Source organism: Thermobia domestica, chromosome 16, assembly GCF_964235325.1.
Source record: "Thermobia domestica chromosome 16, izTheDome1.hap1.1, whole genome shotgun sequence".
NCBI lineage: Eukaryota > Metazoa > Arthropoda > Insecta > Zygentoma > Lepismatidae > Thermobia > Thermobia domestica.
In genome coordinates, this window is record NC_137469.1 from 84,855,827 (window position 1) to 84,924,132 (window position 68,306).

General features: G+C 35.7%; 1 protein-coding gene across 1 annotated transcript; it reads left to right on the forward strand.

The window, feature by feature from the left end:
• Positions 1-8,943: 8,943 nt before the first annotated feature.
• On the forward strand, positions 8,944-60,131 carry Ifrd1 (Interferon-related developmental regulator 1). The gene is made up of 9 exons (XM_081742705.1): positions 8,944-9,189; positions 16,613-16,726; positions 30,782-30,947; positions 33,003-33,204; positions 40,471-40,700; positions 44,242-44,485; positions 50,855-50,950; positions 54,629-54,751; positions 58,625-60,131. Exons 1-9 carry the CDS (start codon positions 9,159-9,161, stop codon positions 58,709-58,711), a joined length of 1,293 nt encoding a protein of 430 aa, XP_081598831.1. The 5' UTR covers positions 8,944-9,158; the 3' UTR covers positions 58,712-60,131.
• Positions 60,132-68,306: the final 8,175 nt, after the last annotated feature.

Genomic DNA, 68,306 nt, shown 5'->3' on the forward strand with positions numbered 1-68,306 from the left:
TTTAGTGAATTCAACATAATTCTAGATTTTAGGATTATTTTGTATAACTGGAGTTGGGAGTGATTCTAAGTATTGTTGTGTTTTGGTGGTTCCAAGACACTGAAAACTGCACCTAATGGCAACGAACATGTTTCGGGAAGTTGCAAAAGCAAATATTTCTTTAAATGTCATATATGCTTGTAGTATTTACTGTCTTTCATTTTCTAAGAGTAATAACATACAGTGCCGGATTTACGTATAAGCTAAACAAGCTATAGCTTAGGGCCCCACTCACTTCGAGCCCCCAAAAATTTAAAGAAAAACTGGTTGTAATGTATTTCCAAATAATAAGAAAAAACAAATAAGATAAAACACACAACAATGGTGTTTTGTATTGTTATGTACTTGGCACTTATGAGGCAAGTAATGGGGCCTCTGTTACCCAAGCCCGCTTCTAATGGGACCCCCGTTTCCCAGCTCTGTTTGTAATGGGACCCCTGTTTCCTCGCCACGCTTTAGTGGGGCTCCTATTTCAGAGCTCCGCTTGTAAAGGGGCCCCTGTTTCCGAGCCATTACATTTAGCTACGTTAATAAAACTTCACAGTATAAGTGTTACGATATCTTGTGCTTATATGGAGATAGAACTCTATTGCTACCAAACGGGCTATGGTATATTCATCAGACACAGGTCGTGTATACTGTTTTGTGTGCAAACTACCTTCTGATTCTTTCACACTGTTATCATCAGATGGATTTTCTGATTGGCATCAATACCTACCGTAAAATGGGGGAACGTTAGCACCTAGGATTAACATTGGCATAAAGCGGGGTAAATTTCGCAACGCTGTTCTACAGCAAAATTTTCTTTCTCTGTTTAGCCCTTTTTTTTCTTTAATCTGGTTTTCAACAATTATTTCAACATTGACCAAGAATTAGACAAACATAATAGCTTACATTGAAGCTGTTGCGAACAGCTCCTCAAATGAAGACCAATGTCACGCTTGTTCATGTCTTTGGCGTAATTATTCAGGCCCGGATTGGGTTCACCGAATGAACAGTTTAAATTAGATGTGTGGCAATTGTAATGAGAACACTACAAACCATGGGCTCCCAGGGGGCAGGGTGAGGCCCGGGCCCTCCTTGCACACGAAAATATATAAAATACCAGAAATACCAGACGTAATATAGAACCATGGAGATGCTCCTCCCTAGAAAATTTTCTTCGAGCACCACTGCTACAGACCCTTATTATGAATGACCAAAGTGCATCACCGGTATTCTTAATGAGCAGTTCAAATTCTGTTATAATAATTCAACACTATTTTTGTAATTTTCTTCACTCAGTTTTTGTAATCTTGCGCTGTCTGTTTTCCTATACCTAAATTGTACAATTAGTGGTTTTAATAAACTAAAAACAAAGTATTTTTTAAAAAATGTTTTTAGATGCCAATGTAGCCTCTATTGAGTACAAAGTTTCTAAAAACAAGCCTTTAAATGACTTGCCAAAGTTATGTATACGGGGTAAAATTGGCATCAAAAATATTTTTAATGCAGGTACAAATTCGAATTTTGAAAAAGATGTTACAGATATTACAAGAGAAAGGTTTAAATGTTGACTTTTTTTTTAAATTGAAACTTCAATAGTTTCTGAAAAATCTTGAAAAATCCTCAAAAAACTTGCCAATGTTCCCCCATTTTACGGTATTTGATTCAAAGTCAAATACTCTAAATACTGTAGAACAGCTGTATTAGTATATCTTACAAGGAAATATGGTTTAACAATTGACTGGAAATAAGCGGAACAGATACATAATGAACGACAGTACTGGAAACAAGTTCTTGAATAACTTGTGGCCAGTGGCGTATTTAGGGGGGTGGCTTCCGGGCTTAATCCCCCCCCCGAAATCTTAGTATAGTAAAGTAAATGAAATATCTTGCAGAATTTTCACATTTCCAGGCAAAGCCCCCCCCCGAAAGTTAGCAAAGCCCCTCCCGAAACAAAATCGTAGATACGCCACTGCTTGTGGCAGTTATAATTACTCTGGTAGAGCATGGTTTCCCTTTCAGAGGAAATGAGAAAGTATCTGGTTCTTCCCACAATGGCAATTACCTTGGACTACTTGAATTTATTGCAAAAATTGATCGTTTTCTAGCAAACCATATAAACGAATTTGAAAATAAAGGATCGAGTGTCACATCTTATCTTTCTAAAACAATGTGTGATGAATTTATTTGAATACTGACGTTCACAGTAAGATAATTAATTTTTGATGATTTAAAAAGTGCAGGATATTTCAATTTATCTGTAGATTCCACTCCATGGCCTATACCAAGTTAATCAATTTACTGTTATTGTAAGGCATGTTTTAACAGATGATGGACTCCCTATTGAACGTTTCCTAATCTTCCTAGAGATGGATAGCCACTCAGGAGAAAGTATAGCTAAGATGTTGCACAATTATCTTACAAATGAATGTAAAATTGATTTTAGTAAGTGTCGAAGCCAATCATTTGATAATGGTGCCAACATGTCAGGCGAATACAAGGATGTGCAAGAAATAATAGTGAAGATTAATACGTATGCTATATATATTCCATGTGCAGGCCATTCCCTAAATCTTGTTGCTAGAGCAGCAGTTAACTGTTACTTAGATGCAGTAAACGTTTTTTAAAGAATTATTCAAGAAATATAGGGTCAATGACTTCATCATCTGTTGTCATTCTTTAAAGATGATTCAAAAGTTCCAAAGTCTTTGTCAAAGACTAGCTAGGAAACTCATTCAACTCCTACCAGTGCAATACTTGACAGTTATGATGAAATAATTTCTGCATTACATCTGCTTTATGTTGATACCACAGAAAAGGATGAAACAAGAAATCAAGCCAGAATCTTTTTCAATAAAATGGAGGAGCTTGAATGTATAGTAATGTTATATGTTTGTAGTTATTTGTTACATTAATTTTACAAAGTTAGTCAATCACTACAAGACCCCAAAATTAGCCTCGATATGTGTAGTAAATTGTATGTTTCACTGTAAGAAAGCAGACTACAAGAATAGCAGAAAATCTATGAGAAGGCATATAGGTGAAGATGAAGATGATGTTTTAGAAGGCCTTGAGTCAAGAGAGAAGTTCAGAATCTAAACATTTGTACCTGTGATTACAACGATATCGTGTATCATTGCATTGGTGCATTGGATTACTACCATTTTTATATTTTGATTTTGGGATAACGGTGCATAAAAATACATAATCTGTCGTATAGAAGAAGAAGAAGAAAAGAAATTATATGTTGTTGATTCTAAATAGAAAGAAATAAGATGTAATCTCAATCGTTAAAGATATATGTTGGTTTTATAGAGGTAATCTGTATATATATAGTTGTCATAACAACCGAAAAAAGAAAATAAATAATTAATGAAATCTTGATAATAAAAAAAGGTAATAGTGATACAAGTTGTCTTGATTGAGTTAATGTGATTTGGCCGTGTTGAAATATTTTAAGAATTACACGGATGTTATATTTTAAATGGTGCCGAAACCCGGGAACTTTTGAGGTTAGTTTGAAGTTAAATAAAGCTGTCTCGATATAACTTTCATACGGAATTTACTTTACTAAGAAGTGGAAAACGAATCTATAGAAACTTAAAAATGAGTATTTCTGGAATTGAAAACACAAATGCAGAAGGTGGTAATATAAAGTTACCAGGTATGAATTTAGCAGCGAACGTGGCTGATCTTATAAAACAATTAGGTCAACAATTGTCTCACCAAATGGAACAAATGAGTCAGCAAATAATGGAACAAATGGGTTAGCAAATAATGGAATCAAATGGGTCAGCAAAATGATAAAACGGATACTCAGTCAGAGCAAATGTTTCTCCAAATGGAACAAATGGGTCAACAAATGTCGCAGCAACAGAAGCAGGTGGATAACAAGCTGAAACAAATACAACAAAATATGGATGCCAAGTTTAAGCCAATAGATCAACAAATAAATCATAAGTTGAAACGAATTGATATTAAAATGGAGCAAATTCTGCACCGATTTACGGATGTGCAAAATTCTGTAGAAGTTGTTGAATCCATAGTGAACGAACACAGTAGTCAAATTAAGGAATTGCAAGAAGAGATAAACACCGTTAAAGAAAAGTTTAATATTTTAAACCGTGATCCGATTCCAGTTGTCAATACTGAACAAATAACATATCAACCTGAAGCAGCAGTGGACGTGGGAGAATCTTCCGAAGGAAATTCAATGAAGAATGACAGCGAATCTAGCATTTCGATAGATGTGAGAAGAAATCATTCGCATCACCGTAATAGAAATATTCATGTAAACTCCAATCGTTGTAAGCACACTTGTAACATTAAACATTTTAGATTTAGTGAGATTAGGTCATTGACGAAATTTAGTGGAAAAACAGGCGACATTACGGCCAGTACTTTCTTGGAAAAATTCGATGAATGTGATTTAGTGGGAATTTATCAATCTAAATTTCTAAAAATATTGCCTCATGTTTTATTATCCCCATCCTCTGTGTGGTTCAAGGCAATCAAAAATAATTTATGTAATTATCTGGATTTTAAGAATGCTTTGCATACTAACTTTGAGAATGACTTCATGTTAGCCAATAGGGACGCCCTAGTTCGGAATAGGCATTTTAATCCGAAAGTGGACCGAAGTCTCACTGATTTCGTCTGTGTACAACGAATTAAAATTAATTAATCCATACCAACCGGAATCAAGAGTAATAGCCTCAATACGAATCTTGTTACCTTTCATGTTACAACAAATGCTGATTTCTGCGCAATGTGCTAATTTTAATAATCTTATTATGATAGTCCAAAATTTTGAGAGTCAATTTACTAATAATAATCGAAATCAAACAAATCATAACCGTAATCAAATTAATTATGTACCAGTTCGGAACATTAATGTGAGAGGTGTTCGTAATGCGAGAAATAATACTAGATTCAATGGTAATGAAAATAGAGTTGAACTTAATTTTACCGGTAGTAGAACTGAACCTAATTTCAGACGCAACAGAAATAGTAATCGTAGAACATTTAGAAATCAGGCAAACAGTAGATCTAATTTCCATCGAAATGGATTTCGTAATAGTTACCTAGATGGTAGAAATTCTCGAAATAAAAATCAAAGTACTGTTGAAGTAAAGGACATACTGTACTACATTCATGATTGTGTAATTCAATGTAACCTAACCAAACTCTTTGCTGATGTCACTGAAGCTAATGGTGTGGCGTTCGAGAAAACAATATTCAATTGATTTTTGTGTTAGTTCATTGTAAATATTGTAATGATTTCATTTGTTATTCATACTTTGTTTGAATTCTATACAGACAGTCCTGCATATAAAACCCTATTTGTGTATCAAACAAATTAACCTCAAAGTTTTTGAATTGATGGATGTGAAAACTGGTAAACTTTTGGGTTTACATAATATTGAAAAATTGAAAATATGGTGTCAGTCAAAACATACTAAAAATAGATGGATACAGTAGCTAAGACATTAGTTCCTTCAGAAGTTTTATCCAAGATTAACCTAGATAATGTTGAACTTTCAAATTGATTCTTAATATGATAATTCCTTTATTGTATTAATTCTTGTTATGATATTGATTATTTTGTTTCGTTTAATGTATTGTTATAATTTCTTTGTAATTTGTACTTCTTCTGAATTCTATGTTATTTACATCTATGCATCGATACAAATATTGTTTATCAAAGCTATATTAATTATGTCCAAATGAAAGAAATAAGTTATATAGTATGTCAGCATATACTGAGTTGCTTTGTTAATGAGCTCCCATAATATTGACTTGAAGAATCTATTTTAGGACCTAAATTATTGATAAATTGATTATATTTTTTGATTTTGTCCTCTTCATCGATAATTTTTATATAACTAAAATGGAATTAATTGTTAAATGAATATAACAATGAGATAAAATGAAATTAATATGTATGTATTGTAAAGAATATATAAGAGGGCTATTCGGAAAGTAATGTAACCATATATGTACGAATATGTGACGGTCCAGTATTCTTTCTTGAATTGTAACCAATTAAAGAAGTCCGTCGGGAGCCATTGATACAACGATATTGTGTATCATTGCATTGGTGCATTAGGTTACTTTCATTTTTATATTTTGGTTTTGGGATAAGCTGCACAGTGGCGTATTTACGATTTTGTTTCGGGGGGCTTTGCTAACTTTCGGGGGATGCTTTGCCTGAAAATGTGAAAATTCTGCAAGATATTTCATATACTTTACTACAGTAAGATTTCGGGGGGGCTTAAGCCCGGAAGCCCCCTAAATACGCCACTGACGGTGCATAAAAATACACAATCTGTCGTGTAAAAGAAGAAGAAGAAAAGAAATTATATCTTGTTGATTCTAAATAGAAAGAAGTAAGATGTAATCTCAATCGTTAAAGATATATGTTGGTTTTATAGAAGTAATCTGCATATATAGTTGTCATAACAACTGAAAAAAAGAAAATAAATAATTAATGGAGTCTTGATAGTAAAAAAGGTAATAGAGATACAAGTTGTCTTAATTGAGTTAATGTGATTTGACCGCGTTGAAATATTTTTAAGAATTACACGGATGTTATATGATGCATTAGAATCTAATCTGACACCAAGGACATCAGTATACAATGATGCTGCCTACAGAAGTTCGTGAAGGAGTCAATGCTTTAAGCCAAACGTATCCTGAAGATATGGATATAAACTTTGTGGAAGTACTTAAACATTTTCATCAACATGTTAGATATAGTCAAAGTCATGAACATGAGAATCTTTAATCAGGATCTGTATCAAGTAATATACCTGTATCAAGTAAGTGACCATATCTACTCAGCATTCCCTGATAGTGTTCCTTTGTATGATGATTTCAAGTTGTCATGCAGGAAGATCTTTTTTCTCAGCTAAAGAGGGTAAAATGAATTTAGAGCAACAATGTCTCAGAATAAATTATATAACCTGTCTCATATACATAGAAAGTGACAAGCTAGGCAGTTTATAATTTAATGATATTATCAATGACTTGGCTTTAGCAGAAGCAGGAAGAAAAGTTTTTTGATGTAGATAATGTTTATTCATCGTTTGTGTATACCCAATATATAACGAATCGAGAATGGAATGAGTATTGGGCAGATGTATAGTCTCATTAAATATTTTTGTTATTGATGTTTTGTATGAGCATGATACATTACTAAAAATACCGTGTTTTACACCAACCAAGTCAGTGTAACAGGATACAAAGATCTACTGTTCCAATGAACAGTGTAGACTACTATGTTGATATTGGTATATAAGTGTATTCTATTAATTACAGTTGCATTTTGTGGAGGTTATAAAATAATTTCATATTAATAATGATATACATAATCAGGGTACAAAATTCCAGGTCGCCATTGGCGACTAGAAATTTACAGGTGGCCAAGTGTTCAGTAGGAATGAATACGTATATGAGTTGTCCAATTCAAAATTGATTATCCTGAAGCTAATTGTCTGGTTTTGAAATTTTGTGCCCTGATGTAATTATTTTCTTTCTCAAACCAAAGGCCACAATGTGTACTTGAGAGATACTGGCGACCATCATTTTTGGATTGGCGAGTGCGTCTGACTGAAATTTTGCGCCCTGATATAATTATTGGTAGTCTGCGTAATGTATTGACACTTCCTATTATTTCATGTTATAAGAAGCTTCCAGAGGCTAGATTATGAGTCTGTGTGTTGTGTTTCTAAAGAACTTTGCAATCTGTCGTAAATGTTGTAAGCTTATCAATATGTTAGTTAATGAAATACAACTATGTGTAAACGTATTTAGGTATCTATTAGGCCCATTAATTACCATATAGCATGTATCCAAACAAAAAACAACGACATTTTACGCTGAAAATGAAAAGTAGGCATACAATATAAAGGTCCCGACTATCTTCAATAGCTTAGGGCCATATCAAACCTAAATCCGGAGCTGATAACATGTGCGGAATTTAAAAAAGAAGTTCATTAATCCCCAGTTTCAATATAACTTTTGAAAACCAAGCATCATTATTCATTACTATGATTAATATTATCTTTTCTATTTATATGTTTTGCAAATTTGTTATTCAATAATCTGATCACACAATTTCCAGAGACAGAATTTTAAGATGTTCATAAGCAAGGAATCAAAGCTCTTCTTACGCTTTCGTTGTTTAAAAGTACAAAGGGTTAGTAACTACTTGCGTTGCTCTTGTCACACAACCTTTCGTCAAACAAAGTGTTAGAAACAACCAGGAGAACTAACATTTATAGACAAATATTCAGATTATATCTTGCGGCCCTACTTTTAGCGTCCAACTGCCGCCACTGATTCTATGTTATATATTGAATTTGCATAGTTTGGAAATCTACCATACTTTCTTACTGTGAAACGGGACTTTTATATGTCGGCTTGCGATCCGCAAATCCTACAATTGCTGATGCATAAGCTTCCTTCTCCTCCTTTGGGCTTCCATCTTCTCCACAGGCATTTTCGTATATATTACAAATCCCATGCACATAGTTTAATAGAAAGTCTCCAATAGAATAAGGATGTTAACATTCATTAAGAATTAATTTTATAGAAAATACTGCACATTTGTTTCCTACTATCATTAACTCAAGGCGCGAAGTGGTATAATTTTAAATGCGTCAGTAGAATACCTTTAAAGCCATTATGAGAGATGTAGAGAAGTTCTGTATAATTATGTGTGTGTTATTATGTATCTTTCATTGCTTGTAATTAGATTCACGAAGAAAGTTTGAAAATAATATTATTGTTTGACTAAATGCTGCATCATAAATAAATAATTGACATTCATATGAAGTATGGAGAATTCAACGATATGAGTGCTGTGTGCCATCTAGTTAGTTGTTTTGTCTTTGGGATTTCCCTCGTAATCCTGTGAAATTTCGTGAGTGTTTTGTTCCCAGCAATCTATGCATGTTGGGAGCCGTAAAGGCTGTTCCTATGCATTAATTTCACCATGTGTATGAATTTTTACGTAGTTTTATTACTTACATGTCAATTATTGGATCTGCGTAGGCAGCGTTGTATACTAAATTGTTTTCCGTCTTGATTGAGTGATTTATTAGGCGACCTCCACAAATTTAAAGTAACAGATGCCAAAAGGAAAACGTAAGGGAAAGTCTGGTAAGTAAGCGTGAATTCTGTTCATGATGGCATGAGTGGTTTGAGTTTTGCTTCTTCGTACTTTTAACATGCATTATATTTCTAAGTTCCTTGAAGGATAGAATTTATTTTTTAAATACTTATATTAACGTAAGGCAGTAATCCCTAATACAGTAACTTGCTTACTCCTACATTCCCTTCTAGTACCATCCATTCGAGATAAGGTATACTTTTGGTCTATAGTTCAGATATAGAATTATCCGTGTTTTGTCGTACAAGACCAAGGTGATTCTGTTAGTGTCTGAGACCGATATTGTAGAGATTGTGTTACGAGCAAGTAAATTCTTTAAGATAGAATTTTGATTTCTTTGGCATAAAGATGGATGCTGACTCATACTTTAAATTTTAATGGTATTTATGAATCATACGGCATTTTTCAGAGTAATATATATCTGAGTATTTTGCATGTCAACTGATTATTCGCTTTAACAGCTTTTGAATGATACGTATGTGATATTGGAAGCGTTTTGATAGTATTAGACAATGTTTTGATAATTTCCATTAGTATGCAGCGAACACGTTGGAAGGAAATAATAGTTCTAGAGGCTAGACTCGAAAAATTGTTCTATGTAATAGCTAGAAACGTTGGATACATGGGAAATTTGGGAAAGGATGTAACTGAAAATGAAATTATAAGTAATAATGGCTTAGAAAGAGAATGATATTTGTAGTGTGTTCGCGCCAAAATTTTCTGTTGGTGTTTCCTGGTATCGACCAGCCCCAATTTAAGAATTAATTACTCTTTTCTGTTTTCGTTGATAGCCCAAGTGGCATTGCAGACTACCATTCTTGCAGAACAGAGCCTATGAATTTTCTACTGTTTCAGCCATACATGATGGTACGAAATTTCAGGTCTGAATCCATTAGACACATCAGAGCTAGGTCGCCGTTTTTCGAAGGAAAAATACGGAGATTTTGCATCCTGGGTTAATATCTCATTATAATTAGTTGATTACCTACAGATGCTATTGTTATGGGAAGTTTCTGTTAGGAGTATAGGATTGTGGGTACAGATTAGAAATAGAGCATATTTTAATTAAACTTTATTGGTAAAACTGTTAATTGAGGAACGAGTGATACTTGATCTTACATATGTAGGCGAATATGTAACCCATACGTGAATATACAAGCAGAGTCCGAATTTGTCTTCCCTTTTCGCTTACTCACCGTTGCTAACACACCTTCTCCCTACGAACGAATCACCATGTGAACCTTTCATCTACCCCCTGCCCTGAATCTGAATAATTCCAGTACTAGCTTGTAGTCAACATCTAGCACAGGTAGGTCCTTGTTTTTATTAGGAGTAAACCTTTTTGATGGTTTGTAAATTCGCAAAGATATTACTTATGGCGTAGGCCTGTAAGTTTAACGCATATTATAAATATACTCACACTGTTGGTACGCAGGCGCCAAGAAAGTATATGCCCAGAAGGCATTAGGAACTAATTAGTGTGAGAATTGTAGTATTTGAAATTTACTTCTAGTGAAGTGACACACCTCACTCCAAGTGAAATCGGTGTGCATAATAATAATAATAATAAAAAAAAAAAGAGAGGTAGGCTCCGAGCCACGACCGAGGGTTGATTCAGGCCCAGTTTACAGATGCACAAACATCATGCAGAAGATCAACCTTCACAGTATAGGCTGTTTTCCAGAACAAGAGAGCTGGATTGCAGCACTGGCCGTAGCGAGAACAATAGGATAATCTCTGTTCTTAATGAATCATTAATATAGTTAATAGTTTTTGAACGTAGTAAATTGATATACAAAGCTTTATAAAATATAAAATTGGTTAATTTACTAAGGTTAGAAGCCCTGTTCACTAATGAGCACAATGGATTAGGTCGTGAGCGAGAGTGAGAAAGAGATCACCAGTTATATACACGGCAACTTATTTTGGATAGCGTTTACTTCGTTCGAAACAAACATTTCTCATAAAATACGATTTCAAATATTTAATACTTTGATTACAATCATAGACACACACCATCTTTTACATGAAAGCTTGTGACTAATAGTTATATATTAATGATTGTAATTCATCCTTTATTTTCAGCTTTTGTTTTCTTTAAATTTCCATAGCAAATAATCATAACTTTTTTGTTTTCAAAAGTATGATATTAACAATCGATACATTTCTATAGTAGTTGTTTCTATAATGAGTTTAGTGGCAAAAATATAGACGAAAATACTGCTAGCTGTTATTTATGGGAAATGCATCTATGGAAAGACTCATATAAAGTTTCGAAAAACGCCAATATACAGACTGTTAGATTTTGATATGATTACATGGAATTTTTCAGGTCTCACTGGTAAAAGTAGTATCTTTAGTAGTGGGTATGGTCTTTAGGAGGTAACTTCAAACAAAAGTATAAGCGCAGCGATCCCAGGTGATTCGTAAATCTATTAACAGGAAGAAGTATGGAATAATTTGGAATATAGCAGGAAGAGTTATACAATGAATGTAAAAAGTTGGATAGTGAAATGAAATTTGACGTTTCTATTTTTACGTACCACGATTATGCCTTTTACGTTGTACGGATGATTAATCAGTGAATAAATATGAAATAATTGGTGGAAAGCAAATCGGATAGGAAACTGGAAAATTCATGGACACGATGTTGTTCTCCACAAACTCTCATGGTCTAGGATGAATCCTTTGGGTTCTTCGCACCAAAGTTGAGCACTCCATCACTGAACCACCCTGCTTAAACATTTTTGATAAAAATTTTATCATCTCTGAAAAGTTCCAGCCACAAAATAAGCGCGTAGAAAGTAGCAAGAGTATTGTGATATAAAGTTCTGACCGTTCTGAAACTCCTATAAAGCTAACAATATTTTCAGGTTGAATACTATTTTTCAAATAATTTTCCCCGGTTATTCACAGTCTCTTTCTATTTGCATGGCAGTTTCTCAATCCCCTGTAGAATGTCTCGACTTCAGAGTTTAGAATTTTTTTTAATGAAATGAAATTGCTTAGTTTAACTTCCTGTGGTTATGTCCTTTATGCTAAAGGAGACAAATGATTAATGAAAGTGACTGATGGCGAAATTAAATTTTTTGTGCTCCCTTCCGGGAATCGAATTCCGGGATCACTTGCACCAAAGGCACGTGCGCTAGCCACTAGACCAGCGAGGAGTGTCGTGAAGTTTATTTAAGAAATTTTGAAGAGACGAAGAGAGGTAGTTGTCTGTGCGAATAATATCAGGTGAATAGCGTGGATGACTTAAAATTTTCCATCTAAGCTCCTCTGTTTTCTAATGAGTCGTTAAAGAAATACGGTATTAAATTGTACATTATCATATACACTCATACCCAAAATTATTGCGCATGTCTATAAATATGGAATAAAACTCGATAACGAATTCGCTGGGTATTTCTTATAATGTTAGTATGTGTATAATCGGCAAAGACATATATGTGGCAAATTTCATGTCAAAAGAGCAGTAAATAAGAACAATAAAACGAAAATAAAATTTTCTTGTCCATTTAGTAACATTTTATTTTACTCATTATAATTTTCGTATTTATAATTCTTTTCCCATGAAATTTACCACAAATATACATTTCTCGATTATACATATAGTATCAGTATTAAAAGTACCCTGCAAATTCATTATCAAATTATATTCTTACAAGAAGGCGGTTATAGAAATGCGACAATAATTTTGGACATGAGTGTACCTTTTCTGTTCATTACAGATGCACCCCTTTTTTGTTGCGCTTTGCATTAAAGACTTTCAACTAAAGGCAGTACTTGTCAGAATTAATTGTCTCGTTTATTTTTTGGTAACTCAGAATGAATTGGTCCTCTCATATCCTACCATCTTGTCGACACATTTATGTTTGGTTTTTTAATGTAGATGAAGTGTCCAAGTTAAAAGTAAGCTCTTTTCCTAACCACTTCCTCGTAAGTGATTCATTTCTAATTCTGTTACAAGATTAGAAATGGTTCATTTCTATGCCTAACAAGATGAGAACAACTGGTTACACGGTCTTGTCTATTCTTTTCAGACAGTCCATGTAAGATTCATTAGGAGTGCTTTTTCAGAAACTGTTCGACAGACACAAAAGATCTGTGCAATTTCTGATGTAGTCAAAATGCATCTTTTATCAAAAGATTAAGAAAAGCGTTGTCATCAATGATGGAAGATCGTACAAAACGTGATTCACCTTCAGGTGTTAGATCTCCTTTCTTGAGTTTCTCGAACCATTTTCTGCATATATTGCCAGATACTTCTCCCTCTCCAAACACAACACACAAAGATTTACTGCCATCTGCTGCATTCTTCCCGTTCTGAAACTCGTACAATGTGAGTGATGCAAATGAAATTTATCGAGATATACCTTTTAGGGCCAGAGATTCTGTAAGAATTACAGAAGAAAAGACTTATTACTACTCGTAAAATCATTCAGTATTCATACAATGAAACCACATGACTTATGATATTAACGCAACAATTATTAATGTGTAGAATAAAATAAAAAATAGTGTTGCAAAAACGAACAAAACTGTCCGGTAGACCTGATATGTAGTTATTCTCTGTCAACGTTTGAGACTGGGGGAGCGGGTGGCATCGAACTTTTATTAATATCCTTGTATTCCCGTCCATATATGGAGTTGAGTCAAAGCGAATTTTCTTTAGACAGTTGAAATATTTATTTCAAGCTATGGTGTTAAAATTCTGTATTCACAGTTGCGGCAATATTTTATATATTATTATTTGTACGTTAATATGCTTTAAAATGAGCTTTTTCCACACCTTGACCAAAATCATGGTCAGGGTAACAACTATGTTTTAAAAACGTTATGTTTTGTATGCTTTTGGGTTACAGTGTAAAATGGCCTCTGAGCTGTATCTGGTGATTGTTAAATAAATAAATAAATAAATAAATAAATAAATAAGTTGCATGTTGATGAATTCATAAGTATCACATTTTTAACCTCAGATTAGAAGATTGAATCTTTATTTATTGGAGTTTTTTGAAATAAGCTTTGCTGTTCAATATCTAACATATAATGATGGCTACTTGAGCTTAGCGGTTCTGTAATCATGTACACTCATGTCCAAAATGATTGTCGCATATCTATATCTGTCGTCTTGTAAGAATATAATTTGATAATGACTTTGCAGGGTACTTTTAATACTGATGCTATGTGTATAATTGGGAAATATATATCTGTGGTAAAATTTCATAGGAAAAGAAGTATAAATGCGACAGTTAGAATGAGTAAAACAAAATGTTGCTAAATGGACAAGAAAATTTTATTTTAGTTTTATTGTCCTTATTTACTGCTCTTTTGACATGAAATTTGCCACACACATGTCTGCTGATTATACACATACTAACATTATAAGAAATACCGGGCGAATTCATCAAATTTTATTCCTACAACAACAAATTTATAGACACACGACAATAATTTTGGACATGAGTGTACCATATGGATGTTAAAACATTACTCATCATAAAACATTAGACCAAAGTGGTCGTTGAGATAAGCTGCTTTTTTGAAATGTCGAATTCGTTTGCAGTCTTCTTTCTGGACCGCGATTGAGAGGCAAGAGTAAGAATTTGGACTTTCCGTTGTCCATTCACTATGGGCAACTACTTCTTCATTAAAGAAACCAAGTGATCTATATCTATAGCCTTTTTTCAGATTATACTAGGGATATACCGATATATCGGTACCTGTATCGTTGATATTGATCACTTCGATATCCAGACGAGTGATCATTTTTAATGTTCATTTCTCGGGTATAAATGATCAGAATCCGAAGTTATCAGACCTGCACCGAGATAGACATGTTATTAATCTACAAATAAATTTTCGTTAAGTTACAGTGAATAACATAAAACTTGAATGCTTTACCCAAAATCCCACTGTTTTTCTTTCATAACTCTTTAGAGCAGAGTGTTACGTTTAAATGAAGACAAAATTTACCACCAATGTACGTGCACCTTTCGTGATAATTTTGGTTTAGTGTTGCAGTATTTTCGCTATAAAGATATAATATTCGATAGGCAAGAATTGGCTATCTTGAATTTTTTTTTTTTTTTTTTTTTTTAAATTTACAAACTGATGCTTCTCTGAGAAAATTTTCACGCAGCAATATTCGTTAGATATGGAGCTATAACATGGTCTACTTAGAGTGCATTCTCAAAGTAGAATCTCGGAAGCTGTGTATATGTGCTATTTTTTAAACTTTGACCGCTTTTAACCCCAAACCTATTTGGTCTAAGGAGGAAGAACTTCACACAGGCTATGACTCTTGTACTACTAACAAGTGACAGAAGGTTCACGAAAATCGGAGATGGTGGGCTAAATGGCCTGGATGAACTGACATGGAATGACCCACACTTCTTTCGCCACGAAATCCAATCGTTGGGTGAACGATGGCAGTGTTTGGCTGCAAACGGCAGCTAGTTTAATTAACCAGATTTTGTAGTTCTTATTTTTAATTATTTATTTATTTATTTATTTATTTATTTATTTATTTATTTATTTATTTATTTGGCCTTTGAAAATGACACACCTTGGCAGACATTTCATTCGGAGCACCCTAATAGATAATACTGGCCACGCTCAGCTCTCAATGTTCTCGACAAATCATTCTTGCCACCCTTTCTTCTGGTCAAGTAGCTAGCGCATGTGCGTTTATGTACATGGTCCTAGATTAGATTCCCGAAGGGAGAGCATTGAACACATTGTGTTGATTGGATTCCATTTTAAACAAAGATCTATTTCTCATGTAGCCCTTGTGCTGAAAAGGGATGCTAAACTTCAATAAACAGCAAACAAACAGAACTACTCTTTTGTAGCTCAAGGTTATCATTCTTGCCTTGTGTGCGGGAAACCTGTGTTTGATCCCGACGGAAGCGTACATTGTTCGAATTTCACGTTAAGGTATAGATCCACCTCTTATACAGCTTTGGTGGTAACAGAGCAGTTGAAATCAAAGCAACGAAGAAACTGTTCCAGACATGGTCGCGAATTGTATATCTGTTTAGTCTGCGTGGAATTTCCTCTAATGTTTTAAGCCCAGAGCTGCCCAAAATATTATTGTAGCATTTATACTTAATGTTTCTGTATGACTTAACAGGTAAACCAAGTAGTATAACTTTCCCGTATCCCAGATTATTTTAGATACCGTTTGCCGGTGAATAGTCTCTGTTGAAGCATGATGGATAGTTCCACATCACACGTTTCAATTGTGGCACAATTCAGTGACAAAGCAGGATAGGTCAAGTAAACTTTTGAGTGAAATAGGTGTAGAGGGTTAATAATTAATTAATACATCATTTGTTTCTTAAATTTATTACTTAAGATTTGAAACTGATAGAGGATTTTGTTGATTTTGTGAAATTATCGTCTTTCTAGGTGGACCTCCACCGAAGCCTCATGTTGAATTGGGGACATCAGATGAAGATTCATTAAATGATAATGCCAGTGTTATTAGCTACGCTTCAGAAAATCGAAGCGTCGTGGAAGAGGGTAAGTAGTCTGTTGATAGTTTTATAACGTTTACTCCATAGGATGGTGGTCCAAATAGAGCAAACATTATATTAAATAGTCGTAAATAGGACGTTCGCTCGAGTGTTGGCGATGAAACAAGTTATCCGAAGAAAGCTTCTTTCAACGTCAACTACACATAAGCAAAAATTCTATGTACAACCTTTAAAGACACAACAGATTCAGCATCATATTTCCGAAAATTAACAAATTACACAAATAATAAGTAAAAAGTAAATTTTGCACCATGTACTCAAATAGACAATCACGAGGCATGGGAGATGACATGCACAATCGCAGAAAATACTCGTCAATCGATTCGAAAATTTTAATTATATTGATACTTACATAGCTTTAAACTAGGAAATACAGTTGTAATAATTATAATTATTGATGTATATTATGTTGTGAAAAATAACTCGATTCGACTAAATGTGAAAGATGATTACATAATGTCTTGTTGCAGCAGGGTAGTATATGCTGTTGTACGTTATCTCTTCCGGCGCCGAGTAGTTGTCTCTCACGAAATCTCTTCGGCTCTCGCTGTACGCGTGGGCTTCACGCGTTGAGTGACGTAAGAGTGGACAGAGCTGTGATTGGCTGAAGAAGTGCTGATCAAGGTCACGACGCCCACATGCATCGGCTGAGTGAGAGCACACACTCGCACATAGAAACGTCGTCTGCTAGCATATGCTAGCCCTTTTAAATTAAAAAGAGAATTAAACTGCTTGAACTGCATATTGCCAAAATGATGAATAAATGAGTTTATGACAAATGGCACCCGAACAGCTGATAGGTAAAGTTCTGGTGAGATACGTTTATCCTAAGAACCCTGGCAACACTTATGGTTTGTGTCTGCGTATGACGAGGACACACTGTAAGTTTTTGAAGCACTCTTCACTTGGGTCATAGTTCACATTAACGCTTGGTTAACACTGCACTCACTAAAATAAAATGTTTATTCAGTCCACAAATATGTAATATATCAATAAATGCATAAAAGTATTTATTATAATCTTATTAGTCCAAATGTAAGTTCACTCAATACTTAAAGAAATTGGATATTTAACACATACCATAAAATATTGCAAATAATATGAATAAAATGAGAAAACACTTCAAACAATGAATTAACTTCAACCTCTAAAACACTTTCACTTTTGCAATTAATTGAACAAAACAAAAAGAAAGAATGAGTATAGATATATATATATTTTTAGTTCGAATAACAACACTTCACAGTTTAGTTATAGCACACTGTTTATACTTTTACTATCTGCACACGTCACACTGTCCATGTTGTCCACTATTCACAATCTACACCATGCTCCAGAACAATGTCCAGTCCATAAGCCAGCCTCTTCGTTCATTCTCTTCCCATGAATGAACACTCGGTGATTAAATCTTCTGCTCCTATCCTCTTCCCATTGGATAGGGCTAGGTCCATCGGTGGAAGTTCTAGAAGGTCTCTGCATGCTATAGTCCCCTATACAGGACTATTTTTCAAAATTCGGCGCCAATATGAAGATGCGTGGAAAACTGTAACTTATTGCGTATAAACTTATTTAACGTATAGTTGCATCTTTCTTTTTTTTTTTTTTTTTTTTTTTTTTGACTTAAAATGTGCTGCACTTATTTCCGCTGCATTCGTATTAAGTGTAGGTGAATAGAATGTGTGTTCTTCTTATTGTTTGGACCTACGTGTGTTCTTCTTTGTGTTGTATTCTTCGTGTATGGATATCAGGTGTATGTTTCTACGTGTTACATGTAATTACTATAATAAGGTTAAAATAACATAACTATGGTTAAAAGGAAGTTGACTTGGGATGGGTTAACAAAAGAAATGTAAGTATTTCTTCTTTCATTCATTTATTTTTTTATTTTTATTTTTTTCAAATCACTTCACGAGCATAAACTACGACAAGCACGCCTCAATCCTCAACGCCTTCATGCAACTTCATCGAATAGGTACATGGTACACGATAAATTAATATTAAAATATACCTATATAGGACATGATGCTGAATAAAATATATATATATAGATAATATAATAAGCCTATAGATATAACCTTAATGATGACTGTTACATGAATATTATAATGAAGAGAGAAATAAACCAATATAAGCTCGAATGATGGAGAATTATATTGAGGCAAAGTCAGATGTCTACAGATGCCAACCTGTATCCATCTTAGGGATGGTCTGACGACTAAATGAAGAAGAGCCAACCCACAAAAACCATATAAACCTACCCACTACAAATACGACCACGAAGACACACAGAGATGTGGTTACAAACAAGTTATACTAAGGAAACCCTATAGAATTTTATAGAAGACAAAAAGAAAACGATGCACATGAAATTCATGGCGAAATGTGGTCGTAGGTCTTAAGGTAAAACTTTAATGTTGTTCCAATAACAACAAAAGGAATACTCCAATAAACGTGTATATTACTCTAATATCTCCTGACATATCTCTAAATTCAAATTGACTTCTTCGAAGTTCTAATGGTAATACTTCTCTAATAAACTCAACAACTTTCGCTCATCTAAATAACCATGTCGTACATACCACAAGACATTTTCGTCAACGAAACTAGAATGTACTCTCACTTCTTGATCTTCATTATTGATGCTACACAATTGATCTTCTTTACTTTCCTCTTCTTCTTCGTTCATGTAATCTCCGTTGGCTTCCTTTTCGGCTCTCTCTAAAATGTCACTGAACTGCTCTTCATCCACATGCTTCTTCAGAATTTCTAGCCACTTTTTCCTAGTAGCTGGTGTTGGTCTCCACAGCTTCATTCTAGAAACATTCTGAAATCCGATATACTTGCCACTTTGTGGATCCAATACTTCAAACACATTTTCACCAACTTGTTTCCACAGTAAGTAAGGTCCACGGTACACTTCACACAGTTTGGCTATACGTTTGTCTACCAAGCTACTAATATTATACTGACGTAAGAAAACTAAGTCACCTTCACACAAAGTTCTTCGAGCTCTCTGATGAACGTTCAACTTTTCGTTTCGTTGCTGAATGATTTTCTTTCGTCGTAAATCAGCCATTATTAATTTTCCATTCCAATCTATACCTTCTTGCTCATCAACTGTTTCGATGTTTTTCACAATTCCAAAATGTGACAATGTAAATTCTTCTGGCTTGATGTTAAGATGTAATTCTGCAGGCGCTATTCCCAAACTGGCACTAATAGTATAGTTCAACAACAAACAAGCTTGCACAATATATTCTGGCCATGAGGAATGAGAATCGCGGCACAACACACGTAAAATTCTCTCTAAATCAGCATGGAATCTTTCGATGACATTTCCTTGCGCGTGATAAGGCGTAGTATAATGTATTTTGATGTTATATGCTTCCATAGCTTGTACGAATTCCTTGCCAATAAACTGCGGTCCATTATCTACTAAGATGTTCATGAAAATACCAAGATGAAGCATGTATGACTCAGTAAGACATTTTGCGACACTTGCACTTGTTGCACGACGAAGTGGATATGCTACTAAATAACGTGAGTATACATCACACACTGTTAACAGGTAAGTTTCACCATGTTTACCTCGAGGTAGAGGACCAACTAAATCTGCTGAGACCAAATAACGTACGTTTTTCGCTGGCACTGATTGCATTAAACATTTCACTGGGTGATGGTCTACCTTCGTCCTCATGCAGACCTCACAATCAAGAATGTACGATTTAATGTCACTACGCATTGTTTTCCAATAAAACATACGGGAGATGATACTAAACACTTTCATAAATCCAAAGTGACCGTAATGATCATGGTAGCCAATCAAAATATTTTTCACCAAACATGGAGGCACACACAATTTTAATCTGTCTGGGAAGTGAAAATCTCTCACCATCAGAATACCATTTTCCAAAGTGTAATTTTGTTTCCAATTTCGAGCACTACTACGAAAAGAATTCTTATTTGCACTGCTTTCACTTTCACTTATATTACCTTGTAAGTAACTAATAATAGGACGGTACTCGTCACATTCCCATTGTAATTTCGCAATTGTAGACGGATCTAAATCGAACACTTCTGATTGAACAGCCTGTATAGGATTCACATTCACCATTAGATCTTCCTGTGTTGGTAACATACGGGATAAACAATCACTTAGTGTGTTAGTCTTGCCTTTGATGAATTCTATTTCATAATCGTAAGATTGAAGTTCAAGAGACCACCTCATCAGTCTTGCATTCCAATTACGCATACGTTTTAACTGCACTAAGCTTTTATGATCTGTTCGTATGTATATTTTCGCTCCTTTGAGCCAAACATGCCACTTACGAATACACCACACAAATGCAAGACACTCAAGCTCAATTATGGCATAGTTCTGTTCGTGTTTATTAAGAGTACGGCTTGCATATTCTAATACACACTTCTCACCGTCAATAATTTGATAACACACACAAGCCAACCCGAGTTTGCTTGCATCACTTTCGAGATAAAACGGCTTATCGAACTGTGGATGGTGTAACTTCACATCTTTCACTAATTCAGCCTTTAATGATTCAAATGCCTTTTGGTGTTCTTCTTCCCACTTCCATTTATTTTCCTTCCCTAAAAGTTCATAAAGGGGTTTAGCGATAACAGCATGACCTTTGATTGTTCGCGAATGCCACTGCACAGCACCAAGAAATGAGCGTAACATTTTTAAATGTTTAGGCACTGGTAACTTCTCGATTGCTTCAGCTGATTTCGGATCCTTTCGTATACCTTCTGCAGATACGTAATAGCCTAAATAGTTAATTTCGCTTACACCAAAAATGCACTTCGATAAATTTAGCGTCATGTTCGCATCACTTAACAAACTAAGCACTTCATCTAACTGCTGTAAGAATTCTGGTACGTTTGTACAACCAAGAGCTACATCGTCCATATACCTGATTAATTTCTCTTGTAGCGGTAAAGGGAACACTTTATTCAAGCACAATTGCAGTACAGACGATCCATTTTTCACACCGAACACCATGCGTGTGTACTCATATAACGTTCCTTCAAACAAGAAGGCTAAGTATGGCATAGAATCTTCTGTAATTCCACATTGTTGATACGAACTAGTAAAATCAAGAGTACCTAGCGCACGTTTTCCACTAAATTTAGCAAAGAGGTCGGACAACTTTTCTACACGCAGAGCTGGATTCTTAATGTGCACATTCAATGCTCTACAATCCGTTACTATTCTTAACGCTCCACTCTTTTTCAATACTACGTGCAACGGTAATAGATGACATGATGAACTAGGTCTAATTACACCCCACTTTAACAATTTTCGGATCTCTTCACGCACTCCTTCCTTATATTTGTGCGGAATATCATAAGGACGAGCAACAATGGGTTCATTTGTATCCACTTCTAATCGGTACTGAAATTTATTACACAGGCCAGGAAAACGGGCGAACACTTTCCTATGTTTCATTAACAACTGAAATAATTCTTCTTTCTCGTTTTCACTAAACAGCGTAGCGCGTGTAACTGCATCTCTTATTTCATCTACTGTGAAATATAGATCCGGTGGGAAGTCCTCCACTAAGTCACTAGCTTCATTTTTTTCTAAAGGCTCGGCGCACCCACTGCGGAACACATTCACCGTTCTCGCATAAAAATCATTAAGGTCCCTTATCTCGGACAACACAACAATAGGGGCTACCTTGCACTTAATTTCACTTACATTAGCTACAATGACATTTTCACTATTTCTCTGTATTAAAGGCACTTCACCACTAATTCCTTGAAATTCAACACGCAAGTTACTTCGCTTAAAATCGATGACACTGTTTAATTTCTCGAGAAAGTTTGCACCGAGTATTACGTCTTCGTGCAGTTCTGGTAACACAAGAAACTCAACTGGCACTTCCACGTTTTCAATTCGTACCGGTAAAATAACCCTTCCTTTCACGTTCTTTTTCTTTCTCCCTAGAAAATCGCACAAAACGATATGCTCTCCTTTCTGCAAATGCACATTTGCTACACATTTTGTTACTTCTCGAAAAATATTGTACCGTAATAGGCATAGTTCTGATCCACTATCTAACAGACATATTTTGGGTTGATCGTTTAACAAAATTTTTACTCTCATTGTATTATGACCTAATTCGCATTTGATCACTTCTTCTTCATTATCATTACTTATATCATCTTCTGCTTGTAAATCTTCTTCGTTGCACATATGTGGAAAAGTAATCCGGTTTACACTACTGAAATCCCTCCCCTTTTCAGCGACCAAGTGGGAGGGCGCTACTAGTTTAAAGGCACAGAACTTTGCGGGTAAAATCCACTTTGTTGGTATGGAAATTGACGTTGCTGATTGTTACCGTTATTTACACCAGGACCTCTATTAAATGTTGGAAACCAATTATGATTTTGATTCGGACTACCTTGAGAAGTCGACGCACCACTTTGATTTTCGTTTGCCCTTGCACCTTGCGTTTCATTTCGATTTTCATTTGCACTCGTGTTTTGTCGGCCATTACCTTGCGACTGATTACCACCGTTCGAATTATTATTATTTCTGTTAAAATTACCTCGCCGTCCACGTCTATGAAATTTCCTTTTCCATCCTTGTTTGAAATTCGAACGTGCACTATTATCACTACTCACTTCACTACCGTGTTCTACTTTTACATTATTCACGCTAACGCCAACACCACCTTGCTGTTTCTGCTTATTACGCTGATTGTCGTACATATTAGTAATTCCTGACAATCCTTCGATAGACTGCACACTCGCAAGGAACTGATTTATGTTATCAGGCATAGAGCCCATCATAGCTAATTGGTACCGCTTGGGCAGGAGAGTGATGATGTGTGACAACGTAATGGTTGGATTTTCATACTCTTCCAGAGCTTGAATTTGACTAAAGCGCTCTGTTACAAAATCAACAACACTACTATAACGTTTTGGGTCAAACGGAATAGAACGCAAGTTACGCAGACGTGTGGCTTTCACTAAAGGACTCTCAAATGCATTCTGAAACTCTATCACAAATTCTTGAAAAGTTTGACACTTCTTACCGTGTAAATCGTACCACTTAAGTGCACTGTCTTTAAGAATCAATGGCATGATCGTCAAATATTCACTTTGAGGCACTCCGGCGAACGACATTTCTCTACCGAAATTTTCTAAAAATGCACTTGCACTTTCCTTCATCATATCACCTGAAAATGTAGAGAGTTGCTTAATGTCTGCTAATCGCAATGAACAACGCCTTGCTTTCACTTCACTATTTCTTGCACGCTTAATACGCGGACTTTCTCTTTCGGTTTTGATTCTTGACACGGTTCTCTTTATTACGTCACTTTCTACCTCTGTATCAGACGCCGTTTGAGACTCACTACTCGATTTCCTCTCGCGTTTCACACTGTGCACGGAACCTGTGTTTCTTTGTGACCTATTACTTCCAGTATCATGGTGCTCATTTGCTAATTCTATACGCTGCACACGCTCTGATAGTCGTTCCACATCTTGCTTGGTTTGTTCACTTAATTCACTGGCGCGAAGACATGTTTCAAAACACTGCTGGTTAAATTTACTCTGCTCGTGGCACACTTGAATACACTCTTGCACTGCTATACCGTATTCACTTTGTTTGGTCTCGCACTTCTGAATTCTACTTTCACGGTACTTGTCGAGACTTTCGACCAAACGCAACCTTCTCTCATAATCATCCACTTTATTGCAACATTCACTTAATTGACGTTGTTGGTCGTTTACTTGGCGCGTATTTTCTTCAACTGTGCCTCGTATATCATGCACTGCATCTGCTAATTCACGTACACCTCTACGTATATCCTCACTCGTGTTAAAACACTTTAATTCCACTGCTTCAATTCGTTCTATCAATTCCTGTCGCACTGCACTAATACACTTATTCACATTGTTAATTTCACCTGACAAATCATCTTTACATTGGGATATGTTTTCACGACACTCGCTACGTAATTCCTTGATATCATCTTGCATTTTCTGTTGGTTTACATTTATCGCCTCAACGCTTTCACTCACACGCTTTTGATTATCACTCAATTCGTTTTGGCTTTCATTCAACTTATTCTGATTTTCTTTAATTTCATTAATTGACGCACTCAGTTCCCTTTGCATAGCGAGGATAACTGTTCTAAGATCACCCTCAGCCATGATGTTGCAAATATAACAAACTCGCTAACACAAATAATTGACTAATTTCTGCAAAAATGTAAGAATGCAAATAATAAAAATATTCTAATTTAGACAAGATTTAGGCTTCAATATAGAAGGATGAATGCACTGGACAAGGATACAATGACACGAATTTCATGTACTATTAACTCTCTGAGATGGCGGCAAAATTACGCAGCAAGTTTTGAACATCAGAAATACCTAGGCCTATGTTCGTAAACACAAAAACTGAACATTTATACAAAAAGAAAGGTTTCTGCTTCGACACATTTATCCCGGCACCATTTTATAACGTTTACTCCATAGGATGGTGGTCCAAATAGAGCAAACATTATATTAAATAGTCGTAAATAGGACGTTCGCTCGAGTGTTGGCGATGAAACAAGTTATCCGAAGAAAGCTTCTTTCAACGTCAACTACACATAAGCAAAAATTCTATGTACAACCTTTAAAGACACAACAGATTCAGCATCATATTTCCGAAAATTAACAAATTACACAAATAATAAGTAAAAAGTAAATTTTGCACCATGTACTCAAATAGACAATCACGAGGCATGGGAGATGACATGCACAATCGCAGAAAATACTCGTCAATCGATTCGAAAATTTTAATTATATTGATACTTACATAGCTTTAAACTAGGAAATACAGTTGTAATAATTATAATTATTGATGTATATTATGTTGTGAAAAATAACTCGATTCGACTAAATGTGAAAGATGATTACATAATGTCTTGTTGCAGCAGGGTAGTATATGCTGTTGTACGTTATCTCTTCCGGCGCCGAGTAGTTGTCTCTCACGAAATCTCTTCGGCTCTCGCTGTACGCGTGGGCTTCACGCGTTGAGTGACGTAAGAGTGGACAGAGCTGTGATTGGCTGAAGAAGTGCTGATCAAGGTCACGACGCCCACATGCATCGGCTGAGTGAGAGCACACACTCGCACATAGAAACGTCGTCTGCTAGCATATGCTAGCCCTTTTAAATTAAAAAGAGAATTAAACTGCTTGAACTGCATATTGCCAAAATGATGAATAAATGAGTTTATGACAGTTTTTTTTTTTTTTTTTTTTTTTTTTTTTTTAATATACTATAATTCGATAATTAAGTTAGTATAAATTGATTTGGCTTAACGCTGATCTGAGCTCATTTCTTTAATTCACGTTGTATAGTCAGGTCAAAATAACCAAGTCATATTATTTTGACTTGGTGCATATTTTACATGACTGCCTCTTTGCCCAATTCATTTTATGTGATTGATGGATTGTGTGATTTTTATACCAATGAGTACCATGAGTGCCAAACTTAATTATTGTAAATCATAATGCAAACTAATATCAGTTATATACAAACTGTAGAAAAACAACATTGTTGCCTTTTAGGATATGATTGTTTGACAGGCGTGGTCCCACATAGTGTAGTCACTAACACTCGACTTTGGTATGAACGGTTTCAGGTTCGATTCCCGGTGAAGAAACTCGAAAGAAGTAAAAGCATTTTCAAACCAGCCATCCTGAGCGAGATTTTTCTTATTCCCACTAGGCAAATGCCGAGATGCTATCTAACTGGTCTGAGGTCGCTACCTTCAACCTCCCATTTCCCGGGTAATGTGATCGTTGAGAGACGTTATCCCTCATGCATGATTTGGTAGGATGCACGATGTACAAGGAAAAATCTAAGTCTTTTGGCTGTATTTTTTTTTAAGCGTGTAATACATTTCAATACAAAATCGAGATACACAAGCGGCACGAAAGTTTTTTTGAAACGGCCCCAGTGTAAATTTCGATTTCTTCCACCACGTGGCGCTATCAGTTAGCAAAGATGGCCGGAGTAGGTCAGGATTTTCACGCTACTTGAGCAGCGAAGTGTTATTAGTTTTCTATAGTACAAGGAACACAGCTATAGATATGTATAGAAAAATGGTGACGGAATATGGAGACAAGTGTTTAGTGGTGTCATTCTGTGGTGATGCAATGAGTTTGAAAATGGAAAATGAATGTTGTAGTTTTTGGGATGTTGATGTGTTTTTCTCCATGACAGTTCAAAACCGCATGTGGCAAACAAAACAATCGCGAAAACTTAAGTTTTTGAAGTGAGAGATAATGGAGATTCTCTTTACAGTCCAAGCTTTGTCCCCAGGATTACCATCGAAGAAATTCCTTGCAAGACACAGGTTCACGAACGACACCGAATCGTAGAATGTTACTCATCGTTGGTTCGGTGATCAGCCGGCCACCTTCTACGCTGCAGGCATTGAGAAACTTGTAATATGATGGGACAAGTGTCTCAACAAATGTGATAATATGGAAAAATAGACAACAAATTCGTTTAATATTGTGTATATATTTTGTTTTTCGTTCATTTTGTTTATGATTTGTAATCTGGCAGTAAATCATTAGGCGCAACGACTTTTCGATTTTTCCCTCGTACCTTAAGTCCAGTACTATGACCATGACATGACGTATTTCTAACAAGTAGAAACTACGTTATAAGGGATTGAAAACGTTACTTTTTCCAAAATGCTTCGAGAAAGTGCTTAGATGAGTATCACATCAAATCAAATAGATTGTTTCCAATAAACATAAAGATCATAATAACGTTCATACCAGTTTAGTATATATATCCATTCCTGAGATGTGATTGACATTTGTAATGTTTCCAACACAACGTAAAATTTTAAAATTGGTGAGAACTTGTAATTGTGGTAATGTTAGAGAAGCATACGAAAGCAACATGTTTTTAAGAGTCGCGCAGCTACGTATTTCAAGCAGTATACAAATCTCGACTAGTTAGATTAATTAAGATATGTTTAAATGAATCCCAAAGTAAAGTCCGAATAGGAAAATTTTTGTCCACGATCTTTCATATCGAGAATGGTCTGAAACAAGGAGATGCGTTTTCGCCATTTTATTCAGCTTTGCCCTGGTGTACGCTATAAGGAAAACCAAGGATAGCAACCAGGACCTAGAGCTGAATGGTAGTTACCAAGTTCTGGCGTATGCTGATGATGTAAATTTAATAGGAGATGATAGGAGAACAATGAAAAAAAAAAGTCTTAAACGCTTGCAGAAGCTTGCAGAAGTAAATGCAGGGAAAAACTAAATACATGGAAGTTCGTCGGGATTGTAATACGGCAAATTAGGGGTGTTAAAATATCTAATAATACTTTTGATCAGGGTTGGCACAAACCATGGTTTTTATTGAAAAATAAAAAAAAAAAAGTTTAAACCTTTTTTTTTTTTTTTTGTTTAAACCATTTTTTTGTTTTGTTTTGTTTTGTTTTGTTTAAATAATTTGCTCTATGTATTTATATCGCATATAGACAGAAATAAGTTTGTTTCGCCTTGGTGTTATTATGCAACAACCGGGTTATGCTGGAAGAGGTCACGTGAGCTTAAAGTGGGATCCAAACCGTTCCTCGACTTACATCTGAAAGAAACTGTCCTCCGTTTGAACTCGAAACCGGGACTAATTGGCTACAAATGCGATACGTCAGCCGACTCACTCACGAAGGACTCCTGATAAAAATACATTGTACTGATCTTTACGTAACTTGTTAATATAATTGTCAAAGAGTCATTTCAGAAGGACAAAAAGATAAACAATTGCACAATTGAAACCATTATACAGAATTATATATGGACAATTTCAAATTACTATAGAGTACAAAAGAACTAATTTAGTCCAAGTTAGGTAACTACGACTTTTATTAGTCCAAGTTAAAGAAATACAACGACTTAATTTGCATATTAGTAAGAAAAGTGAATAAAGATGAGTCCACTTTGGATCTGAGCCATTTATACATAGATACCAAAGATACTTCTGATTTCAATAAATGCCTCTCGTTCGGTTTGTATGACCCCCCCTCTCCTCCTCCAGGAAAAAGTACGGCACTTCAATGTATTCTATCAATAGTAAACTAAACAGTATTAAATCTAAACAATATTTAGAATTTTTCTTTGATTGCAGTTGTATAACAACAATAACTATAACAACAACAATAACAACAACAACTATAAAAAATATCACAAAAGCAATGTTCATATATTTTTTTTATTTAAAAAAAAAAACTGCTTTTGTACTATAATCTCTTTGAGTAATGAAAGGGGAATTTAAGTCTAAATATAATACGAATAATATACGGGAGTGAACCATAACCCACAAATGTGTGTTCAAGATTTTACGAACATTTTTCGTTTTTTTTTTTAAACCAGCCAACCCTGCTTTTGATAAAATGGATACTTTCAAATGTTTAGGATCAATATTAACAGACGAAAACCAAATTCACGAAGAAATTAAATGTCAACTAAAAGCAGAGAAGTCGTATTGTTATTCAGTTCAAAATCTCTTGTCGCGAATCCTGTCGAGGAATTTGAAGGTTAAAATATATAAAACAATAATCGTGCTTGTTGTTCTGTGTGGTTGCGAAATATGATCGCTTACTCTGAGGGAAGAACATAGACTGAAAATATTTGAGAACATGATCCTAAGACGAATATTGGCCTAAGAGGAACGGGAGTGGGAAATGGCGGAAACTCCGTAATGAGAAACCGCATGACTTATACTGTCTACCAATTATTGTTAGGGTCATCAAATCTTAAAGGCTCAGGTGGGCAGGTCATGTAGCCAGAATGGAAGAAAGTAGGAACGCTTTCAACGTTTTAACTAGAAGTCCTATCGGAAAACAGCCATTAGAAAGACCTAGACGCAAATGAGAGAACAGTATTAAGATGGATCTCGCAGAAATAGGAATACAAAGTAGAAACTACATCTTTTGGCGAGCTTTTGTGAACGCGGCATTGAATCTACGGGCTTCATAGGCCATAGAGCTAGCAATCTTCACCCCACGTTTCTCACATCTCCGAAAAGAGTAGAGAAATCAAATTTGCTGTAAACAGCCTTATGATCAACATATTCAGGAAAACCATCTATGTGATTGGGTGTGACACTTACTTCTCATAATAAAACATTTTGAAGAAAGTGAAATTTTCATGCCATGTAACTTAGTTCTAGAATAAATACTACCCGAGTTATGTCATAGTATTCGACACTAAGGTATTTCCGATGTGCATTGACACGTCCGTCACACTTCCGAGAATTCTCGAAAGTTTGGATGTTTACGCATGCTTGTCATATTGTAGCGTTTTTAGCTGTCATATTGTAGCGTTTTTAGCTGCTAACAGTGAATAATAAATGTGGTATTATTGTAATGTTACAGAACTACGGACTCAAGTTATTTTGTACATAGATTTAAAATAAGTGATAACCTGACGTAGTACCATTAAAAAAAATAACTATGTTGAGTTGGCAAGACTTAATCGGATGGTGTTGCGTAATATGTCAATGTCCTCTGTCAATATTCGCGTGTTGCAAAATTTGATCGAATGTTATAAATTAGTTTGAAAGTTACAGGAGCGTTTCAAGATAAATAGTTCACGCTAGTTGTACAACATGGTGTTATTTATGTATGTATGTATGTATTTATTTATTTATTTATTTATTTATTTATTTATTTATTTGTTTGTTTGTTTATCTCAGACCGTATCACTGGTTACATCTGCGGTTTCGTATGAGTTGGTCTGGCACAGAATCTAATTTACTCAGTTACCTCTCTCTCCCTGTCTGACAAAGGCTCAGGAAAAGCACTTACAATATAGTATTGTAATAGCTTGTATTTTCTGATAATATTTTAAAATTAACTTTACCACTAAGTAAAATGATTTGTTTCAAATATATTTCTCTAACTACTTGATGAGTCCGATTTTCTTTGTTAATTTTCCAACTTAATTGATAGGTATGGAAATATGTACTTAATTAGAAATCTTGATCTTGCAGGAGCTGATGAAGTCGATGAACAGACGCAAGAAGAAATTTTTGAAGAGAAATTAAAAGAAGCAATTGATGGAATAACCCAAAAGTCAGCACAAGGAAGAACATCTTGTCTCGAAAGTGTGGGGAAAGCATTTATTAAGAAATATGTGCCTGATTTTGTGACAGATAGGTAAGTGTCAGCAGCTTAGGTTTCCAAGCAATGTGTAAACAGTTGTTTCAGGAAATCATGTTTATTTTGTTAATTGCATTTCAAGATATCTATAAATGATGGAATATTGAAACGTCTCCAGAATAATTCTGATGAAATTTATACACAATTACGTATTATGCTATTCTGCTATTATATTTTCAATCTGCAATTAAAGAAGAAAGTCAGCCAATGCAATCGTAGAAAGAAAAATTCACTCGAATTATGTCAGGGCATCTAAGACGATTGGAATATACCGTTCACATGGAAAAGGCGCACGAGGGATAGAGTGCTATGCATTAGGTTCTTCACATATTTAATCTATCAATATCAATGGGATCTTTTAAATTTTTGTAACGTATTTTTCGAAGTGACGTCCGTAGTAAATTATTTGGAACAATTAATACAATATAATCGTGTTTTGCTCCTACATAAAATTTAGTACATTAAACCGACGTCACTTCGAAAAATACGTTTTGAAAATGTAAGGGATTCCATTTATTTTGATAGAATAAGAATGCAAAGAACTTTCTGCAAAGTATATCGTAAAAGGATACTTGTATATATATCCGAAATACTGGAGTCTCCTGCTTTTCCTAGGAATACAGTTACGTGAATTCTTTTCTAAAATAGATATTATCTTTTATAATATAAGTATTGCATATTAAGAATAAAAGAATGTAACAGTTGCACCTTTGTGTAATAGAGATATAGAGCAAATGATAAGAGACATCACACTACTTTTTCCTATGGAACGTTTATGGCTTATTGCAGACGCGAGGAGAGAATGTTTATCATTGAATTCTCTTGTTGAGAACGTATCCAGCTGAGAATATAAGACATGAAATGAGATGTTTAGTTGTAGGTCCTTCGGTTATGTCCTGTAGGCTAATAAGAAGACAGATGAGTAATGAAATTAAATAGTTATCTTGCCGTCCGTTCTATTATATTCTGAAACATACCCTATTTTATCCTTGACTGGAAAGAATTCGTTGATCGTCTTGAAGAGAGTAAAAGAGGAGGAATTGACACGTTGACATATTTCATTAATATTCGTTCATGTTCATAAGCTAATGAGGAGACTGATGATAATTGAAAGTAAAGGATTATTTCGCCATCCTATTTGAAGTAGACGAGGATTAACGAATTGTTTTATCTTACGAATATAAACGAATATTAGTGAAACATGTCAACTTCCCCTCTTTTATTTACAGCTCAAAGGCACTCAAGATCAATAAATTCTTTCCAGCCAATAGTAAAATAGGATGTGTTTCAGAATAGGATAGGATCAGGTGTGCATCCAAAAATTTGTTGGTGGAGGAGCCCAAAGTCAAAAGAATGATTCTAGCGGCCCGTGAGAGTGCGCTCTTGGTGCAGACAAAATACAACTGTATTATTTTAAGAGAATTGTAAAATTTTAGGGTGATCTCGATGCGCCCCTGGATATAATAGAAAGGATGGCGAAATAATCTTTTACTTTCAATTATCATCAGTCTCCTCGTTAGCTTATGAACATGAAAAAATTCAAATAATGAAGGGAAGATTAGGTACTCCAGACTCCACCGAGCTGTGTTTTGTGTGAACGAGTGTTTTCCAAACCATAGTTTACTTGTTTCACGTCATGATTCATTTTGTAATGGTCAAATCGATCATAATCGATACAACACTAATCCGAATTATTGAGTAATAACCTATCCAGTTAAGAATAATCGCTGACAATAAGTATTTCGTATTTCATTTGTACTTTATATTGCTAAAAGAGTAATGCCTTCTTCTCTCTCTCTCTCTCTCTCTCTCTCTCTCTCTCTCTCTCTGATTTCTACCTCATCTTCTGGTCTTCTGCTGGTTAGAGTTGATGCAAAACTAGTTTTATTTCTCTTTACATGTTACTTGAGACCAACTTCAATTCTCTTTTTATACTTTCGTAGCAGCGGAATTATTTTAATATATAGCTCCTGTGCACAAATTAAAATATGAAAAATCATTTACATATTGGTTGCATTTTTGACCATCGCTATTTTTTCGTTATTTATGTAGACGGCTTACCCTGACAGATGGCATTGAAAGAAGTTTGAAGAAAGGACGTGGTACAGAACAGGCAGCTGCAGCTCAACTTGCTCCATTACTGTGTGTTCAACTAGGTGCAGGAGACAATGCTGAGGCAACGTGCAAAGACTTATACCCTACGCTTTCAGTTATAGCCCATGACAATTCGGCATCTCCACTTGCCAGAGCAAAGGTAATACATGAACTTTATTTTTGTACTTTGTACATATGCAGGTTTTTCATGGCTGTATGTATGTGCGTGTGTGTAAACCAATTTATAGAGCACTAGCAGCGTTCACCCCGCTTCGCTGCGGTCACCCCGGAACGCAATAAACTTTGTTACTTAGATAATTTTTACTTTTTCGCTTTCAAGTGATATGATAAAAACCATAGAAGATTGCAGTAAATCTTAACATTATATCGCCTCTCATTTATGTTAACCCGCCCCGCTTCGCTGCGGTCATCCCGGTGCTCAATAAGCAAATCAATTAAAAAATTTTAAACAGAAGATTCAAGCTATTTTCCGCTGTATATCGCCTGTCATTTATGTTAACCCGCCGAGTGACACGGTCATGCGGGTTGCATATAAATACGTTTATTTTTACCTATGATGAACTAACAAAGGATTTGTGGACACCTGAATGGTCAATTATCTCAAGACACTGGTAATTAAAAATTAAAGTGATATGATAAAAACCATCTAGGGTCCAAATCCTAATAACCCCCCAAAAATGAAAGAAATTGGTTCAGCCGTATTAGCGTGATGAGCGGACAAAGAATTGTACGTTCTCTTTTATATATATAGATACATTTAATTGCTTTCTGCTTTGTTAGGAGTGCAGTTTATCTGTATGAAACAGTAATTCGCAACTGGCCGAAGTATAAAATAGGAGTAGTTTTACAATCAGAGAATTGGCAAGAGAAACACATTTAATGATGGAGGGAAACGAATGATGTAGGAGAATGGCAATAACAAGTGTTGACAGTCTGCAAGTAGTTATCGATCCACGAGTAGTATGCCTGGAAAACCATCAACTACACTATCCTTATTGTGATGCCCTCTTCCTTTTATCTGAAGAACGAAAAGGGCATACAACATGTTAGCCCTTTTTCGCCTTTAATTGAAGAAGAGAGAAACGCGATAGTATAATATTCGTATACCCTATGTCGGTTTAGAGAATGGAGGCGAATAAAGAGGAGCTATACGATAGAATTTTAGAGATAGGCCGAAGGACTAGTTACCAGACAGTATCGCTTGTATGACGATTAAAAAAGAAAGAAAAATAAATTACATAGGTGAACTCAGAAGTAAAACATTTCACAATGCTTCGCAAAAGTGCAAGTCAAATGGTAGAATACTTTTTTTTTTTTTGTACTTTTTTTTTACATGGTAGGTCAGGTCCTAGATAGATTAGATTCTACTAGCACAATAATCTGGATTCATTATGGTCCAAGAGAAGCTTCAAACAGAACTCATTAGCCAGAATCGTTAGCACTTTCTTGATTATTTTTCCTTTGATGCCACTCCAGTGAATAAAAGTCCTGAAGCTCTCAAGGACAGTCTAAGAGAATCTTGGGGACGTTCCACCAAAATGTTTAGAGTCGTTGGTTCGGCGTCAGTTTCTTCGAAATTTCACAGTGGAGACATGGCGATGAGTTTTATTCCATCGTGAAGCTCGAATTCTCTCAAAGATGGAATAGGGGTAGCTAAGAAAGCTTATCAAAAGCGCGTAGTCTTCAATCCCAGAATTCTCGGTTCCAGTGACTTTTATATTCGTCATTTCCATCGATAGACTGAAATAACTCATTAATTGTTGAAAAGCGGGAGAGAGAGAATGGATTCCCAATGAATCTTATGGTTTTGCATTTTTCTTGCATCTTTCGACTTTGAAACATAAAAATTAAAATAATAATAGTAAAAAACATGTGAAGATTCAGTGCGACAGCCTGGTTCTAGTTGTATCTGTCTTTATTGAAATTAAATACATATACAATAAATTGAATATAAATTCTTATTATTACATTTATCTGGGTTTTCGTTACATTCTGGAAATGTGTTCTTTTTACAATATAATTGTTTACTTGATACCATTGCGCTATCTCAAAGCCAGGTTTTCGTGTTTGCTCCTAGTTCTCTTCATGTAGTTTAGCAAGAAGAGCGGCGATCTAGTCTCACAGAATATTAATTTGGAAAGGACTGGTCTAAAAGAATAGTAATTGTAATATGTTATGTTAACTGTTGGCAGAATGTCAATTAGTCTTCATGGGTTAAGCGTGAGACGTACATATTTATATCAGATAGTCTCAACAATAGTGAGAGTAATGTTTGTGGAAGATTTGTGTATTTGAAAGATTTATAACTAGATACAAATCTTTGAGTTTAAAAATAGTTGATGTAAATTCGATTGCACAAAAGGTACATAAACTCTTAGCTCCGTTTCACCTCTTACGGGGCACATTTTGCAAATCTTCATCTTATCATCAGGCTAGCTACATGCGAATATTTACACAAAATTTTCAAAGCTCCTTTACCCCTTTTAGAGTTCCATTTTGCAACCTTAGAGTACGAGGATATTATTTCTTCAAAATTTCAAATTTATACTTCTATAGTTTCGGGGACCTGGAGAAAGCCAGAAAAATTTCAGGACCCCTTTTTCCCTCGTAAGGAGGTTATTTCTACGAAATGTCAATGTTCCACCTCTAATAGTTTTCGGAGATTTAGCAATGAGTGAATCAGTAAGTTAATAGATTTACTCTTATAGATTTGAAAATTGAATGAAGATCATTCTTTATTAAATTCCATTATCATTAGCAAGGAGCGTTGAATTCATTATGATTGTCTAATTTGAAGCAGAAAATATTAAATTTTAAGATAATTAAAAAAAATGAGAGAAAAAGAGAGAGAGAGAGAGAGAGAGAGAAAGAAAGAAAGAAAGACAAACAAACTTCCAGGTGGTTCCGAGTTTTCGGAAATTTTACAACGATAATCATGACATCGCCAATGATTTAACATCCATCAGCAAATACTGTTAAACGATATGGAGGACGCTGGCTACAAAAATAACTTCGACGTTTGGGTGCCATGTTCTGACTCAGAAACATTTACTCGATCGAATTTCTGTCTGCTGTTCTCTACTGAAATGTAACCAACTCGAGCCATTTCGGAAGCGATTGAAAAGTGGATAAGCTACGGAACAATGTACACTCATGTCCAAAATGATGTCGCATATCTATAACTGTCTTCTTGTGAGAATATAATTTGATAATGATTTTGTAGGGTACATTCAATACTATATGTATAATCAGGATATGTATATTTGTGGTAAATTTCATTGGAAAAGAATTGTAAATACGAAAATTAGAATGAGTAGAACAAAATGTTGCTAAATGGACAAGGAAGTTTTATTTCCGTTTTGTTGTTCTTATTTACTGCTCTTTTGACATGAAATTTGCCACATACATGTCTTTGCCGATTATACGCATACTAACATCATAAGAAATACCGGGCAAATTCGTTATCAAATTATATTCCTACAACAGCATATTTATAGACATGCGACAATAATTTTGGACATGAGTGTACTTAAAAGATCGTTGTCGAAACTAGGAAAAACCCTAGTCTGTGACAAAGCCCACTCTTACGCCCAAGAGGGTTATGCCGTGCGTTTCGTGGAATTGGAAGGACATGGTGCATCACGAACTGCTTCCTCCGGGCGGAACGATAAACTCGAACCTGTACTGTCGACAGCACGTAAAATTCAAAGGGAATGGTCGGAACTGGTCGACTAAAAGGGTGTCCAATACTATGCTGACACCAGACTGCATTCATTTTTGACACCTCAGGAATTGAGAGAACTTGGCTTGGAGGTTCTAATGCATCCACCGTATAGCATAGACCTCACACTTTCAGATTATTATTTGTTTCGGTCTTTCCAGAACTCTTTAAATAGTGTTAAGTTGGTTCCAAAAAGTGCCTGTGAAAACCACGTCTCAGTTTTTGACCAGAAACCACAAAAGTTTCATATCTGATTAAGTCGTTGCCGGAAAAATAGTAGGTCGTCATCGTCAAAGTGGTGGAAATGTTTCATGATGTTATTTCCAAATCACCATAAATGCCTTCTCAATTTCGACAACCTGAATGTAACGTAGTAACGTGAAAAAAGTACTTTATTTATGTAATATATTTTAGAAACCTGATAGAAAAATAAGATTTGAAATTCAATTTTGTGTGTGTGTGTGTGTGTGTGTGTGTGTGTGTGTGTGTGTGTGTGTGTGTGTGTGTGTGTGTGTGTGTGTGTGTGTGTGTGTGTGTGTGTGTGTGTGTGTGTGTGTGTGTGTGTGTGTGTGTGTGTGTGTGTGTGTGTGTGTGTGTGTGTGTGTGTGTGTGTGTGTGTGTGTGTGTGTGTGTGTGTGTGTTAGCGTTTTTCAACTTTGTTGTGCTATTGGTAAAATAATATTTTTCTTTTCTAGTGTTGCGTGGCTCTTGGTATGTGTAGTTTCCTTGCTGGCGGTGAAATGCAGGATGTGTTTGATCTGATGCATTCACTGGAAACATTATGCTCTAATAATGATAACAAATTTGTTTTGGTTAGTGGTGCATTTAGGAGGCTATCGGGCTCAAGAGCTCCCCGAAATAATTTCATTATTATTTTTTTCACATTATACGTACAACACAAATGCTTCTTACTGGTTCTCAAGCCTCTCCCTCCGAAACAAGATCCTAAATACGCCACTGGTTATGATAACATTTGAATCGATATTATAAGTACATCTCTACAAGCGCTTTGGCAGTTTATACTGGTTAATATTTCACTATGGCGTAAGAAAAACAAAAACTAGATATTGGTCGATATTTGAGATGTATTTAAATTTTAGCAATTCGAAACGTATGTATTTTCTATTTCTATTCACATAATGATTGGATAAACTTCTAGTTTACGCGCATACCCACCGTTGCTAACGCACCTGCTCCCTACACATGCACCCCCGCGCAAGTCCACCAGTTCATCCCATTTTGAACGTCTGTTGGCCACGAGACCAGAAATTCATCGATTGTACTCTCGTTTTCGAGACGAGAAATTTCTCGAGTCCCGTGGGTGGCACTGATTCACCCAAGTTTTGATCTCAAACACTGCTTTAGTGTTACATGGTTCATATGTTTATAATAATAATAATAATAATAATAATAATAATAAAAACTACAAATTGGTAAAATGATGATACGAAAGCAATGAAGAGCATTTATCTACGTTTAAAATATGCAAGTCGTTACACAATTTAGACCAATAATAAGTATGGTTTAAATGTTATTATAGCACATTATTCGTGGACCAATCGTGACGAGGAACGGTTGTGATACTTTCAGATAAAATTAAGAAAAAATAGGGCATAATTTCTATATAAAAAAAAAAAAAAAAAAAAAAAAAGCGTAAATTACCAAAACAGAACAATAAAATGTCGAGACAAGAGCGAAAGAAGTCTTCGAGGATCGGGACGTGACGAGACCTATTAAATTTAGGAGACGAGACGAAAAAAAACCTTACTTCTCATCTCGTCTCATGGAGAACACTATTGAACGAAATAGATAGATTCTTGCTTGTAGTGATTACCTGGCAGATATTGGTGCAACATTTTTTTGACATGAATAATAATCGATTTTGTGGCATATCAACCTGCAAGTGTTTCATCAATCTGGTGCTATTATTGGGGCATTAGCCAAGAACAGAATACTGTAGAATGCATTAGGTTATTATTTGGAAATGAAGTGAAATCTTTGTGTTTTACGTTCCACGATTATGCAGACTAGGCTAAAGGAGACGATGATGATGAGAATGAATGAAATGGTGGAATGAAGAAAGTGGAAGAAAATGAGAAAACTCACGAACATGATGTTTATCCACCACAAAGCCCACTTGGTGCGATCTGGGACCGAACCGGGAGCACATACACACCAGAGGTGAGCACTCTACCACTGAGCCACCGCGGTCCCCGTTATTCTTTAGGGCATAATAACTTACTTAAAAGAATCTTTGAAATTCCCATATTTTTAATCTGCACGAAAATAGATTTGATGAATACTATTTCTTCTACCTGGGTTTATTAAACTTCCAAACTATTCTATGCAAAGGTTTCGAAAGTCTAATGGCTATTTCCGTCTGTCTGTTAACAGGTATCACACCAAAAGTGGCAAGAGATATCGAGAAGGGTTTCCTGGAATCTATTTAGCGTCCTAAGAATAGGTTCCATCTCCTCCGTCAATCTTCTATATAAATCGGAAGTAATAGAGATACACCACTTACGGTTCATAAATGAAAAACTATTTTACCTAGCGACAAGCGGTTTTAGGGAATTGATTAAACGTCTCTAGAAAATGTACCATCTCCAATCCTCTCTCTATTGAAAACCGGAACTGGTAGAAATTTACTGGTATTTCCGGTTTCAATATCGATGTTCATAGAGCATAAACGATATGATATATCGAAAAGCAGTTCTCGGTCGTTTTCTTCTTACACATACATTAACAATTTTGCAGCTCGTTATACATCACAACAGCATAAATCCTTTTCGATCTCTGTGTAAACGTTTGTCAGTTGATGCGACAAATAAGCTAATTTAGTCTACACTATACAGTCCAAACTACTGTTATAAATGAACACTTCCCTCACTTGAAAGGAACATAGACAGATTTTCTAAAACTTTCGTACGTCGTTAGCTCCAATAGGCCTCTACAGGTAACTATTCGTGGAGATGCTTATGTAGAATCAATGGAATCTTGAAAATCTATGAAGAAAGAAAAAACAGACTTTGCTCTTATCTGCTGTCAATCTGCATTCCATTGGTTTCTTCATCTCCGGAGACATCTCTAAGTTCGCGCACGTGACCTAGCGGGAGACAGAGAATGAAAGAAACCTACCTGCTTAGCCTCCTATCTGCTGTTCTGCGCTGTTGCAAAATACAGCCATTATCTTACACAGCTTTTAAATGGGAGAAAATTAATTTTTAATTAGCGCGCTTTATATTACCCTAGCAAGAAAAAGTAAAAAGTGAACATGCAGTATTAATACTAACAAACATTTGGACGAATTTTGAAATGTATAAAGTAAATAGTTTTCATAATATTTTGGAAAGAAATATGCCATGTTATTATATAGGGAAATCCCAACGCATTTCGAGGATTGGACACAGCCTTAAGTTGTTGCCGGAAAAATAGTAGGTCGTCATCGGCAAAGTGGTGGATATGTTTCATGATGTTATTTCCAAATCACAATAAATGCCTTCTCAATTTCGACAAACTGATTATAACGTAGTAATGTGAAAAAAGTACTTTATTTATGTAATTATATTTTAGAAACCTGATAGAAAAATAAGATTTGAAATGCAAAGATTTTTTTTTTTTTTTGTGTGTTAGCGTTTTTCAACGTTGTTGTACTATTGGTAAAATAATATTTTTCTTTTCTAGTGTTGCGTGGCTCTTGGTATGTGTAGTTTCCTTGCTGGCGGTGAAATGCAGGATGTGTTTGATCTGATGCATTCACTGGAAACATTATATGCCAATTCCTATTTAAAAGGTAATGGTATGGTGCCATCTCATCCTGTGGAAGTGAGTGCTCTCCATGGCGCAGCGCTATCAGCATGGAGCCTTCTACTTACCTTGATGTCACCAGCAGACGTATATAACACAATGTCTTTGTAAGTAGTGAGGAGTAGTACCTCGTACTTATTATGATATTCCGATAAAGTTAAAAAATTGTGTTTCTTCACTACTTGCGGTATATGTATAGGGCGTATCGACAAGACGGATTTAACTTCAAAAGTCTATAACATGAAAATGAAAGAAATTGTAATTACACAATAAATTGGAAATATTTCAGTGAGTCATAAGTTTTACTCTCAATGTTATAATTGTGCTATGTGCCCTCCAGCTGCCGCACTGACAACATCCAGCAGTAGCTAAATTCTTCCCAGACTCTTTGCAGAGAGCCTTCGTTCACTGAATTTACTGCCGTTCATGATTATTGAATCCTCCCCACTGGCCTAATGGCTAGCGCATGCATCTTTGATGTACACTCATGTCCAAAATGATTGTCGCATATCTATAACTGTCTTCTTGTAAGAATATAATTTGATAATGATTTTGCAGGGTACTTTTAATACTATGTGTATAATCGGGAAATGTATATTTGTGGTAAATTTCATAGGAAAAGAATTATAAATACGAAAATTGGAATGAGTAAAACAAAATGTTTCTAAATGGACAAAAAAGTTTTATTTTCGTCTTGTTGTTCTTATTTACTGCTCTTTTGACATGAAATTTGCCACATACATCTCTTTGCCGATTATATACATACTAACATTATAAGAAATACCGCACGAATTGTTATCAAATTATATTCCTACAACAACACATTTATAGACATGCGACAATAATTTTGGACATGAGTGTACATGGGGTCCTGGGTTCAATTCCCAGTGGAAAAGTAAAAAGTAACTTCACACTCACTCATTATCATTAATCGTTTGTTTTATTTAGCCTAAAGGGCGTAATCATGGTACGTTAAACTAAAATTACTTTTCATTCATTTTTCTTTGTAATTCGGTTTGAGATCGTCTGTATGATGAAGGCACAATAACACGGTCTTTCATCTAACCCCATAAGAAGGTACACCTTGTGATGTCTGGTCTGCCTTTGCTCTTCCCGTACATAAACAGTCTGTTTCCAAAAGCTGTTTGTGCCAACAACAAATGCTCTTGGCGGATTAATCGCAAACGTCACCAGTGCTTGCACGTGTTGGGAATGAGGCTATGGAGTATGGATAATAAAGGTTATAGAAGTTAGCACATGCCTAGATATGGAATGTTAGTTGCTAGGGATGACACTGTGAAAACAAATGATCATATCAAGATGGATTTCAATAAGAGTACAATGTATATAGGTATTTAGGAATCTTTGATGTTATTTTTCTAAGTGTAATCTGTGAGTAGGAAATATACATGGAAATTTAATGGAATCTGGATTTATATTGGATACTCTCATGGGGATACGGAATTTAGTGGTATAAATATATGAATAGTAATCAGTGCATTTATGTTTGTTAGTAGTAAAAGCATTTAGGCATAACAAGTTAGATAAGATGATCTATCGGATTTGAAGCATTGAAAGATAGTTAGCAAAGATCAAGTTTTGGCACTCCAGTATATTTAAGAAAGCATTTAATTCTATCTTACAGCACGCAGCACCGCAGTTACGGAGTTAGTTCTATATAATTCTATAACAGAGAAAGATTACTTTCGTGGAGTAACCATTTTAAGCATGATTTTTTTTATTCACCAAATTCGTTTAATTTCAGTTCATCGAAAGTTTAGCGGCAGCTGTTGCGTTCGGTTATTCAGCTATTGTTGTATTCGAAGAGAGATCGAGTACAGATCATTAGAAACTATGTAATATGTACTTTTTCGAGCGATATGGATGTCAGTCACGGTGGCTCGTGATTACATGGATATAGAGCCGTGAGATTGAGTGATACATAGTGTATAAAATCATTTTCTGAGCAATTGAGATACAGGTATATAGTAATGAAGAAATGCAATTTTTTATTTCATCAGAATATTCGGTAAGTATCAAATAATTTTTGAATTATTCACATGTTGGATCATGGATTATTATTGAAAGTTTCGTCACATCTTTGGTTGAGAGGTTTCATGGCAGTTGAAGGGATAATATAACGAATGAACTATTTGCACATTGTGAGATTCAGTACCTGTTTAGTCACATGCAGTTCAGTATATTTGGAGACCATCTGAATTGAATCAATATCATATGCACGAACTTAACTTGTTGAAAATTAAATAAAAGTTAAAATTGTACTTAACGTAGGCATTCAAGTAGTAAAACGGTAATTCCACGCTATGTATCAAAGACTACTTGTCATCTTCATATGTATGTTTATCAAGAAAGTATGCTACTTGTATTACTACATATATTTATAAGTTCCTTTCATTTTAGAGACTCGTGAACGTTCCGTGAATCACTGCTGTCAAAATTTCTTGTGAAAACCCACTCATTTTTCCTTTACCGATTTCCTTAAAGAACAATCACAGCGTTCACACTGATCCTGAAAGTCAAGGGAGATCAGGGAAATTAAATTGAGTCAGGGAAAGGGAAATGCTTCAGAATATGTTGAAAGTCTAAGAGATAGTTATATATCACAAAAGAGTGAGTTTTTCTTTCTTTTTTTTTTTTTAAAGAAAAAAGAAAATTATCTTCAGAAAGAGGAACTTTAGGAACGCCAATAGCTGTTGAAACTTCAAAGCTTTGAAAGAAAATGAAAAGTTATACGTGTATTCAGAATGCGAAGATCTATACACTAAATAAAGTTATCGTTAGTGTATAGTTATTGTTTGGTACTTCTAATAGAGGAAGTTGACTTGTAATAGGTATTTACAGTAAGAAGACAACAATGGGTATGGCGAAGGTCGATAGTTTTTTTTCATTATTATTATTATTTATTTATTTTCTTTTAAACTTAACCAGGGAAGATTTACTTAGTTATAAAAATTCTTGGAAAGTCCGGGAAATCGATATCAGGATTTCAGTGTGAGCCGCGAACCAGCAAATACCTATGTCGTTAGTATTAAATTACTTGACAAAAATGCTTCTTAGTCTGTATTAGAGTCTTATATACGAGTGTAACTTACAATTCGATTTCTCAGGTGGTTTGTAGTGTTAGGTTATATTTTATTTCCAATCATTGGGTAGGTCTTTCTTGTTTAGATATTCCCTTGATTTCGTGAAATGTTGCATGGTTGTCAGTAAGAATTAGCGTTTTTAAAGCCTGTGACAAACATCTTGGCATTTCAGCTAAACGAATAAAACGCAAGCTCTGACGCGATGTTGCCGAATGCTAAGGGGTGTGGTGATGGCTAAGCAGACGAACTACAGCGCGATCAGGTGGCAAAGGATAGACGTGGATGTGTACAAAATAAACGTGGCAGTACGGCTGGCCTCTCATTTGTTAGTAGCATTTAAAGAGAACTTGGAGTGCCGCCTTCAAATGCCAAGATGTTTGTCACGCCGTTTAGTTCTTGATTTGTGGTTAATATAGTTTCATGCTTTGTATGTTGGCAGTTGTTGAATTGGATTTTTTTACTATGGGAGGCTTAAAGCTTGATACCTTGTAATGTTACAGATAATATGTAAATTTTACGTAACTGTGCATTTCCTTTGTTCTAGCCAACTGTCACGTATAGTGGAGTTGCTGGATTCTCCAAATCTGGATCTACGTATTACAGCAGGAGAAACTATTGCTGTGATATATGAACTAGGGAGAGCTCACAATGAAGATTTTGAACAAGATGCGACACCTGAATTATGTGAGAAGCTTCATCAGTTGGCAACAGATTCTCATAAATATCGGGCCAAGAAAGATCGAAAACAGCAGCGCTCGAGTTTCAGGGATATACTTCGCGCCGTTGAAGTAAGTTGAAGAATGTAGGAATGAGGACGTGTGAGAATTCGGATTTTCACTTCGTTCTGTTTTCTCAGAATTAAGACCTGAGTAATAGGTTACAGTATGGTCTTATTTCTGAGAAGATCCAGTTTCCGAGTTCGTGATAGACGTCCTCATTCCTGCAATAATTATATGAGTATTAACTAAGAATATAACTACCCTTACAGTATCAATGTGCGTATCGCAGTGGTAAGTTTTCGAGAGCCACTCTGCTCTCTTCCTCTGTCGCTCAGTCTGAAGATTAGTGTCATCATCAAGTGATATTTTGACTTGATGTACTTCTTAAATTGTTTAGTTTATCAAGTTTTTTGTGATATTTTCGGTACACACTTGTGGTAGAAAAATTTTTAGTTGATCAGCTACCATTATGTGCGTTTTATTTTCAGTTAATGGTGGACAATATGTAAGTTCAGCGATTACATTGTTCTTCACACATTGAGCTACCGAAGAAGCGAGCAGGAGTGGCTTTCGAAAACTTCTCGCTGGGTTAAATAGATTGGTACAGTATAGTAAATTGTTTCTGGACTGTGTTAACTAAAGGAAAATCAATTTAAAGAATTTTAACGTAAAACTGTTACTTTAATTATATGCGTCCATATACTTTTTTTTTTTTTTTTTTTTTTTAAATCTACTTCCCTTAAATGTAACGAGATACAAATTTAACACAAAATACCTACTTTATATACACAGATTATTTAAGGAGACCTCCTACTATTTTAATATTAAGGGGTTAAGAATGAAGTAGAAAGACTCGTGTTTGAAAATTTGTTTATTCATTAAAAAAGGGAGGAGGGGAGAAGATGGTTAGGTATAAAATGAAATGAAATCTTTAAGTTTTACGTCTCACGCTTATGTCGGTTAGGCTAAAGGAGACGGTGATGGTGAGAAATTAATGAAATGGTGGAATGAAGAAAATTGGAGGAAACGGGAGAACCCCGAGAAAATCCATGAACACGGTGTTTGTCCACCAGAAAGTCCACACGGCGCGAGCTGGGATCGAACCAGGGACGCCAAGCACCGGAGGAGAACGCTCTACCACTAAGCTACCGCGCCCCCGGTGATTGTTAGGTGGTGATGAATTGCAAACAGTTATTACAAAATTTGTAAGCATTGGCATAATATTGAAAATATCAAGTAAGTTGGCAATCTACCACCAAAGAACAAAAGAATGCGCAAATTAATCTCGCCAGAACGTAATCTGCATGTCTATCATGTAATGATTGATCTGTTTTTAACAAGACGTCTTCAGGACTGTTGTAGCCTGGTAAGTTCGTTCCTTTTATCTTTCCCCTGATGCATCCTGCTTTTATACTCCAGGGAAAAGTCAAAAGCTCGGAAGTCCAAGTGGTATTCAGTAATTGCATAAACTAGTAAGAATAATTAAGGAAATTATGAAACTGTTATATCTAGAGAAGTTTATCAATGAAGAATGCGAGCCGGTTAAATTACAAATTTAACAAACTAAATTTTCACCATTAGTATCAAACAGTACATAATATTGGCGAACTGAATCCTATCCGAAAAGAAGATATAATCAAAAGAAAGAAAAAAAGTGATGAAATATTGAGAAAATGAATACTATTTACATGCTTATAATTTAATCTAATTTCCTTGCTTGCACGTTAACGTACTTGTGCTAGCGGGAAACCAACTGTTGTATGCCCAAAAGAGATGAACTCCTGAAGTTTTTCATTTACTGCAGGTTGGACATCATCATCAGAGTTGAATCATGAAAATACTAGTAAGGGACATTGTTTTACGTACTCTGTGATACTACAAGGTTAACAGTGTTGCCAACCTAACAAAGTAGTAATACCTCAAATGGCACTACGTCAAGTTATTACATATTTCAAATTTACATGTAAAAAGAAAACATACAATACCACATTTGTCATACAGTGTTGCAAATTAAGGACTCGGCAATATCATAAACATCGAGAAATGTACTGTAATATCGAATACTGCGTCGGTATTTCGAGCAAGTACAAACAAAGGGACAAGGAACTGAAAATTAGATTTTCTTCTCAGATGACTGCATTTCGATAGATACACTTATTGATATATATCGCATCGTATTACGTACATGGTTTTCAATATACATAAAGATCGTAATGCTCTTTACAGCATTTTGATACCTAGACCATTCTGGAGATATGAAATATATATATATATATATATATATATATATATATATATATATATATATATTGCTTAAAATTGCGTGTTTGTGGGAACTTTCTGAAACAATTTTTGATTTACTTATCTTCTATAACATTACAACAATCCTTTTGGTAGGTATAATTACAATAAGTTCTCGGAGTTACATAATTTTAAGCAATATTGTAAGCTTGAACGATTTTTACCATATCTCCAAAGCGGTTAGAAATATCAAATTGCTGTAAACGCCATTGTGATCTTCACATTTATTTAGATTCTTCTATGCAATTGAATGAGGTACTTATCTAAGCAGTTTTTCGAAACATGCTTTTAAAAATTTTCAGTTCTTTTAACTTCTTTCGTATTCATTCGAAAGTCGTCATTATGATTATAGTATTAGACACTAAAGTACTTTATTCGATTCCTGTGTAAAAAGTGTACCAGCTTTTTCAGGCCAGCGATCTTGAGAGGTTTTTCCTGAGTTTCCCTCATTCACACCAGACAAATGCCGGGATGGTACCTAACAGTGGTCCCAGGCCGCTTCCTTCCTTTCCCAATCCTTCCATCTTTCCCTTTCATCGGATAGTGTGGTCGCCGAGACGCGTCATCCCACATATACGTGATGGGCTAGATGCCGACATCCAGAAATTAATCCTAATTCTAATATTACTAAAGTACTTGGGATGTGCAGTGCTCCGCATGTCTCATTTTCGCTGTTACTGCTTTAGAGGCCATTAGAATTTGGTTATTTATGATACCGTAGCATCCTTAATTTGCAACACCGTATGACAAATGTAATATTATATGTTTCCTTTCACATGTAAATTTGAAATATGTAATAACCTACTGTAGTGCTATTTGAGAAACTAAAACTTTGTTGGTTTGACAACACTGTTAACCTTGTGATATCATTTGCTTGTTTCAATTCCTTGACATTTAGAGATCCAGCTAATTATAATGATCTCGTATGTGTGATGATGTAACTCGTTAATAGCTGCAACAACTTCATGAACTCCATGATCTTCCGGCTGGGGTCTCAATGGCTTAGATTTTAGGACCTTCGCAAGATGGCCAGACCGGGAAATATCAAACATACTATGTATTTTTTAAAAATCAACCTCACTCGTATTGTCAAGTTCACCGATAAAATGAAGTCAGAGGAATAATTGATTATTCATGCAGTTCAACGCTGTTATCGTTCTTCATTTGATTTTTTCTCTTTTAAAAAATCAAGACAATATATATCGTACGCGATCGATGGAACTCATCCAACCTTGGCCAAAATTGGGATGGTGATAGAACTTCACGAGCTTAGTACACGTATGAAATATCTGGTGTGAGGCCCGTTGTTCCCGAGTTATTGGCCATTAAATTTGAGATTCGGTTTAATGAAAAGTGATACGCTATCGATGCTACTAATCCGATCTTGATAAAAAATTTGGTATGATAGTAGACCATGTGTAGCTTAATACTTAACATGAAATAATGTGTTATACAAATCATTGGTTCTCCAGTTATTGAACTCTGACCTTGGATTTGGACTTCGTGAAACAAAGAAATTTTACTAAGTCACTATCGATACAACTCGTCTGATCTTGACCTGTTTGGTATGGTGATAAAATTTGACGAGCATTGTATAGTCCGCAGCAAAAAACCTGCAACATGAGCATGTACGTTTATTGTGAAACGACGAAGTCTTGCTCCAAAATAAGTGTGCAGGGGAGGACGCCGAGGTTTCTCCCGGCGTTATTCGTGCCACTTAGACATTATGTTGGTTCCCTGCGTTATTAGGCGTAGTTTCACAAACTTACATGCTCATGTTGCAGTTTTGTTTTTCTGCGGACTGTACACATTCAAGCATAGTATGTATAGAGATGCTTAGTTTTCGACTTACTGACCATCAAAGTTCGGTTTGAAATCAGTGAAATCGAGAAATTTGGTATGATGGTGGATATCGCGTAGCGTAATACGTTCATGAAATATTACGGTATAGAGATCATTCGTTTTCGAGTTGCTGACCACCTAATTCGAGTTTGGAGTTAGTGAAATAACGAAATTCCCAAAATAACGATCGGTAAGAAAAGTTTGATAGCCAGTAACTTAAGAACCAAATGCCTACACATCATGGTATTTCATACGCATATTAAACGTGTTAAGGTCTACCTACATTTCAAATGTGGTCAAGTGGTGGCCTTTAGTTTCCGAGTTATTAACCACCAAATTTCAGGTTGGACTTTACTTCCCGTAACACGTTTTATAGTGCAGTGTGTATTTATAATAAGGATTATTTAAAAATGAATGAAAAACAATTTTTTTTTCCGCTGCAGGGAAATTTACTAGTTCAGCAATGACGGAGGAAATCTGCTCTGAAATTGACCATATATCTTCAAAAAAATGTTTAAGTTCGGGAATTGAATAGGCCAGAGGAGATTAAGTTCAACCTGATGTTCACAAAGAACATCTGAAACAAATCTCGAAGCGTTATCATCTTGGATGACTGCGACATCGTTAGGGCGCAATTTCTATATGCAATCTAAAATGTCCATGCAATCACTTCATTCTTTGAGAGTAATAATAGTGACCATGGAATTGATGCTTAAAACTGTCTCCATGTTCAAGGGTAGGAAATGGGCAGTCCTGAGCATATCCCTTTCGGGAGTCTGCCGTATATAAACTCGGTGCATTGTTGAAAAGTGACAGGTCCTAATCGCACTGGAATGCCGCTTCTCGTGAAATCAGCGAAGCCAAGTAGTGCTAGGTTTGGTTCGAGGAAAGATATGTGACTTCGTACTCACGAGATGATGGCATTGTTGCGTCCACCCAATGTGGTGAGGACAATTGGAAACTACTTGAAAGAAGTAACAAACTCCGGTCCAGGGAAGCTGATGTGCTGACCTCACATCACCCAAAGACATGAGTGCCACAAGCCGACGGGTAGGCTATGGATCCTAAGCGCTGTTCCGCCAGATTATTATTAGTATTGTTGAAACCAAGGAAGGAAATGACGTATCGGACCATCTTATAATCAGCATTGGTCCATTTTTATCAGCACCATCTTTGCGTTGCCACGTAGGTGGGCGGAGATAAGAGGTTTCGAAATATCAACCCAACTGCGAATATTGAGGTTATAGAGCTCTCTCGGACTGTGATTGTAGAGAGGTTCCAGATTCTGAGTGAGTGCCGTATTAACTTTACAGTTTTGTGCCAATTGTCTTCAGTTCTTGATTATCACTCTCACCTACACTTGGCTTCCGTTCACTATTTCCCTTGTCTGGTGTCTTATCACGCTCTCTATGCTGTCAGCAGCGTACATATTATTGCTCTCGATATATTTGCTCCATCTAACCGTGGAGATATCTCCACGAATCCTTCCTGCACCACCTGGAACACTGCTATTACTCAACACAATGCAACACAAGATAGTTGCAATTCACAAACTTTTATTAACGAAGATCACATGTTGCATTGCGCTTTATTAGTGTGTATAAATGGGTGCGTGCGTGTATAAATGGGTGTAAGATTTAAAACTGGCCCCGAGCAGAAACGCATGTTTTTTACTTCTATTGCTCTAGAAGATGAAAATATGAAGCGTTCGTTCGTATTACTGCCCTTCTGAATCTGCTTGAATATGTTATTGAGCACTGTAAGAAGCTTGTCCACAAGTTAAAACATTTTAGCAACAGCGTTTTCAAGTTTCTTAATTATTGCTCAGAATTTTAGGAAAACAAAAGAAAAGAATAGTAAACAAAGAATGAAAGATGCATGACTATACCGAGACCGAGAACCCGGGTCTCAATTTACCGTGCCAATGCATTAACAATTACATTCTCTGAAGTCATACGTTCTTCCGCTTTTGAGTTCGGTGCTTAGCGTCTCTCTCACCTGTAGAGGACTTGATGTAACATAGTCTTATTTTTTTCATTTATTAAAAAAACAAATAAATAAAAGATTGTAGGTAACTTATACCAAGAATTCAGGTTTTATTTCTTGTATTCTTATATATATATATATATATATATATATATATATATATATATATATATATATATATATATATATATATATATATATATATATATATATATCTTTATACTTTAAAACATATTTACTGTAAAGTAAGCATTATTATCATAAATAAAAGCAAATAGTTTCTAAAATGCAGATTCTCGTTTCTTATAGGAAGGCGAGGCTCCTGATATACAAGTGAAATTTGGACAGGAACTACTGTCACTTAATTCATGGTGTCGCAAGAAGCAGTATGATGCGTTTTGCCAGGTAAATAATGTTTTGTGTGTGTTTCTAATATAAACTTTAAAGTATACAAAAATCTTAGTCAAAAGGTGCTAGAAAAATATACTTTTGGGAACCGTTCTTCATAAAAGGAGGTAGTATTCCTTCAAAATGAAGGAAAATAAGGAAAAATGCCGGTTGCCCACTTGAACGCTTTACTGCTTTTTCTGTTGTCCATGACTACTCGTACACTGCTAACACTTCTTACTGAAAACTCGGATAGTCTGATTATTGAAAATTCGAACTCGCATTCGTCGGTTGGGTGCTGTAGCATTAATCCATTAGCGACACGAAGTTTTCATTTTGGTGCTTGAGAGATTTGAGTTCAGGTTCTCGCCTGTCCAGCAGTCAAATTTTTCAGGTTTTATATTACGCATTATTAGACCCCCGCATTTGTTCGGCCTACAACCTCGCATCTCGTGTATCAGCATTTGCATCAAGAGTGAATTTCCTGCATTTGCTCTTAATATTTCCTGAATTTGGGTAGGGGCTTCGCTCCCAGATCCCTGCCTTTGCTGGACCTACGGTCTCGCAACTCTTAACCCCACAATTTTACCGAATTTTAAGTTTCTTTTCCTATTTCAACTATCTAAAAGTCAAAATTTTGTATCCCAAGAAAAAGCCTTTTAAATAACATGGAAATCCTTCGTCCCCCTTTAGACCCTTTAAAAACTAAAAATATTAACTTTTGGAAATTTTCCTGTGGGTTAGTCCCGAAAGGCTACAATCATGCCAAATTTCATCGTTCTGATCCTACCGAAAGTGCCTGAACATTTTAGGGTGTAGAAGATGTCCCATATAAATAACGTGGGAAAGATTTTTCAGTTCCTCATGAAACCACTGTAAAGTTGATTTTTTTTTATTATTATTATTTTTGGTGATTTACTTGGGTAACGCTAACGAAAACGTACAAGCATACGGAGTTTCAAGTTTATACTACAATTCCAGGTACCTAGAATATGAGATCATAAAAAAAAGTCAATTTAAATAATATGGAGAATTTTTTCATTCTCCCTTTAGACTCCCTAAAAATTAAAACTATTCATTTTTGGCAATTTTTCTGTGAGTTAGTCCCGAAAAGCTACAATCATACCAAATTTCAATTTTCAACGTTAACCGGAAGTACCCCTTTATTCTATGTCAGTTCATGTAGTTTTGTATATAGTTAGTGTTACGTATTCCTAAAATAAGAAATATTCTTTGCACTAAACAGTTAAGATGAAAATCCATTGGACTTTTGGCGTTACATGTTGGTGTGATCGATAAAAAGTAATTTTAGCTTCCGACAATACACTAACTTTAAAGTTGAATTTGCCTTCATTATATGTTCATAACAGTTCTTCGATTCACCGCATCATACATTTAGGTTAGGACTCGACAGTGGTTTAGTTTCCAGCTCACTAACTGGGCAACAGGGAGAGGCAATCAACACACACCGAACGAAAAGAATCATCAATAGAAGGCGCCAAGTTCAAAGCTGTACTTACCGTTCGTCCCTACTCTGTTGTGAGTGTTTTTATTTTTGCAGCCGGCGATAACAAATCGTAATGGAATCATTGTTAACTAAAGCGTAGGATTTGATATCTATGATTCGTCGGGTTTTCATTTTAACCATTGGAATTCTAAGAAGCGCTTGCCTTTGTGTTTAATCCGTGTTTCAGTTGTACAAGGCCAGAATGGCTCCCGCCTGCCTTCTCGTCGTCTCAGAAGTGCTCTTGGATAGCAGTCGGTGATGCATTTCCCACCTATGGCAAAGTTGTTTTCTGTCGAGTGTGCGATAAGAAAAGTTGGATGCACTATGGAATCTCAGAGCAGCATATTCACACTTCACTTCATGTGAAAAATAATTAATTACGAAAGAGAAAAGATGCAAGTTCTACTAACTCAGATGCAAGAGGATTGTGCATTCGGTACAAGGAAATGTGCAAATTGATGATTGCAGCAAACATCCCTTGGAACAAAAGTCAAGAATTGAAGTTCTGGGATTTCCTTGAAAAATATTGTGACCGTAAAGTTCCTGAAGAGTCAACTTTTCGAAAAAGATATCTTCCAGTTTCCTACAAAGAAGCTTTGTAATCAATTAGGCCAGAAGTAGGCAGTTCCAATGTATGGATTTCCGTCGATGAGAGAACTGATGCTTTGAGACGATATGTTGCTAATTTCGTAGTTGGAAAACTAACTGCTGATTCTCCATCTACACCACATTTCATTGCATGCAAAGTTATGGAGCGTACAAATCATGCCACATAGCACGATTTATGAATAATAGTTTTCAAGTGTCGTATCCGAATGGCGTACAAGCAGAGAGAATTCTTACGTACACAGATAGTGCGTCATACATGTTAAAAGGTATTACGGCACTTAGTGTTTTATCCTAATTTGATCCACTTCACTTGCATGGCACATGCTGTCCAATGCGTTGCTGAGGTGGTGATAGCCAAGTTTCCGGAGGACAACCAACCTATTTCTTCCACAAAAAATGTTTTTTTGAAGACACCACAACGTGTGCAATTTTACAAGGAACAGTCGCCAGGCATACCACTTCCTCTGGCCCCTATTATTACTACATGGAGCATTTGCAGTTTTACAACGAACAGTTTGAAGAAGTCAAATCTGTGCTTGACTCATTTTTGGTGGACTCAGCTGTATCGGTACGCACTGCTTAAAATCTCTTGAAGCATTCCGAACTTGCGTGCGATATGGCATACATAAACAGCAAGTTTAGTAGAATTGCTACAAGCATCAACAAACTTCAAGCTGTTGGGGTTTCTCTCCTAGAAGCCATGAATATATATATGAGGATGTAGGGGGAAAAAATGTCTACTGTCGAAGATGATGTGGGAGAGACGGTTCGAAGAAAATTTGACGCAGTGACGGAAAGGAATCCAGGTTAGAACAGCTTATTGACAGGGAGCCTCATTCTCAATGGTGAAACAGTTAACCCTCTAATAGCATTTCTCCCATCCACATTAACCTCCTGAAGTATGCTTCAGTTACTTTTTGCAAAAGTTTCCCTGCTTACAAGAACATATTGTCTAATCGGCGACACTCAAACAGTGCCTGTCCCAAGATTAAAGGTAACTTGAATTTTTGTAAGTACTCCTTGAGTGAAAAAAAATGTGGACAACGAACAATTGGAAATGTAGCTGATGGTGACATTGTAAATTAAATAATTAAATGTATTCAAACTGTGGTTAATATCTGAATGTACATCGCAGAACAACATGTAATGTAAGCATTATTTTGTAAGTCTTTTAAAATAATGTTAAAAATAAACATTTATAGTACATATTTCAAACATTGTTGTTACCTACGTGTATATTTTAGGTGTTGATATTACATAAAAATTTGGGATCTAGTTACCACCATGTTCGAATTAAATATGTGGAACGAGAGTAGACATGCTTTAAAAAGAAAAATAATGCAGTAATGGTACTACTATGCTAACTAAAGGCGCCTTTAATATAAGTATTTCAAAACTGAAGTTAAAATAGGTTTATTATTATTATTATTTCCCTTTATGACGTGGTAATATTTTCAATTCTTTACACTACTAGTACAATACATATTCTTATATATTACTAGAGCTAGTTCAAACTTCTTATACATACAAAGTAATACGATTATGCTGTTTTGTACAATCAGTGATTCTGTTTGTTACAGGTTTTGGGTTCAGGGATGAACTTACATCTGACGGAAAATGAGTTGGTGCGGGAAATTTTCGAACTAGGAGCACGAATTTCACCCATAAATGGAGCATGTTTGAAGGCTTCCAAGCTGGAAAGAGTAAGTTTTTCCCCTTCCTTAAATTAATTAGTTTTTATTTTTGGGTCACTAAGGTCGTGATGGGCTGGAGCCGGACAGGTATGGACGTTCAGCTTGATGATGCATGCACAGCGGATATGAGCTCCGAGAAATGTAAATACTTCATTGTTTAAAAAAAAAGTTTACCGTTTTCCCATCAAGTGCAACAGAGGTCTTACTGTTGAATGATCAAGTTTGCAAAATCTACAAGTATCACAGAATGTACTTCTCAACGTTTCTCCGTATTTCTTTCTGCAGTTAAATATAAATAAAATTATAATAGTCATTTTCGGAAAATTTCGTTCGAAGAAAACTTACTCTATCAGTAGAACAGCCTTTCTAGCTTTTATTTTTAGAAAGAAACTGATTATGGCATATTGTAGGGCTAGTAATGAAGTTTTTATTGTCAAAATATCAAGAAAATCATTGGAGTCATTTTGAAACAATACCACATCAGTGAACTGTCGTTTCTAAACTTAAGGAGACGGAACTTAAAAGCTGCTCTTTCATTAATCATTTAAAATGTGGTCATTTTTTTCTTTGAAAATGTAAAGAAGAAATCCAGCTCTTAGTTTCTTAAGCTTCATTCCTTTAGAAGATGAAATATTGGTCCTTTCTAAATGTGTAGGAGTTGGAGAAATACTGTTTTACTCGTTCTGATATTGTGTCAGAAAAATTATGCAGAGTTTGTAAACGTAATAGAGAACAAATGTCGCTGTTTTCTGTTTTTGTTCTCTAGTAGATTATCCGTATATTTCGAGTATTTCGTAAAATTTGATGTCGACTTATTAATTAGTCTGGGCTTTAGATCTCGATAAACATGAATGAACAGATGGACAGAATAAATAAGTAAAAGAAATTGTTGTTGTAATTATAATAATGAAATCATTTTAGACATACATAGGTCGTAAAACTGAGATCAACTTACCTCAAGAATAAACAATATATATATATATATATATATATATATATATATATAGGGTGGCCCTTTTTAATCTTTCCACGGAAATATCTCGAAAACGGTTGAAGATAAATGAACTGAACAAAAACTCAAATAGGAAATACCATGGTGCAAATCGAATAGTAATGTCGCGGTGCTCCCTAGGGCCGCTCTTCAAGGGGACCCATTGCTCAACTTTAAAATTTTAAATGGAAACATGGGGCGACTGACACTTCGTTCGACAGATCTTGAAAAACTAAAAAGCGATGTGGCAAAATATTTTTCATATCGGTAACCGTATTCAAAATGGTCACCAAGATATGTTATCTATATCAGATAAACATCCAGTACCACTAATATGAAAACGGTTGAACATAAATGAACCAAACAAAAACTCAAATAGGAAACCCATGGGGCAAATCGACTGATGTTGTCACGGTGCCCCCCAGGGCCGCCTTTGATGGGGGCCCAGGCCCAACTTAGAAATTTTAAATGAAAATATGGACCAAGTGATACCTCGTTTGATAGATCTTCATACACTAAACAGCGTTGTGGCAAAAAATTGTTCATATGGGTCACCGTTTTCAAAATGGCCGCCAAGACATGGTGCCTTTATCAGATATAATGTCCAGTACCACTAATATGAAAACGTTTGGAGATAAATGAACAGGATAAAACTCGAGGTCACAGGAAATCACAGAGGATATTTATCATTCCACGCCTCGAGAACAATCCAACGGAGAAAAAGATTATTATAATTATTAAACTATAAGTAACATAATGCTAAAGAGGAAATCTAATTGTCAGAAAATTATCTTTCCGATCTCCCTCCGTAAGTAGGTGAAGCGGAAATGAATGGTGAAGTCTCAAATGAGAACCCCACTTTTACTTGCAATCGGTATGGTTTGTGTGAAACACTTGGGTGTTCAAGTGGCTGGTACTGTAATGAACCGATATTGTGCAGACGACTTTTGAGCAAAACCAACGTTTGTACACATCGTTCTAAAATTGCATTGTTCAACAAATTGGTTTCGCATTTCAGTTGATTAATTTTTGCACAAATCATTGCCTGCAATTAAAATGGAAGGTACCATTTAACAAGAATTTTACCTACTTTTTTCCATTACAGACATCTATCTCGTATAAACATTTCAGATAATTTTGTTGTGTAGATACAATTTGCAAAAGCTAAGGTTCTCCTTTGCAATTTCACCGTTTCTTCCTGTCCCGCTTCACCGACTTACGGAGGACGTTGGAACGATGATTTTCTAGGAATTCGATTTTCTCCTTTGTATTATGGCACTTTTACGTCAATCGTCTCGGTTGTAGCATTTTCGATCCGTGAAATGATACCCGTGAATACCCTCTGTGATTTCCTATAGGAGTTTTATTCTGTTCATCCGTTATTATCTTCAACCGTTTTCATATCAGTGGTACTGGACGTTTTATCTGGTACAGGCACTATGTCTTGGCGGCCATTTTGAAAACTGTGACTCATATCAACAATCTTTCGCCACAACTCTGTTTAGTGTATGAAGATCTATTGAACGTGGTATCACTTGATCCATATTTTCGTTTAAAATTTCTAACTTGGGCCTGGGCCCTCATCAAAGGCGGCCCTGGGGGGCACCGCGACATCAGTCGATTTGCCCCATGGCTTTCTATTTGAGTTTTTGTTTGGTTCATTTATGTTCAGCCGTTTTCATATTAGTGGCACTGGACGTTTATGTGCTACAGGTAACATATCTTGGTGGCCATTTTGAATACGGTGACCGATATGAAAAATCACCTCTGGTGTTTGGGGTCCCGGGTTCGATCTCAGCCCCCACCAAGTGAACTTTGTGGTGGACAGACACCGTGTTCGTGGGTTCTCCCGTTTCCTCCTACTTTCTTCATTCCACCATTTCATTCATTACTCGTCATCACCGTCTCCTTTAGCCTAACCGGCATAAACGTGGGACGTAAAACTCAACGATATGAAAAATCTTTTGCCATATTGCTTTTTAGTTTTTAAAGATCTGTCGAACGAGGTGTCAGTCGGCCCATATTTCCATTTAAAATTTTAAAGTTGGGGAACAGCCCCCTTGAAGAGCGGCCCTGGGGGGCATCACATCACTATTCGATTTGCCCCATAGTATTTCCTATTTGAGTTTTTGTTCAATTCATTTATGTTCAACCGTTTTCGAGATATTTCCGTTTAAAATGGGCCACTCTGTATATGTATATATATATATATATATATATATATATATATATATATATATATATATATATATATATATATATATATATATATATATATATATAACAATTTTAGATTTTCATCCCCCCAGTAAACTACCGATATTGTGGTGGTAGGGAAATATTCACACGCCCTCCTGAAAACTCTTCTAAAAGTACTAATCTTTGTCCAAATACATTAAAGGTTTGGCCTCTAGGCGTATAGAGTCTTGTTCAAAAAATCTTGTCCACCTACCTCGTTATAGAACGCCATATTGTAGCAACTGTACGTAGGAAATGATAATACCTTGACTAAATAAATAGCTCAATTGGACAAAGAGAATCTACATTTCTTTGATTTATCTCCAGATGTGAGATAGTTTTTATTTTTCTTTCTTCAGAGGTGAGTGGTCAGGTTTTTTCGAACAGGATTGTACAGCGGGGGACACTTCTAAATGGTACACCTTAGCCGTAAATCTCCATATGGCTGTACCATTTAGAAGTGTCCCCCGCTGTACATATATCGGGACGGACATAAAAAACTTACTTTTTCGGTATGTAGATCCATAAAACGTTCGTCCATTTGAATCCCTTTTATTATTTTAGTTATAAAAGAGAAACATGGAAAACATTTACGGTAATAGATTTAATGAAATAATAATGAATGAATAATTAGTGAAATATTTTGTTTTCAGCATTTGATGAATGCAGCTGCTTTCAAAGCAAGGACTATTTCACGCGGGAAGAACCGGGACAAGCGTTCAACTGTTTTTCCATTTTGAGGCTACTGGAGGCAGGTGCCGTTTGAGACGGATTCACCAATGATTAATTGATATTATAACAAATGAAAGCAGGCTTTCAGAATCAATGGAAATAGATTTAATTTAAATCGATTTTTTTGTTGAATAGTACAATTCTTTGTACTAAATATTTTAAAGAAAAAGTTTTTATACTATTTTAAGCATTCTTTTTTTATAACTTTTATAAAGTTCCATGCAATAACATGTGAACATCAATTGAAGTATGTTTGGTACTCCGTGGGAGGCTGAGAAGCATAATTTCAAGTATACACAATGTCTTCTTAATTGAAATAATTTTCTTCCCATTATAAGCTGGTTCTTGTTCACGAATCGTTTTTTGGATGTTTCTGTGTTGGGGTGTACCTTTGGGTATTTACCATACGTTTTCGTTTCAGGTTGTTCTTTATTGATTTATGTACAGGGAGAATTATATTTTTTTGGTTTAATTTAATTCGTTGCTTCTTAAATAATGTTTTAGTATTTACTGTGTTCGCTCGCATATACTTATACACTTACTACTCACTCACATACACACACATATATATATATATATATATATATATATATATATATATATATATATATATATAAAATAACAGACAAATTCTGACCAAAGCATATATTAACTAATAAATAATAGCGTTACAGTTTCGGTAAATTAACTTTCTGATGAAGGCAAAGTTAATTTGCCGAAACTGTAACGCTATTATTTATTAGTTAATATATGCTTTGGTCAGAATTTGTCTGTTATTTTATACAAGAAGTTCCAAAGCTAGAATGAGTGGCATTCATATCTATATATATATATGTTCATATATGTGTATTTCTCTCAGTATATTCTGCAATATTATAGTATTTAATTATATTCCTTATATCTAATCTGTAGTTTTGACTTCAGTAAGCACGAATGCACATACCTTACGCTCATGATTATATTCCTTTAAATGTAAAGCTATGTTTGGAAACTTAACCAATTTTCGAACTGATTCTATGGGATGGTTTGTTAATTCTGACAGTTAATATGTATGAAATTGTAAATATATTTTAAATGTACAGAGTATTACTAGAATGTTTAGTAACATAGTAGTGCATGTATAATTGTATTCTGAAACCTGAACTGCTCGTTTTGAGTGGTTTTTATTCTAGTTTCTTAATTATTATTCCTTCACAGTTGTAACTGTGAATTAAATGTGTTCTTACTATGTAAATAATTTAATTATACGCTGGAAAGGAGCCTGCAGTCAATATGAATACTCTTTTCTGAAGCCCGAAATAATGTATGAAATGAAACAACAGAGCAGATGGAATTGTATAATCCTATTGCAGTATGTACCATAGTGTGTAGTATTTCTTGTCCATGCCAATAATTTGATAAAAGAATAAAACATATTTGGTAATGACAGTTGCAGTTTATTTACATATGTGAAGTTGTTTTCCTTTATTCCGATCCCTTTTATAGAAATGATGTCTGTTCTTTCATGACATATTAGATCTCCTGACCTTCCGCTTGTGTTGTTTCCTGTGAAAGGCTGTGGGCATCTGCAAAATATCTGTAGAGGCACTGAAACTTTTATTTAACTTTAAATCCTAATTATAAAAGGGAACGCGCCAGTTTGTGTGTTATGCTAATTTCTAATAAGTTACACAGTAGGTGTTGCTGTCTAATGTCAATAGATGTCGCTAGCGTGTAGACAATTTACTGATGTAAAATTATTGTGACTAATTGCAACTTAAAAAAATGTATTAATTATTTCAAGATTGGGCAAAGACAGTTACCATATTTAGATTTGAGCATTAATATTTTATTAATCGTATGTTGTTGGTGGACAGGAAAGTGTAAACAATTAGAGCTTTTGATTACATATAATATTAGCCTACAGTATACAGCAAGCCGAAGACTTTAATTAATAAGAATACCCAGTGGTGGCTCGTGAGAGAAGTCAACTCGGTAAAAGTTCCTATGTTATTACTACAAACTAAGATAAGAAACGTACCTAACGTCCTACTTCTTGTATATATAAAAATTAGTGTAGCGATTGAAATTTTTACCGATGATACTTCTCTCACGATCCGTCACAGAGAATACCATCGTATAGTGTGGAAACATTTAACAAACCCAACATACATCGTTCCGTTCGAACGAAATTCCATTCACAAAATAGGTATCTTGATGATAGGCTGACCGTAGTGCCTGTAAAGGGAATTCTGCTAGTAGTTTAAAGGTCATCAAACGCCACAACGAGTACAATTGAATGTGTGGACTACAGTTTTATGTCTCCAATACCAGGACGACGGCTGCGAATACTTGTGTAATTGGCTGACTTCGAGCGCGCCACCTAGAAGTGGGTGTTGGCTTCACAGAATTCTCACTTGCGTGGGTCGCGATGTATCAATGCTCCATCGATGGTATCATGATGAGAGGCAGAGGATTCCCACAAGTAGACGTGTGCTCACAATGCAACAGGGAGCGCCTGGAGAGAAGGATCGTTCGGGCCGTTCTTAACAAAGGACAGCGGCCACCACTGCAATCATCTACATTGCACCCAATGATAGCACATGAACACTAAACAGTTGGTTGTTGAAGGCAGTCTGCATTCGTATGATTTTCGCGTATCATTGTCCGTAACACGCTTATTGGCGGAATATCTTCGATGGTGAAAAGAGAGATTGAAGTGGCGAGGTGAATTGTTGTATTCAAAAATGAGCGTGTGCGTATACCTTCAAACGAGAAGAAAAATCTAGACTCACCTCATACAAAACGAATTGATGGTAATAAATGAAGGATATCCACCTACGTTTAGGAATACTCAAGAAGAAGACTCTAATATAGAAGTGTCCATATCAACAGTACAACTCAGCAATAAAATCACAAATTGGAGAGTATTGGATGGGTTAATCTAAGCAAACAAAATGTAATCGTATTTGAAATAACTAATAGAGCTATAACTAAAACAATTCATCAGGTAACACCCTAATATATATAATCAAGAGAGTTGACTGAAAAAAAAAATTGGGAGAGAATAAATCTACCAGAAATAGAAGATAATGGTGATGTGAACGCATTAGTGGAGTAAGTAGAAATAAAAGATAATAAATGGGATTAAAAAGTTAACAAAATCCAAAACATGAAATGCATACTGAATTTTAAAATTTTGGAATGGGGTATTACACAATTAGAAAGGCTAGAAAATTATACCAACCTACTTGGGATACGGAACTAAAATAACGAAGATTAATAAAACCTAGACAAATATCAAAATAAAAATTATACAAACGGATGGGAAACAGTAAACTACCTATAATAAAACTTCTACCTAAGAAGAGGAATCAAATGAAAATATTACCGTAACAACGAGGCAATGAAAAATGTCAATGAGGAAGTAGAATATAAAGTTACTTTTATATATATATATATATATATATATATATATATATATATATATATATATATATATATAAAGGAAGAACCCAACAAAATAAAATCAGAAATGTTCAAAGAGCAAATTGAGGAATGGGCACCATACTTGTCAAGGCTATATAGAAGGTTGATTCATCTGTGTGAGTGAGATTTTGACGTCTCACCTACCTTACGGAAAACTACGTGAGCACCATCAGTTGCCCTCGATGTGAGCACCATGTGTCTTGGCAATACCCTGACCGTAACTTCCATTGTAGAAGACTCTGTTAAAGCATAGGAACGAAAATCTTGAGCCACTCCTGGCAGACTTTACAGAAGCGACGGGCATTGGTGAGACGCCAAGATGCAAGTGTTCTTTTCAATAGGCTAAACCCGCAAAAATCTATGGGACTGGTATAGCCTGGATGACTGTCTGCCGCCATCTGTTGCAGAAATCACTTGTAGGATGGATGGGATGCATGTGATGTGATGAGATCTTATCCATATCCACACAAACTTGAGTTGGTGCTGAATATTATGTTTCAGCTGTATCTTGAATCTTTCACCAGTAAAAGGAATGAAATATTTGTTTAACGTCCAACGTTCATGCTCTTCAGGCGACGGAAGACGTATGATTAGGGCAAGCGAATGATTACGGAAACATTGGTGGACACCCCGAGAAAACCCAAAGACACGACGAAGTCCACCACAAACTTGGCCGGAGATCGAACAAGGAGCTCCACGCACCAGAGGTAAGTGCGCTATCACTGAGCCACTATGCCGTCCGTCTTTCCATACAAACGAAACGAATCTGTATAAATCTTGCTGATAAAATGCAGAATTGGTTTTGCACTTTTTAGGCATCTATCCAATTATTAACTTACATTTCTTGGAGTATCCCACAACAACCAGAAATTCTTTCGAGAAACTTGCTTTGGATTGATGGATGAAGTCAGGACTAGTTTTAGTCTCGTGAGGTGTACGTTACGGCACGAATTTCGCAACAATCTGATAGATAAATCTATGTTCATCGAGTATGGCAACAAACTTACTTTTCCCTGGATAGATGGCGTTTGTAGGGGATCTTTATTTCCCTCCGATAGGCCACAGTAAGGATATGTCCACAACTTCAAACACCATCTGGAGCTTTAATTTGCCACGTAGGTTGTGGTTCACAGTTGACTGCCACGTGCAATCATCTTGCCATCACACGGAGAAAGGTTTTTCAGCAGCGTCATTCGGCCCAACTTCCCAGCTACATGTGGGGTCTCCGCAGTACACTATAGTTTTCAACTTCCCTTACTGGGTGAACGAAGTGCTGAAACGTCGTGGTGGTTGATTAATTATGTTCTTGATGGTCGTTAACCTCAATGCATATTCATTTTCTCTGCACTGTTTTGAATCTGTCCGGAAATCTTGGCGTGTAAAAGTGCTACGACGTAGCCTTCCCAAAATCAGTTCATCCTGGGAACCATGATACACACATGCAAACTTGACGCGATACTAGAGGCCTTTCGCTTTCTCTAGCTGTTGGAGTCATTCAGATCGGTCTATGCTATGATCAGAGGTGAAGGTTTAAAATCGGTCACATTAGATGGATCAATCTGTATAGCTTGTCTAAAACAAAAGCAAATATCTAAGAATTGGAAAACAGGAAACCTAGTAATTATCAAGAAAACCGAAGAAAAAAAGAAACGATGACCTTAAAGTCTGTAGACCAGTATGCCCCTAAATACAATTGGAAAACTCTATAACCGTCAGCAGGTTATATAAGTAATTTTTGTGGACACTGTATAGTTTAGAAAGACAGAAGTCACTTTTAAATTTATACTTTATTTTGCGAAGCAAATAATTTCTTTTCTTCGGTGGGAACTACTAATATTTCTTTTTTTCCCCACGAATCAAGAACAAAAAGTTTTTCATCATTCACTCATACATATATTTGAAACGCTTTTTCACCGTGAGAGAATTTTAGTGAGTAACAATGACCACCCACATTCATTATCTGAATTACATATATGATAACTGTATTTCTATTACTTGGATCCTCACTGTTTCTTCCTTACTCATTAATATGCAAAGACTACGTTCTATAGTTATTTGGAACTAAATTAAGTTCTTTCTTCAATTATTTATGGAAATACTGCGGCAGGCCAGAGCAGACTGCCAGGTGTGTGAACGACTCACTGGTGCCAACCATATCATTCAGCCAGTTTTATCTACAAGTTCTCGCGTTTAGTTATTGTGTTATTCTGCATCATTGCCAGTGAACTGTGAATTAACCTAAATTCTTTCGACATTTATAAATTCTGCATATCCATACGGTGACTTAACCTAATCACATTTTAAAATGAACTGCCAACATTGACAGGTGGTCAATCCAGCTCACAACCAAAACAGCTGAACTCTGGAAGTACAGCAGATTTCGGTTAATAAATGCAATTGTGCTTTTAGTGATGAAAGCATGAAATTTGGTGGAAACGTAGCTTTCATAAAATTCAGTACTAATATGATAGGGAGCCAAAAATATATGCCCAGTAACAACCTCTGGCGGACATCTTAAAATGGCCGCCTGTGCTATGCATATGAATTTAGAAAACCGACAGTAACGTTCTTCTTTTTGGTTTTAGCATGATGACTTCTATCATAAAAATGTACCAAGATATTCTGATGATTACAAGGATGTGAATTTTGTTGTTCTTCGATTGTTAGTTTCTGAGATATTGTCCGGAAAGTTTGAAACAACATGGGAAATAAACCTGAAAGAAAATACAAATTCAACAATAGCTTTTTTCCCGGTGGTTTGAGGGTTATGACTTTCATTAATTAAAAAACAAGAACATTGTAATGATTACAGGGACGTATATTTTATTCCTGTACGATGAGTGGTTTTCGAGATATTGTCAGAAAAATAGAAACCTACTTGAAGAATAAGCAACTGAGAAGAAAGATCATTCACATATTATTTTTGTTATTAACCGTGTTGATGCTAGAATGTGTATTACAAAGTAAAAATTAATAAATAATAATACACTGCCTTTTGTTGTTGTTCTGTACTGCAATGGATATTTTAAGATCGCATATCAAGAAACTTAACTTACCTTATTTCAGTGAGCATTGTTGATAAATTTTATTGTTTTTGTTAGCCAAGTTACAGTTAAATTAAATCTTAGTTTTCACAATTTCCTTCACATTTACATAATGCGGTGCACTGAATTTCATATGACACGCACTTACAGCGATTGGAACATTTCTTATTTGAGCATCGACAAAATAGACTTTCGATTTAAGCTGCTGATGCTTCAGGCAAAGTTATCCACTTAGGTCCCCATCCACTTTCCCCTTTCATCCCCAATTTACTGGTGAGGGCAAATCCTGCATGCTAACACATTCTTGTCTCCAAATATGTTCTGACAGATAAGCAGATCTTTTAACATGCTGTAGCAGCGCTTCCTTTATCGGTGGAATAATCTCCAGAGTTTTCATCTTCTAAGTGAAGAGACGACGTTTGGCAACATCTACATCTGTATATGAAGATGCACTGTCATACATAACTATCACGAAACGCAGGATATGCGTCACTTCAGCACAGGGACGTGATAGAGAAAGGAAGGCTACTGTCACATCTGGGTATCTTAGCCATGCTTTCCACGCTGATTTCTTCCCTCGAGTGCCAAATCCAAAAACAATATCGCATCCTGTTACCGAATGGAATGTTGTTAATGCTCATACTGTAAAGCAACAGCCACATCATGCGCTAAGATGATCCAGTGACTTTTTCCCATTCCCAGCTCAACCCAAATTTGTACTCCCGGATGCTGTGCTGCAAAACTAATGCTCAACACTACCCCATGAGAATGTACAGTCTTTATAATAATTTTGGATAATCCACACTGAAAAGCAGAATGGACATGCAGTATGAGTCTAGTATCAGTCTCTTCGTGATTACATGGACAGAGAGATACAACTGAAATATCGGCGTTGCTAACAACACTATCTCCCACTCTTCTTATTACTGTTCCATTGCCATGTGATATACTTGGCATACATGAACTGAGGAAAGAGAATAACTCTTCCTTGTTGTGAGATGACCATAGAAACTCGTCGCACTCTTTAGGTGAAGGATTACTTGGCGTAACTCTTGTACGAATGCCAACACCCTTTCGTTGTCTTGTAACTCTCTTTAATGAATCCATTCGGCAGCTGTCCCAAATAATATCTACGCTGGCAGCTGTACGAAAATGTGCCTTGACATATGATGTGACCTTTATCCGCATAATCTTGAAAGTTTTACATTCCGTCCGTTGGTTGTATGAAATGAACAATGACAGCTCCATCAAGTAATACTATATTTATTTCATTAGGCCTACTATCCACACATCCTATTACGTCACTCGTTTTTTGTGTAACGAAGTTGACCATACTCTCCAAGAGAAGAGGGTTTTCAGCATGGGAAAGAACTCGTCCAAATCACCGCCTCGAACTTCACACCCGTAACAGATGTGAAAATAATTTCGCGTTATAGTTTACTGAGGATAAAGTACTCTTTAGTTTTGATGGCTTTGTTGGTGGTGTGCTCATTAAAGAGAGTTTGAGCTTTTTCAACGGCTGTAGAACTGGCTCCATTGGCTTCTTATTGTATTATTCATATACTGTTGAAAGTGAACTAGAACAACATCTTCAATATGTATAACAGTCTTCTTTACTGCATCGTGGACGATTTGCTTTGTGACCATGTTAATAAAATCTTCTGATTCATCGTTGTAAGGGTTTCCCAGGTCCTGAAACATATTTTGAACCTTTTTCATGTCTTCCACGAAATGCTGCTGAGCACCGAAATTTTTATCGTGGTGAAGGTAAGAACTAGACGATGAATGAATAATCATTTCTTGGAATTCTGATACAAGTTGTGCAACCTCTGGTCCACATATAGACTACCGTTCAAGTGCAGATGGTTCTTCTGTAAGTCCTATTGTGCCATCATCTCCTTTAACGATTGCATTGTATTGCTCATGTGCTTGATCAATTGCAATAGCAGAAAAGTTACGTCTCGTCGTATAGATAACAAAATTGCCCTTGCTGAATTGGGTAACAGTGTTGTTTACTAGTACTGAAATAATGGACTTTGTTTTCTGCGGATGTTACACCACTCAGATATAGTAATCTCGGTGCCACTGATTTCAGTAGCTCCAGTGTATGTTTCATGTAGCAGTACATTCAAAGCACAAGCAGTAATCTGATGAACCCTTCTTGTTTCCGAAATATGAGATGCATATAGGAACGTTTCGACAGTTACAAATGTTGCCAACCCAAGCATCAACTATCAGCTGCGTCCATCAGCTCCCTTCAAGCTATCGCCCAATAAGTTTCAAGAATGCTTGTTCAATGTGTAGGCCTCCAAGCATTATCACAAATTTTGTCTAGAGCAAAAAGAGGTTGATCAAATGTTACGACAGGTGCTTGATCAGGGCAGAGAATGGAGAATGCCTTTGAAACAATTGTTAGAACATGTTCAATAACTGCAGCAGAATTAGGTGGTTGTTTCAGAAGTGATAGGAGAGCACCTATACAAAGCACTTTATTGGGGTTGTTCTTTGCATGATATGCAAACCAGGAAACAGGCTCATTATTAGCATTTTCGTCTCTAACCAGCTGATTAAAGTTATCTATCCATTCCTTTTCTTCCCTTTTCACTGTTACCAAAGTTGATAGATCGCTCGAGTGAGACTCTTGTGCTATATGGACTGTTAATCCCTGTCGGAATATTGGTCAGAACTGCACTGTTGTATAAAAGTCGGGAAGACTTGGAATTCCCTTCGTTATAGGTTATACATTTGTTCCATGGAATGGTGATTTGGCTGTTGAAGCAGACAGGTTATGGTCTATGTTGTCTGCACTACATCTTGACAGCTCAAGAACACGGTCGTATGAAACACTAAGTTCCAAATCAAACATCACGTCGACTATTTGACGCTTATGTACATGACTGTGTAGATACAGTCCAAGCCCTATTAGCAAAGGCGATTCACGAGAACGCTTGTGATAAATAGTCTCAGGTTTACCACGTGCCATTTTGCAGTTAGAAAGCAGCATCAGAGAAATTGTTAAAGGATTAGTATTAGGATTTAGATTTCTGGGCTTTCGGCATCTATGGCCATTTTAGCCCGTCACGTTTGAGGG

Bases quoted from the DNA above. Each gene is read 5' to 3' on its own strand.
- Ifrd1 (XM_081742705.1), top strand. From the start codon at position 9,159: ATGCCAAAAGGAAAACGTAAGGGAAAGTCTG. The intron at 33,205-40,470 runs GTAATACATGAA...TTTCTTTTCTAG, and splicing joins CTCCACTTGCCAGAGCAAAG to TGTTGCGTGGCTCTTGGTAT. The intron at 54,752-58,624 runs GTAAGTTTTTCC...TTTTGTTTTCAG, and splicing joins AGGCTTCCAAGCTGGAAAGA to CATTTGATGAATGCAGCTGC.